At 41.2% G+C, this 72,089-nt stretch overlaps 2 non-coding genes across 2 annotated transcripts; both read right to left on the bottom strand.

Moving 5' to 3' along the window:
* Positions 1–46,351: 46,351 nt before the first annotated feature.
* LOC130039447 (small nucleolar RNA SNORA68) lies at positions 46,352–46,484 on the bottom strand. Its single transcript, XR_008794873.1, has one exon. It is a non-coding gene; the product is annotated as a small nucleolar RNA SNORA68 (small nucleolar RNA).
* A 20,887-nt stretch (positions 46,485–67,371) lies between these two features.
* On the bottom strand, positions 67,372–67,478 carry LOC130039489 (U6 spliceosomal RNA). Its single transcript, XR_008794908.1, has one exon. It is a non-coding gene; the product is annotated as a U6 spliceosomal RNA (small nuclear RNA).
* Positions 67,479–72,089: the final 4,611 nt, after the last annotated feature.

Genomic DNA, 72,089 nt, shown 5'->3' with positions numbered 1-72,089 from the left:
CGAGCTGTGTTTGTAGAGGCTTCTGGTCACCGGGGTTCCATCTGGGGGAGGCGGGATGCGGCACCTACTCCATCTGGAACTTGCCGGTGATCTGGGCTCTTTTTGGAACCTGTTTTTTTTTTCCTCCGGGATCTGTGGTTCCCGCACCCTCCATGTGGTCCTTAGGCTGAACGCTTCAAAGATGGCCGGAGTTGAGTCCTTTCTAAGCTCCTACTGCCCCCTTCATGCCTCTGCTATTTCCCCTTACAGGCTTAGGTATTCTTAGTCCAACTTTCTACTATGGGAGCCCACTTTGAAAGGGTTAGATTAGAATAGAGTTCCAGACAATAGTTGGTAAAATAACAGACTTCGGCCGTTGACTGTAAGTAAAGGTAGTTCTATTTTTGTGGTCGGCACCTCTCTCAGTCTCTGTTTCTTCAACCAAAACATGGTAACTCTTTATTTTTGTTTTTAATTTTAATGTTATTTATTTATTTATTATTGAATCACCATGAGATACAGTTACAAAGCTTTCATGTTTGAGTTTCAGTCATACCTTGATCGAAAACCCATCCCTCCACCAGTGCACATTTCCCACCTCCAATGTCCCTACTATCCCTCCCAGCAATCTTCTCCCTGCCTCTATGGCAGACAATTCCCCCTATACTCTCTCTCTCTCTCCACTTTTGGGCATTATGGTTTGCATTATAGATACTGAGAGGCTATCACGTTTGGTCCTTTATCTATTTTCATCGCACATCTCTCATCCTGAACAATCCCTCCAACTATCACTGACTTAGTGATCCCTTCTCTATCCCAGCTGCCTTCTCCCCCAGCTCATGAGGCAGGCTTCCAACCATGGAGCAATCTCCTGGCCCTTGTCTCTACTCTCTTTGGGTGTTAGTCTCATATTATATTACTTTATATTCTGCAAATGAGTATGGTCATTCTATGTCTGTCCCTCTCTTTCTGACTTATTTCACTTAGCATGATACTCTATATGACCATACACTTATAAGCAAATCTTATGACTTCATCTTTCCTAACATCTGTACAATATTCCATTGTGTAGATCTACCAAAGTTTCTTTAACCAGTCATCTGTTCTCAGGCACTTGGGTTGTTTCCAGATTCTGGCTATTGTGAACAGTGCTTCAGTGAACCTACAGGCACAGATGTCATTTCTACTGTGCTTTTTGCACCCTTGGGATATATTATGGACACACTTAAGACATGACTCACTGAGCCTGCTGAAAAGATGAAGGAAGGTTCTTGATAAGTGTTTATTTTCCTTCTCTCTATTACTTAGGCTTCATTTATATTTTTTAAATTTTATTAGAGAACCGTGATTCACGAAGTTGTTGGTAGTTGAGTTTTAGACAAATAATGTTCTAGCATCAATGTCAACTTCTACCATCAGTGTCAACTTCACTCGATCAGTGTTCCAAAGCCACACTGCCCCTCCCCAATCCCCCCTCTGCAATCCAAGTTGCAGCAAATTGCATGATTTCATCATTTCTTGAAGCTGTATCATCTTAGGGTCTATTTTAATGATGAAAAAATGGAGGCCAAGGAATGTGAAGCTTCTCTTCTAAGGCCACAGACACTTATGTATTTTCCAGTTACTCACTGTCTCCTGTGGGTTATTCAGGTAAGACACCACAATGAAGGTTACTAACACAAATTTTATCTCCTGTTGTTGTGTGCTGCTGAATATTTAACAACTAGCTGGGTGAGAAGAGAAAAGGAAATTATGGAGGAAGGCCTAATTTGAAGGGCTGCTCATTTTTATTTTGAAATAATTGTAGGTTTACATGCAATTGTGTGAAATAATATGAAGATCCACTATACTTTATCTGGCTTAACCCAGTTAGAATGATCTTGCAAAATTGTTCTACTAGGTCTTATCCTGAATATTGAAATTATGTAATCTACCACATTCTCTTTTCCCAGTTTTTTAATCTCTCATTTGAGTGTTCATGTCTTCTTAGTTCTATGGCATTTTATCACATGTTTATTTGTCAACTCAGTCAAGAGTTAGGACAGTTTCATGATAATAAGGATCCATCTGTTACCATCTTCTTCTGCTCCACCTCATCCTCATGTCTATTCATTCACCCATATGACACTGCCTTAAATACTATAACTAAGTCATAATACATAGTATTGGAAAGAATGATTCTTCCCTTTATTCTTTTATCAAGTTTTTTACTATTCTAGAGCAAGAGTCTTTCAACAGAAAATTTAAATTAGATGTCTATGTGTTAAAAAAATACTTTATGGGATTATGATATTTTCTGATCAGTTTATTGGAATATCTCTTCTTTTATTAGGTATTATTTGCTTTATTTTTACAAGCCTTCTGAAATCTTCAGCATAGGATCCTGTGCAGATTTTGTTAAATATTTCACTTTCTTTGGAGTAAGTCATGTTCCATTTTAAATTTTGGTTTCCATGGGCTAATTATTAGTATATAAATGGTTGATTTGTTTTGTTTTGTTTGGGCTGAACCCTGCAGTCCTCAGGGATTTTTTCCTGGCTCTGTACTCAGTAATCATTTCTGGAAGGCTCAGAGGAGCATACAGAATGCTAAGGATCAAACCCGGGTTGACTGTGTGCAAGGCAAATGACCTTTCTGCTGTACCATCACTCTGGCTTCTGAATCATTGATTCCAGTTATTTTAAAAAGTGGATTCTCTGTGACTTTCTACATTGATAAGTTTCATTCAAATGGGGATAGTTTTATTTCTTCTCTTCCGATCCTTATGCCTTTTATTTTGTTTTATTACATATTGCATTGGCTAGAACTTATACTCTGGTGAATATGGGGTGAAAATAAATAGCTTTACTTTGTTCCTAATCTTAAGGGAAAATATAAAATCTTTAGCTCTTAAACATAAAGCTAACTATAGATTACTTTTAAATGCTGTTCATCAGTCTGAAGTAGTTCCCTTTGTTTCCAATTAGCTGAGTTTTATTTCAAATGTTGTTCAATGTACCATCCCCTTTCCTTCCTCTGCCTTTTGTTTTACGTTGCTGCTGCTGTTGATGTTTCTTGTGCACTTGATCACAGGTACACTTGGTATACTACTCACACACTTGATTATGCTAGTCAGGGGTAGGAGGCATCACACATTTAGTTGCTGGCTTGCGTATCCAGTGATGGTGTTTATTGGGGGATGCAAAGTAGTTTCAGTGCTCGCAGCGGTTACTCTCAGTTGTAGTGCTCACACGTTCTGGTAGTGGTGTTTGCTGGGCAGTCACACTTCTGACCATATGCTTGCACATCCTTTGTAGCATGCTTTGCTAACTTTAGAAATACATTTGATTTCATTGTATTTTTGGTTTGGGGGTCAAAACTGGTGGTGTTCAGGGTTTTCTTCTGGCTCTACACTCAGTGATCACTCCTATTGGGACTCAGAGGATCATATGGGTTACCAGGGATCAAATCTGGGTCAAGCATATGCAAGATAAGCACCCTACCCACTGTACTATCATTCCAGCAGGGATTGCTCTCTTTAGTTGCATTACCTTATGCACTTGGCTGTGGGTGGCAGATTGCACATCTGATGCAGTGCCATAGGTCTGAATAGAAGAGTTACTCGGTGTATTGTTGGGGTACCTGGGATCAAATTTGTGGTGTTATGCTTGCAAGGCCAGCATGGTTATCACAAAGTAATTTCCTTGACCCTGGTTCTGGATTTTTAAAGATATTTTCTGTATTTCCATTGATAGTACCATGTGATTTTTCTTTTCAGTTTGTTGATATCATGAACTACACTGGCTAGTTTTTGAATGGTGAATTAGCTTCACATTCTTGGATTAAATTCCAATTAATTATGGTATATAATTACCTATATACATTTGGGGGTTATATTTGAGGATTTTTATATTCATGAGAGACATTTGCCTGTAGGTTTTATCTCTGGGAACTTTTCCTGGATTTTCTATCAATATTATACTGGCCTCATAAGGTGCATTGCAAGTGTTGTCGTCTCTTCGATTTTCTATAAGAGATTTGGTAAAATTCTTCAAAATTCTTCAGTGAATCCACCTCACCATTTAAATCACAAATTAAGTTTCTTTACTATGTATAGAATATTTAGGTTATCTATCTTATCTTGATGCTGTACTATCTCTCCAGGTCTATGGTTCAGTTTTGCTAGAAGTTTATTAATTTTCTTTCAAAGAAAATTTTTTCTATTTCATTGCTATTCCTTTTTAACTTTCATTTATGTATGATCCTTTAAAAATTATAAATCACAATCCTTTTTTAAATTTATTTTTAATGGATCACCATGGGATACAGTTACAGACTTACAAATTTTCATGATTATGTTTCAGTCATACAATGATGGAGTGCCCATCCATCCACCAGTGTCCATTCTCCACCACCAATGTTCCCAGTATCCATATCCATCCCATCCCTCCCCCCATTCTCCCCGCACTGCCTCCCTCTGCCTCTGTGACCAGCACATTCCCTTTCTCTCTCTCTCTCCCTCTCTCTCTCTCCTCTCTCTCTCACTCTCTCTCTCTCTCTCCTTTAGGGTGTTGTGGTTTGCAATGTAAGTATTGAATGGCCATCATGTTCGGACTACAGTCTACTTTTGGCATGCATCTCCCATTCTGAGCGGGCCCTCTAAACACCCTTTACTTGGTGTTTTCTTCTTTATCTGAGCTGTCTTTTTCCCCAGCATGTGAGACCAGCTTCCAGGCTGTGGAGCAAACCTCCTGGTACTTATTTCTACTATCCTTAGGCATTAGTCTCCCATTCTGTTACTTTATATTCCACAAATGAGTGCAATCTTTCTATGTCTGACCCTCTCTCTTTTTCTTTCTTTCGTTTTTTATTATTTATTTTATTAAAAATTTTATTGAATCACCGTGAGTGTCCCTCTCTTTCTGACTCATTTCACTTAACATGAAACTTTCCATGTTGATCCACTTATATGCAAATTTCATGACTTCATCTTTTCTAACAGCTGCATAGTATTCTATTGTGTAGATGTACCAAAGTTTCTTTAACCAGTCATCTGTTCTTGGGTACTCAGTTTTTTCCAAATTCTGGCTATTGTAAACAATAGCAGCAATGAACATACAAGAGAAGTAAATCACAATTCTTTCTTTAAAAATTTTAAAGTATTTTGTTGAATATTCATGAGATAGACCATTACAAAGCTGTTCATGATTATGTTTCAGTCATACAATGATCCAACACCCATCCATCCACCAGTGTGTGTTTCCCACCACCAATGTTTCTAGTTTCCCTCCCACCATCAGCCAACACTGACCACCACCCAGCCTATCTTTTTGGCAGGATATTTTCTTTCTTTTTCCTCTTTCTCTCTCCCTTTTTGTGCATTATGATTTGCAATACAGGTACTAAGAGGTCATCATGTTTGTTCAGGACTTTAGGTATTTTTACCAGGAAGATAGGACTGGAGTAGCCTTTTTAACTGGGTGGCAGCTTTGGGGGTTGGATGTGACTGCTTAGGCTTCCAGAAATACAGTAGGGGTGGAGGTAGCCCATACTGACCTCAAGAAAGTTTGGAGATTTCAGTCACAAACCCTCACACCAGAATTTTCAGCAGATTATGTCTCGATGAGGTCGATGCCAGTGGAGTTTAGCTGGAGGTATGGTGGTGCTTTTGGATTATGGAAGCAAGTGGCTGCTGAGGGCTTTGCTTGGATGGACACCAGACTGACCCATCTCCCCACCCCTCAATTTACCCCAGTTTAGCCTTGCATGGGTCTGAGATTAACTGCAGCTTTTGATCTCTTTTGAAATTTATTTATGGGTCTCTAAAGCAAGGCTGGTAAATGAGCTTGTATAGCTGAGCTTGAGGTATGTGCGGGGGAGTGATTCCCACATACCTAATTTTTGGCAGCTTAATTTCTTGGGAAACTTGATCCTGAGTTGTTGGTACAATGCCAATTTTGGGGTATCAGAAAATCTGAAGGCACTATCAGGCTGCTGATGCACTTGCCCCGTAGGTACAGGTTGACCTGCTGGCATCACACCCTGGTAAATTTTTATTAATTAAATCACTGTGAGAAAAACAGTTACAGGGTTGTCTATGATTGGATTTCAGTCATACAATGTCCCAATACCTGTCCCTTTGCCAGTGTACATTTTCCACCACCAATGATCCCAGTTTCTCCCCTTCCAGCCCACCCCACCCCCACCCCAAGTCTGCCTTTATGGCAGACAGTTTTCTTCTCTTGCTCTCTTTCCTTTTGGTCATTATGGTTTGTGGAATAGGTACTGTAAGGTTATATGTATATCTCTTTACCTACTTTTAGCACCCAATTCTTGTCCAGAGTGATCACTTCCAACTATATGATTCTAGTTTTAATTTCTATTTTACTTTGTGTATTTGTTTTGCCTTATTTTTCTTTTCTTTTTTTAACCTTTTACAGTAGATTGTTGATTAAAAATCTTAAACTATCGATTTAAGTCCTTTCCTATTTTTTAGTTAAGAATTTTAGGGATGGTATGGTGGACTAGAATTATTACTTGGACATTGATGAAAGTTTTTTACTTTGGTGGTGGCAACAAAATCAGCATAATTAATACTATTAATACTATTGAATAATGTACCTAACTTGCAATCATAAAAATTTTAAAGAATTTTTGCTATAAATTCCCCTCTCAGCATCGTTTTTGCTGCATCCTGTGAACTCTGATCAATTTCATTTTCATTTAATTCAATTATTTGTATTTAACTACTTTGAAGATTTCCTCTTGGGCCAATGTATGACTTACCAGTGTGTTATTTCATTTCTAATTGAAGATTTTGTTTTGTCTTTCTGTTATTCTACTTTGATTCTATTATGGCTAGAGACTATATTCTGTATGATTTCAATTATTTGAAATGTGTGGAGGGTTATTTTATTATCCAGGATAAATTCTATGTAAAATAAAACACTGTGAATTCTGCTGATTTGGGGGAAGTGTTCTATAAATTAGATCTTGTTGGTTTCTGGTTCTATTTCGTTCTGTTGCATCTTTGCTACTATTCCCATCAGTTTCTAATCATTATTCTATCAATGACTGTAAATGGAGTATCACAGTTTCCAGCTAACCTGTGGATTTGTCTATTACTCCTTTCAGCTCCATCAGTTTGCTTCATGCATTGTGACAATCTGTTTGGCTCACTAAATATTCTTGGTAGGTGGATCCTTTTATAATTATGAAATCCCCTCTTTGTTTCTACTACTTTGCTTTGAAGTCTGCTTTACACAACATCAATATAGATAGTACGATTTTTAAAATTAATGTTCACATTTCCATTATTTTACTTTCAACATATCTATGTCACTATGTTTGAAGTGAGTTGTGTGTGTGTGTGTGTGTGTGTGTGTTTTAGGTCACACCCAGTGATGCTCAGGGATTACTCCTGGCTCAGCACTCAGGAATTATTACTGGTGGTGGTGCTTGGGGAACCATATGGGATGCCGGGGATTAAACTCGGGTCAGCCGCATGCAAGGTAAACGCCCTACCCACTGTATATTGCTCCAGCCCAAAGTGAGTTTTTAAAAGATAGAATAAAATGTTATCTTTAAAAATGTGTATTTGTTTTGCCTTATTTTTCTCTTCTTTTCCTAACCTTTTACAGTAGATGTTTTATATTCTGACAAATCCGCTTTTTAATTAATGTTCTTATAATGTCACATTTAAATTACTAATTAATCTGTTAGCTTTAAGTCTGCCATTTTATTATTTATTTTCTATTTGCTTCATCTGTTTCCTATTTTTTCCTTGCTCTCCTCTTAGTTACAAGAACATTTCTAATGATTCCATCTTATTCTGTTCTTTTAAAATGTGTATCAGTTTGCATCATTTTCTTGGTGCTTGCTATAGATGTTACAATATAAACATGTAAGTCATTACAACCTATTACCACTTCAAGAATTGAAAAGTAACTCCACCCAAGGTTTTTCCCTTCTCACCTTAAACTCTTGGGACCAAAGAGATAACTCAAAGCATTGGAGTATATGCCCTACATTGCAGGAGACCTGAATTCATCACTAGGAGTTACAATCTAGCGCTGAGTCCCTGAACACTGCTGGATGTGATCTAACTCCTCAAAAAATATATCAGTATCTCAGGTATTTTATTTATTTTTATTAGGCATCAAATTAGATTTTATAATTTTTGATAGCACATTTGCCTTGCACGCGGCAGTCCTGGGACACCCAAGTTCGAATCCTCCACTGCTCTCCGCAAGAAGCTACTGAGAGTATCTCACCCGCATGTCAAAGCCTGGCAAGCTACCCGTGACATATTCGATATGCCAAACACAGTAACAACAAGTCTAACAATGGAGACATTACTGGGCCCACTCGAGCAAATCGATGAACAACAGGAGTACAGTGCTACAGTGCAGTGCTTTAGTCACCTAATCTGATTTAGGAAACATGTGAAGAAAGCACCCCCATATTTGCCTTTATTGTGATCAATTCCATTGTGTTTCTTTAATTTTTCTTTAATTTTAATCTTTTATAATTTCTTTTTATGCAGAGAGCTTCCTTTAATAATTCTGTAAGGTGGGTTTACTAAAAACATATTTTCTTAGTTTTATTTTGTCTAAAAGTCTCTTTATTTCTGAATAATAGTTTTACTAGATATAGAATTTGCAGTTGACATTTGTTTTCTTCCAGACGTTGAAAATAATTGTGCTACTTACTTTTCATTTCCAGAGTTTTATATGAGAAATTTACTGTCATTTGACTTGATTTTCCCTCTAGTTAATGTATCATTTTTCTCTGGTTGGTGTTGGTATTTTTTCATTGTCATTAGTTCACAGTTGTTTCATTATTATTTGTCTTAGCATGACTTTCTTTGGGTTTGCCTACTTGAGATTCATTTATCTTTTCATCCTGTAGATTTAGGTCTTTATTCCACTTGGGGATTTTTCAATCATTATTTCCTCAAACATCTTGTCAGTCACACATTCTTTTCTCCTTCTGAGACTGATAATAATGTTAGATTCCCTATTGTCTCAACTTTCCTTGAAGTCATTCCTCTTTTTAGTTATTCTGTTGGTCAAATTGAATCATTTTATTAATGTCTTATCAAGTTCTCAGATACTACTTTCTATCATCTGTTGTAATATAAACTCATCTAGAAAACTTTAAAATGCTCAGCTTATATTTCTCAGTTCTACAGTTTTCACTTAGTAATTTTTTATAACTTCTAATTCTATGCTATGGTTCTTTATTTTATTTGTTTCAAGAGAATTCATAATTATTTATTGAGGCAATTTTATGGCTGGCTGATTTAAAATTATTGTCAGATATTTCAATCTTTTTATTGGCACCAGATGATTATCTTTCTAATCCAAGTTGTGATTTTCCTGGTTCTTTGGTATGATGAGCAATTTTTATAGTATATTGGACATTTGTCATTTTTTAGGAGATTTTATTTGAATGTTTTATTTTATTTGCAGGCATTTGCCCTGTTTTTTTATTTTCCTTATAGATTCCTTCCTAATTTTGTGGGATGTTGTTCCAGTGTCAATTTAGTCTTCTGAACCCTAACAATAATATTCTGGTATATATCAAACTGCATGAGTTTCTTTTAGATATCCACTGGTACCACTAGTGGGAATAGAAATTTCCCCCATGGGATGACTGTAAGTATCCTTAGGTAGTAGCTAAGGGATGCCAAACCTATGACAAGGAGAACATTTTCCTTGGTATGTTAACTGGTTATGTGGTGCTATTTGCCTTCCCAATCAATTTTCGTGATGCTTCTGGGGGAGTAAAGAAACTACCTAGGCTGTGCTCTGACATTGAATGAAATCAGGACTTCTGGATGGATTCAGAAGTGTTCTCAATTTTCCAATTGTCTCCATTAGTTTGAAGGTTGGGTGGCATTTGGTGATCTTTTCCTACAGAATGAATGACTTAGATTTATGGAAAATGCCAGCCCTACTGATACTTGTATAAATAGCTACCTTTTTCTGCATAATGTAGGGTGTGAGGAGGATCAGTCCACTTGGAATTCATTCTGTCCCTATTGTGAACAAACAGTTCTTATGGCATATGGGGCAGGAGAAACATCATCCTTCTAAACTCTCTAGTATCACTTCTTTAAGTAGATTGACCTGACATGGTCACTGAATATGAATATCCTTCTAAGTACTTGCTGGGATTGCCTTTCCCTTGTACAAAAAATTAAGAAAGTGAGAAATCTGGGTTCTCAGTATTGTCCTTCAGGTCCCTAGTCCCTTGTAAATTCATTTTCTTCTCAAGATTCATAGTCCTTTTATCATTGCTAAATCATTTTCAGGGTATTGAGTTGAAGCTATTATTTAATCAAATTATGGCTAAGGAAAGATCTCTATCCTGGGTGGTGTGAATACAAGTGTTTATTTTATATTATTCTTTATACATTTTTTATTTTGAAATACCAAAGCTAGCTAAATATAAGATGTGTTAAATATAATATGATCCTCCTATTTCCATTACAATGTTTACAAATGCAGTTTAGTCTCCATCTCCAGAATAGTTTTGTTGGGTATTTAAATGAATTTATTTTCTATTATATTTATTTGAGCAACAAGATACTTGTTTGGTCAAGACACCTTGGCTCTAAATAACTTAAATTAGTGCTAATTTTGTATAATCATCTGACAAAACAGATCAGAGTTAAGACAAAAATTAGTGAAAACTTATTTATTATGCATGAGAGCATGGCATCAATTGCAAGAGTCAGATGTTAACATAAGCAAGCCTTCCAAGGACTACTTTAAAAAGCAATACAGCATGTGGTTGCCTTTTGGGATACTAAGTACAAAGCTACAGGATGATTTAAAACAAACTGTCCTTATATGAAGATTTGGCTATAACCAGTGAGATTATTAAATTTAAACTAAAGTGTGCTACGTATCTCAACTTTGAGGGAAATGGAGGTGATGTTATCTGGAGATGGTTTGAACAAACCCTCATGATTACTAAGCAAGTTGCTGATGTCAAAGATGCATAAATTCTTCAATCACAATTGTTTCACAAAGGAAAAGGACAGTGTTTCCAATTAATATTTCATTTTAAAATATGGTTTTAAATATATATAACTGTCCTCCCGTTGTTCATCGATTTGCTCGAGTGGGCCCAGTAACGTCTCCGTTGTGAGACTTCTTGTTACTGTGTTTGGTATATTGAATACTCTCGGTAGCTTGCCAGGCTTTCCTATTAGAAAATTAAATATTGTGAAAGTTTTACTATTTCACCTCTAACCTTGAAACATGGTGTATTTAGGTTTCAAAACATCTTTTTAAAAGTTCTTTCCTTTCAGAAATTTGGCAGTATATAATAAGCTTCTTATATGGAGTCATTTTATCACTTCACTTAATCACTTAACTTTCCGTTAGTCATTGATTTGCTCGAGCGGGCGCCAGTAACGTCTCCATTTGTCCCTGTCGCGTGCTAGTGTAGCCCAATGGCATCTGTTCGCTCCGGGAACATGAAGAGCCTCAAACCGATCATTCATGATCTTGACGAAGAAATCTGACCATCTGGTAGGTGGGCGGCCACGCGGTCTTTTGACATTCCATGGAATCCAGTCAGTAACAGCTCTAGTCCAGCGGTTGTCTTTAAATCTCATTACGTGACCAGCCCATCTGATTTTCGACACCTTGGCAAATGAGACAGTGTCCCTGATTCTTGATCGTCGACGGATGTCAGAACTCCGGATTCTTTCTCTCATTTGAGTGAAACGTGATATTCCAAGCATAGCTCTTTCTATTCTTCTTCGGGAGACCTGAATAGCGTTCTCATCTTGTTTGCGTAGGGCCCAGGTCTCTGAGGCATATGTTAATGCAGGAAGAACAGTGGAATCAAAGAGATGTGCCCGGAGCCGGAGGTTCTTCGTCCTCTTAGCTATTTCTTCGACGTTCTTGAAGGCGTTCCAAGCCACTCTCTTCCTCCTGCACAGCTCAGGTGCCAGGTCATTTGTCATGTTGACTTCTCGACCTAGGTACACATAGCTGTTGCATTCGGAGATGGTCGTTCCGTTGAGAGCGAATGGGGCGTCAGGAACGAGGCTGTTAAAGAAGGAGTCATTTTGATACTTTTAATTAATTAATTTATTTTGAATACCCATCCCTCCACCAGTGACCATTTTCCACCACCACAGATCCCAGGATCCCTTCCACCCCCCCCCCCCACCCCACCCTGTCTCTGTGGCAGGGCATTCCCTTTTGTTCTCTCTCTCCTATTGGGTGTTGTGGTCTGTACAAGAGTTAAGCCTGATTTTCAGGGAGAAACGCTGGATGATTTACTTTCCATTGATCACTTTGTATATAGGGAGGTGTCGCGCAGCCGCGTAAGTGGCCACGCGGTTTGGAGTAAAAGTCCTGGTTCCCGCATACTTGAGCTATGCTTGTAGAGCTCCTGGTCACCAGGGTTCCATCTGGAGGAGGTGGGATGCGGCATCTACCCCATCTGGGACTTCCTGGTGGTCTCGGCTCTTTTTGGGACCTGATGCATTCTCCAGGAGCTGTGGAGCCCCCCCCCCCCCGCTTGCAGCCTTTATTCTCTGCAGCTGTGTGCTGTAAAGATGGCCCATTTTCATACTTTTGATACTTCTTATATGGAGTCATTTTGATACAGGTATCCAGAAAACTTCAGTTTTGATACCACTATCTACATTATTAAATATTAACCTCTTGCCCTACTTATCACATAGATTTTAACAAGTGCAGTGAAAGTTCACTGTGTACTTTATTTCCTCTATTCCCAACATCCTCCCCAAGAAATGACTAGTTCTCATTACCATACATGTCTGATATGAATATTCAGATATGTATCTGAAAACAACACTTGGCATTTTTTTCCATTTCAAACATTATATAAACAACACTGCTCCACATATCATTCTGCATTACTGATTTATTTGATCTTATATTTATCATCTTATTTTGTGTTTTTGCTTACCATACTGTTTTGCTTTTCAACTTTCTAATGGATCAAAAAATAATTAATAACTTTTCTTATTCACTGTTTTGAGAAAGTTTTCTGCTGTATTTTCAAACACAGTTATCCTTATATTTTGAGGTATATATATTTAATTATAAATTTACCCAGGTTGGAGCAATACCACAGTGGGTAGGGCTTTTGCCTTGCACGTGGCCGACCTGGCCGACCCAGGTTCAATTCCTCCACCCCTCTTGGAGAGCTCAGCAAGTTACCAAGAATATCTTGCTCGCACAGCAAAGCCCGGCAGGCTACCCGTGACGTATTTGATATGCCAAACACAAGTCTCACAATGGAGACGTTACCTGGCCCGCTTGAGCAAATTGATGAACAATGGGAGGACAGTAGTCAGTATTCAGTAGTCAATAAATTTTCCCATTTTAACATATATTTAATTTTTCCAAAGTCTAAAGCTATCTCTTCTCATGTAAACCTCTTGTTATACCCAATAGCTTCCCCTATTTTATTTGTTATTTTGCCTGGAATGTTAATCCTGTCCTTTTTCAAACACATAATTTTTTTTTCATTTCCCTTTACCAATACTTATTTTTTACCATGAAGAACCCCAATAAAACCCCACCCCCCACCCCTCCCCGTCCCTGTGAGGCAGATGAATTCTAGTTAACACTCTATCTGCTTTGATTAGATTCATTGTTTCAATAAAAGATTCACCACTATTATTTAGAGTTTATCCCCCCCCCAATTCAGACATGCTGAAAAAGCATTGTGAAGTGATTTGCTTTCTACAGCTGGGTTCAAGAATTAAATGTTGGTTTTGGATTTCTGCTATTTTACCTATTGACCCTGGAAGTATTTCTACTGAAAGTCAGATAGTTAAGAAATTGGTTTCTGTGTTCTGGAGTCGTGGCCGTGCTGGAGAGCCACTCGCGGGGGGCAACTGGTGGCCTCGGTAGGGCGTGAAGGACGGAGCGAAACGCCCCCCTTCCCATGAGGTTTTAGTCGCCCCCACACTCCCGGCTCATACCTGCTGTCCACTAGGCTCCCATGTGGCCGCCATCTTTCTTTCCAGAGGGAGGAGGGCGGAAGGGAGCAACACCCTTTCCCCTCTGGGCAGAAATGATTGCCTGGATTAACGCATAGTCCTTTCACTTTTCTGCTCCAAGCTGCTGGGTTCTGCATTAGGTCCTTGTGCTTCTGGGGCTGTGGCCGTGCTGGAGAGCCGCTCGTGGGGGCAACTGGTGGCCTCGGTAGGGCGTGAAGGGCGGAGCGAAATGCCCCCCTTCCCATGAGGTTTTAGTTGCCCCCACACTCCCGGCTCATACCTGGTGTCCACAAGGCTCCCATGTGGCCGCCATCTTTCTTTCCAGAGAGGAGAGGGCGAATGGGGCAACACCCTTTCCCCTCCGGCAGACTTGATGGCCTGGATCAACGCATAGTCCTTTCACTTTTCTGCTCCAAGCTGCTGGGTTCTGCATTAAGTCCTTGTGCTTCTGGGGCCGTGACTGTGCTGGAGAGCCGCTCGTGGGGGGCGACTGGTGACCTCGGTAGGGCATGAAGGACGGACCGGAACGCCCCCCTTCCCATGAGGTTTTAGTCGCCCCCACTCCCCCGGCTCATACCTGCTGTCCACAAGGCTCCCATGTGGCCGCCATCTTTCTTTCCAGAGGGAGGAGGGCAGAAGGGAGCAACACCCTTTCCCCTCTAGGCAGAAATGATCGCCTGGATTAACGCATAGTCCTTTCACTTTTCTGCTCCAAGCTGCTGGGTCAAACACATAATTTTTGGCTTTTATTTCTTAATGGCTAATTGTTAATTAATTAGATACACCATGTTATATATTATTCATGTGTATTTCTTTGCATATCATTGTTTCAGGTAGCCAGACCCTTTCTCTGTTCACTTTCTTACTTACTAGAGCATAGTCTTTAATTGTTTATTCATTAAATATCTGTGGGTATTTTATATTTTAAATGTCTGAATTTTTCCTCACTTTTAAATATTTTAACTAAAAATGAAGATCTGGATTGAAAATTTCTCTTAGCAGTTTAAAGACCTTATAATTGTTTTGTCAAATTTTTGTAAATAAGAAGTTTGTTATAATTATACTTTTGCTGCTGATAATGTGACTTTATTCTAGTAGTTTTAGAAATTGTTTTTGAGGGGCAGAAATGTAGTCCAGGAGGTAAGTTGATTTCTTTGAATGCTGTCACCATTATCATCATTGTAAATTATGAAATTCACTAATTTTCTCTTTACATATAAACCTAGAACTAACTTCATTTATTAATCTGTTTATTGATTTGTTTTCAAAAACCTATATTTTTTATTTTCTAGTTTTCTAAGTGATTCCTTTCCATATATGGTTTTTTATTTTTCATGTAAGCTACTTTACCTACTTCCATTTTTATCATTTTCCATCCTCTCTCTAATAGTACTCTTTTGTTTATATCTCTGAGAATTCTAGATGTACTGAAATATTAATATTAAGGTTATTATCGCTTCATTACACTAGTTTCATTTTATAAAAAGTTAATTTATGTACTAATTCTTGATTTTTGTTAGCTGTCTTTCCTAATAATATTTTTATTATATTTTTTGAGCTTTCATTTTTAGGCTTATCTTGAATGGAATTTGGTAGTTATATGTTTCTTATTTCTTTATGAAATCACTTATCCCTTACCAGACCTACTGGGTCTCACATTGGTTGTTCAAATATTCTATTTCACAATGATATTAGAATGTCATTATTATAGTCACAATCACAAGTATCTTCAACCAGATCCAAAGAATAAAAAACTCTAATTATTTTTTCCATTGAATCATCGTGAGATACAGTTACAAAGTTGTTCATGATAGTTTCAGTCATAAAATGTTCCAATTGGAGTGGAGCGATAGCATAGCGGGTAGGGCGTTTGCCTTGCACGCAGCCAGCCCGGCCGAGTCGGGTTCGATTCCTCTGCCCTTCTTGGAGAGCCCGACAAGATATCCGGAGTATCTCGCCCACACGGCAAAGCCTGGCAAGCTCGCCGTGACGTATTCGATATGCCAAACACAGTAACAACAAGTCTCACGATGGAGACGTTACTGGGCCCGCTTGAGCAAATCGATGAACAATGGGAGGACCGTGACCCTAATGATCCATTGGAAATGGAATCTTTGTAGGATAACATTGTTTTTTCCTTTCTCCCTTGCCACAGGGAGCTTGGATTTATTGGGTTACACCCATTACAGTGCTCTCGAGGCACCCCCATTCCTCTTTGTTTATCTTTAACCTCTCCTCTATGCTCTGCTTCCCCTGTTTATTACTTATATCCCCAAATCAGCCCCTGTGACTTGAAAGGCCAGATCCTTCTAAGGATTCTGGATTTTGTATTTGTAAGTGAAATATTGCTTTTCTCTTTCCCTTATGTCCTTTTCATAGTTTACTTTTGAGTTATGTCCTTTTTGTGTAGACACAGGAAGATATTTAACGCTATGCTTTTGTAACTTGAGAGTTAATTGACTCCAAATAATATTTACTCCTGGGCATCTGTCATATTTACTCTACTTACGCCTCAGCTGCCCTAAGTTCCTAGTACCCCAAAAGCAGGGTTCAGACGAAGGGACTAAATGGATCCAGGGCAAGCTGTAAGCTACCCAGGCATCAAAACGGGACAGGCTAAGTGCCATAAGCTTATAATAAGTTAAAAGCATTGTCGTGGACAATTTCTGTCATGACCCAGAGAGAAGTGACTCGACGAGGACCCTGCAGGGATTAGGAAGGACTAATCTGGCCTGAGGACTGTAGTCTGGGATCTATAGTGAGATGTCCACAGGAGAGCTACCCTATAAGCTTAATAGATCTCTTACTGTGTCTATACAAAATGACTAAAAAGATTATTAAGAAGTAAATTTAAGGTGGCCGTAAGTGAAATTCTACCCTTGAGTGGATCTCCTAGAAGGAAGAGATCTTTGTCTCAGAAGAGCTTCCCCAGAAGGAAGGTGATTGTGCTATCTCACCTCAGTGTAGTTTGTTACCCTCACTCTTGGAGGTTGCGTTCTTGACAAGACTGTAAGACTGGGCGCAGGGAGACTAGCAGGGGGAATGTAGGGGATGGGAATGAGGGGCAGTGTGAGACTGGAATGGGGCACTCAGTGAGATTGAAATAGGTATATGGGGAGAATGGAAAAATTGGAGGAAAGGAGATTGGAATAAATGGCCACTAATCACCAACAAGCTTGGTGGTCCTGTTCCTTCCTTTATGTGTCTGTTGGTGCCGGCTGCAGGCTGGGGTGGGGAAGTGGCTCATGGCCACCAAACGTACGTGGAGAGAGCACCACTTTTGTTTGTTTTACTTTATTTTTTTAGCTTTTTGGATCACATCCAGCAATGCACAGGGGCTACCCTTGGCTCTGCATTCAGGAATTACTCCTGGCAGAAGCTATATTTCTCATACATATTTGGTCTTCATCCTTAGTTTCTAGCTCACAGCTGCTCTCAGAGCCTTGGAATCTCCTAAATGTTAAGTATGTGAAATATGTCTTTTCCTATGTTAGTAAAGGTAATTTACAAAATACATGAGGATGAGAACAGGTTGCCAGGGAAACCAACTTGAATAGAGGTTAGAATTTACAGTCTCATCTCCATGACCTCCTGGAAGGAGAGAGGGGCTGGAAGCAGAGTCCCATTGTCAATGACCAATGATTTCATCAATTGTGCCAATGTAATGAAGACGCCATAAAAAATTCAAGAGAAGAGGATTTAGAAGGCCTTCAGGTTGGCCCACACAGAGAGATTTGGGGGAAAATGGCACATGTGGAGAAGAGACGGAAACTCCTTGCCTTTGCTTCATACCTTGCCCTAATAATTTTTTTCTTCTGGTTGTTAACGAATGTCCTTTAGTTGTATATTTGTAACAGGTGGCTTATCTAGGAAGTAAAATGGGTTTCCTGAGTTCTATACGCCATTTTATCAAAGTAGTAAAACCTGAGGAGGGTGTCCTTGGGAACCTCCAGTTTATAGCCAGTCAGTCAAAAGAACTATGTAACAATCTGGGCTTGCTATAATGAGCATTTGAAGTCTAAGGAGGAGTTATAAGATACCCTAATCTTAATTAAGATTAACATTTCTTAATCACTCAAGAAATGTTTCTAAGGGCCTATATGTGCCAGACACAATGCCAAATTTTGAATATATAAACCAGCTCTAATAGAGCCGATTTGGGAAAAGAATTTTTAAAAGAGGTTAGGGCTGGAGAGATATTACAGCAGGTAGGGTGTTTGCCTTACATGCAGCTGACCCAGGTTTTCTCCCCAGCAACACACATAGTCCCAAGCCCCACCAAGAGTGGTCCCTGAGTGCAGAGCCAGAAGTAAGCCTTGTGCACAGCTGTCTATGATCCAAATACTTGCTCCTCCCAAAAAAAATCTGATTAAGGGAAGAACAAAAGGAAAAATAGTATGCTAACCAATGGTACTTATTAGTGCACAAAGTGAACTACAATAATGAAATACCTACAATAATGAAATAATGAAGCATTAAGAACAAATATGTTTATTTCTCTTTCACCACTCAGAAGTGACTATTTCAAGACAGTGGGCAGTTCAGTTTCATGAGACTGTACAAGAACCCAGACATAAAGTGGCCTGCTATCTTCAGGGCTTGGATTCCGAAGTCCCTCTCATCTAGTAGAATGCTCTGTTGTGATGGAAATACTTTGTTTTCCAGTATAGTAATCATTGGTTATATGAAGCTGTTGATAACTTGATTTGTGAGTGGTAAAAATCAATAACTGAATTGCAAATTTTAATTATTTGAAACATGGATATAAACATCATCCCTACACATGGATAGTTAGTGGTTACTGTATCAAACAATGTGACATTATCTCCTACTGCCAGTGTGGAGGCAGACACAGTGGAATCTAGGATCTTGGATTTCCTTGGAAAGCCAAAGTTGCACCCATAGCTTATGCTTACATTACGCTGAACCTACTTTATTTACATATTAGTAGACATTAGTTTTAAAATACCATGGAATAAATATTGATTGGTATTTGATCATTGATTTTAAAATAAATATTGATTTTGTAAAAACAAGAAAGAAAGAAAGAAAGAAAGAAAGAAAGAAAGAAAGAAAGAAAGAAAGGAAGGAAGGAAGGAAGAAAGGAAGAAAGGAAGGAAGAAAGGAAGAAAGGAAGGAAGAAGGAAGTGAAGGAAAGAAGAGAGGAAGGAAGGAAGGAAGGAAGGAAGGAAGGAAGGAAGGAAAGAAAGAAGGAAGGAAGGAAAGAAAACAAGAAGGAAGAAAAATCAAGGATGACAAGGGAGGAAGATAAATACTATAAATCAAACTGTTGCAATGGTCTTACAAAACTACATAGACTTTTAATTATATATATTTAATACCCCTTTAGTTGTATACATTCATAAAAAGGAAAACATAAATAGTAATTCCTAAAATTTCCTTGCACTGAAATACTTTTCAGCTCAAAACTTCTAATGTCTCTGGCTTTCCACAAATCAATGGAAATCCCCAATCCCTCAGTGACTCCCTCAAAAATCATCAGTGACATTGCTTTATCATTGTACTTAATGTTTTTTCAAGATACTGAACTGTTGGGCAAGTTTTAACTTGGGTGTATTACCATTTTCTTAAATTAATGGCATTATTTTCCCCTCAATTGAAATAAATGTTGCTAGAAATTTTATAAAAATGGATATTCACTGTCTTAACAAAGGTCTTATTCCACACATGAATCCATCATATCAGACTTTCATATCTTTGAAATTTCTTTTGTCTGCTTTAAAGGATTTGGTAATTTCTCCTGCTCTCAATTGCTTTGCTCAGTATGAAATAAGCATCCTTTTGTTTGTATTTGTGAAGTAAAATGTAACACAGCCTCATTTACTTGTAGATGTCTTCCATTCTTAGGTCTTATAAACACTTGGTTGTTGCTTCACAAGAAAATATGAAATTGCTGCCATTGCTTCAATGATGAATATTTGCTTTGCTAATATCAAGTTTATGCCCCATTGCTCTGTTTACATGCTTTTCTGTGTACATGATACCTTTTCATTTCAGTGCTAAATAATAGTCTAATCTGTCAGAAGACATCTTAAGCAACAATTTAATTTACCATGTGTAGTATCAGCAATGCACAGATCGCAATTGAACTGATGACAATGTGATCACAAATGAGGTGATGGCAATATGAATAGCAATGACAACCATTTTATGATTGCCATTTAGCCTATAGCAATGGCCACAGGCCATTAAAGAGGGGTGGGGCAGGAGTCGACAACATCACAAGCAGAAACCAAAGCCAAGTCAGTTACAGGTAAACTAAGAGGATTCTGAATTGTGAGAAAACAGAAAAAAAACTAGGTACATGCAGAGAGAGGCCAAACAAAAATCCATGACAGGCATCAGAGGGAGAGAGGGGGCAAGAGAAAAAGGGAAGCAGAGTAAACACCTGAGGATTCCTCAGTTTTAGGCCATGACACATCCATAGTTGTGTGTATCTGTAGGTGCAAGAATATAAATATATGTTTGTGTTTTAATCAGTCAGGTGTGGTACTTTGAAGCAGTTCAAGTGGGTTTCTGTACTTTCAAACAAGGACTGGAACACTAGTCTTTTAATGATCTATTTGATCCAAGAGCTGATCTTCAGGAAAAGTTCAAAGAAACTGATCAGACCATGAAGAGAACAGCATTGGATGGGTCAGTTTGAGGCTTTCTGACTAAAGACGAAATGTGAATTTCATGCAGCGTAATACGAACTGACACTCAAGCATATACCCTCTAATGGATTTCACCCATGACTAACAAGACTTTTAATCATGGCAAGAAGACACGGAAATTTCACAAACACACTTTTGCAGTTCCCACATTTAGTGTTCCTGACCCTGTTTTCTTGCCAGATTGTGAGAAGCACCTGCTTCTTTTCAAGTAGTTGTCAGATCAATATTTAATCAATTGCCTTTTGATATTTGGTAGTGCTGAATAAATGGGATGCCAATATTTCTGCTCAGAGCTGTTCCTCCAGTGTGCCGCATTTTGTTTCTGCGAAAGCTTTCTGAAACCTCTGAACATTAAGTGGCATGTCCTCTGAGTTCTGTGACATCGCCCTCTCAGATAGGCTCTGTGGATCTAGTAAGTGCGGGATGCTGGGGTCAGTGTCACTTTTATTAATGTGACGTCCAAACTGAGCCAAGAAATGGGAGAGGAAAGCAGCATGTGGGACACTGGGGGACTTTACCAGGGGAGAGCTATTTAATAGACCAGCCACATTAAAGAAAGGCAATGATGGAGTGAAAGGAGCCCAATGAACAGAAGTGAGGCTACCGTATCTAAAGAGAAAAAATAATGAGCTGCGAAATCTCCCCTAAGGCAAGATTGCCAGTCTTCTGCAAGAAGGTCTCAGCCTATAGGTAAAAAAAAGACTCATGTGGTCCTCTTCTCCTTGCAAGGTAAACATAAGTTCTGTGGTTAATTAGGGCTTGAGCTGAACGTATAATTTGAACACCAAGAATTATAGCTCAGGACCCATTTCTTACAAATTTTTGTGCTTGGGTTTCTGTTATACAATGATCGAGTACCCGTCCCTCCACTAGTGCCCATTCTCCACCACCACTAATCCCAGTATCCCTCCCACCTCCCATCTCCCCATCCCACCCTGCCTCTGTGGCAGGGCACTCCCTTTTGTTCTCTCTCTCCTTTTGGGTGCTGTGGTTTGCAAAAGAGGAATTGAGGGGCAATCATGTTCGGTCTATAGTCTTTTCAGCATGCATCTCCCATTCTGGGCGGATCTTTCCAATACCCTTTATTTGGTGCTCCCTTCTCTATCTGAGCTGACTTTACCCCTAGAGTGTGTAGCTGACCTCCAAGCCATGGAGTAAACTTCCTGGTATTTATCTTGGCTATTCTTGGGTGTTAGTCTCCTATTTTATTACTTTATGTTCCCCAGATGAACGCAATCATGGTGTTTCACTAATAAAATTTAAAAAAGGAAAAAATACATTTTCTAAGGAATAGATAAAAACAACAACAACAACAAAAAAGAATTATGGCTCGGAGTCTTTGGAGATTTCCACACCTAAGACCTCAATTTCAATTCCCAAAGGAAAATTAGAATACAGTCAACCAGTAACTAGAAATGAGGAACATCACGTTATCAAAAACAACTTTTCAGTGTCTGTGGAGCAGGTGGCCATCTGGAGGTCTGCACTAGCATTCTTGGAAACTGGAACTACAGGTTTTTTATGAAGCTGTCTCTTCAGGGTCCATGCTATGGAGTTGCCTTGAGGGCATAGCCACTTTCTGATGAGACCCTCTTGGTCTTTCAGTAACAACCTCTCTAGGATGGGATCCAAGCTGGGCATATCTAGCTCCCTATTTGTTTTGCAGCGTGTGTGTGGTAGGGGGGAAGGAGGGTGTATCAGACCTTATTTAGACAAATGTACGTGGGGGAAAGTGTTAAACATTAAGCGTTCCTCTAGGACTAATGCAAAGGAGGGAAAAGAAGCAGAACATTTGACTTTTACCCATAATACAAACACAATCCGATGCCCCATAAATAGTGGATCATTGTTTGCAGAACAAGTTCACAAGTTCACATAATGGGAAAGAAGAAGGCACGTGTGCTTCCCAGAAGAGGAGGGAGACAGGACAATGAAATATACATAGGAAACTGTAAGCACATTAAGGTCTTAAGAGAATACGTTTATGTTACTTAGAAATTCTTTCCTCAACACTTTCTAAATAGGTGCTAAGAGCAACTTTGTGAGAGAGACAGAATTAGTATCCCCCCAACCCCATTTACCTTGTGGGAAACTAAAGTTCAAGGGATCCAGTTAAAGGTTTTTAATCTTTCAGTCCCCAAGACACAAGGAAGAGAAGGGTAAAAAGCATGATGCCCTCCCGGACTTTTATCATTCTGAAGAAGCCCATGTTCGCTCTCGAAAATATCGGTTTCTTTTCCCTCACTTTTCTCTAAGTAAAATTTCTTTAAGAAATGATTTTACAGGGCTGTAGTGATAGTACAGCGGGTAGGGCATTTGCCTTGCATGCGGCTGACCTGGGTTCAATCCCTGGCATCTCATATGGTCCCCCAAGGACTGCCAGGAGTAAATCCTGAGTACAGAGCCAGGAGTAACCTCTGAGCATTGCTGGCTGTGACCCAAAAAGAAAAAAGAAAGAAAAGAAATTATTTTACTTCACTAAAAAAGCATTAGGCAGCACTCCCACAATCATATCCAATTTTTGAAAAAAAATTACACCTAGGATAAATAAATAGAACAATAAACCTTTTGAAGAATGGGGAGGTGAGGCAGTGATAGTCATGACATTCATAAAATAATTTACTGTGAATAAGGAAATCAGCTATTTAAAGATCTCAAAAATGATTGGAGTAAAAAAATCTAGAAAGATGGTCAAACAGAGCTCATAGGATTACTGTGCTATTTTGAATCAATCAACTAATCCATAGAGCCAAATGTGGGCCAATAATGTGAACGTATTCTTCATTATAATTGTTATTTAACTAATTACCCCCAAACTCAGTAGCCTGATACAACATCAATTACATCTTTTACTGCTTCTGGGAGTGATTTGATTTAGGATCTCCCATACTGTTGTAATCAATTGTGATTATGATACTAGAAGATAACTTGCTCATGAGGTCTCTACCTCATGGGTTAGTTTGGGCTTTCTTATTTTTTTGTTACTTCAGACAACAGCTTTATTGAAGTATAGTTGATGTGTAGTCATTTGCACATATTGAATATGTATAATAATTTTGGAATATTTCTATATCAATAAAACCGTAACAGTAAAGATTCTGAACATGCTTATTACCCCAAAAATTTCTCTGTAGGTTCTTTGTAATTCTCTTAGTTTTTCCAGGTCTGCCACTGCTCCCTGTCCTTAATCAATCATGTTTTCTGCTGCTATAGGTTGCAATTCACATTTTTTTACGTTTCAGTCATACAATGATCGAGTACCTATCCCTCTACCAGTGCCCATTCTCCACCACCAATGTTCCCTCCCCAATCCTTCCCACCCCCCACCCCCCCCCGCCTCCATGGCAGGCGCATTCCCTTTTACTTTCTCTCTCCTTTAGGGTGTTGTGCTCTGCAATGCAGGAGTTAAGTGGCCATCATGTTTGGTCTATAGTTCTACTTTCAGCACACATCTCCCATCCCGAGTGGGTCCTCCAAGCGTCCTTTAGAGGAGAAATTTGGTCTTTCTTAAAACTTGGCAGCTCATTGTTTTTGCTTGAGTGCTAACAGTAAGCAAGGTCGAAATTTTTTGCGTTATCTTTACTGATTTGACCACATTCTATTGAACACCGAAAACCACAGGCCCTATCTATCTAGGTTTTAGGGAAGGGGAAAGAGATCCCAATTCCGGTATGAGAGGTCTGCCAATACATATTATTGATAAGTACATGAGAGAGACATTTTGTTGCAGTTAATAGCACAGTGGTAGGGCTTATGCCTTGCACACAACCAACATGGCTAACCCGAGTTCGATTCCTCCGCCCCTCTTGGAGAGCCCGGCAAGCTACCGAGTGTATTTCGCTCACACGGCAGAGCCTGGCAAACTACCCGTGACGTACTCGATATGCCAAACACGGTAACAACAAGTCTCATGATGGAGATGTTACTGGGCCTGCTCGAGCAAATTGATGAACAACAGGAGGACCGTGACCGTGACCACACCTCTGAAAAAAATAGAATATGCCAGAAAATATCTTGAAATAAATATGGTTTTGAAATTGATTTTCATGATGATGTATCATAGTTTATAATAACAATGATGATGATGTCACTGTTTTATAGTAACAGAACTATTACACCAATCCCTCCTCCAGTGCTTCAAGATCCCTTCACCATAGTCCGACGATTCTTTCCCACTCACACTCTTAGCCTCTACAGTTCTCAGTTCTATTGATCATGTATCAGGGCTTATTTGCTTTGGAGACTTCCTAATTATTTTCTTTGTCTCTTTATACTCCTCATAGGAGTTAGATCATCTGGTACTTCTCTTACTTTCTCACTTCACTTAACATGAAATGCTTTAATTCCATACAAGTTGCATCAAACTGTAAGATTTTATCTTTTCTCATATTGAGTAGCACTCCATTGTGTATATACACCACATTTTCTTTATCTCTCATCTGTATTGCATGGTTTCCAGATCTTGGTTATTGCAAATAGTGCTGCAATGACCATAGGTACTACAATGAATATATCCCTTTGAACCAATGTTTTTGTTTTTGTTTGTTTGTTTGTTTGGGGGCCATGCTCTACGATGCTCAGGGGTAACTACAGACTCTCCACTCAATAATAACTCCTCCCTTGCTTGGGGGACTATAGGAGATGTCAGGGATTGAACCCTGGTCAGCTGTGCACAAGGCAAACACTCTCCCCACTGTACTATTGCTCCAGCTCCTAGGCTAATGTTTTTGTGTTCTTGGGGCATATGCGTAGGAACAGAATTGCTGGTACATATGAGAGCTCTATTTTTATTTTTTGAGAAGTTTCCAAACTATTTTCCAAAAAGGAAACACCATGTAGCAATCCCACCAGCAGTGAATGGGAGTTCCTTTTTTACTGCATCCCCACTAGCATTTGTGGTTTCCAGGTTTTTTTCATATAGTCCATTCTCTTTGGTGTGTGATACTACCTCATTGGTTGGACTTGCTTATCCCTGATATGAAAACTATGATTAAACTAATTTTGTGTCTCTGAGGCCTACAAGAAGAAAAATATGATCAATCAAATTTTTGCTAATGAAACTTATGTTTTTTAAAAAGCCTCAAATATTTCCAGACTTGCATTCCACAGATTTGACAAAGCAGCAAGCATGAAAATTGAAGAAAAATAGAAATAAATATAGCATATATAATTTATTAATATCCCATAAATATGAAAGACCATTTTATACTTTCAATTGCACTATTCTTTGCCTTTTATTTAGAAGTTAGCTGTTGTATCACACACAGTTCTCATGTGTAATATAGAAATCTCTGTGTCACTTTTTCTGTTCTTGTCTTTCCTTGTTTTGTTCAGTTCTTTTTCATACACGTCAGTGCTCAGAGCTTAATCCTATCTTCTTCCTCAGGGATCACTCTTGATGGTACTCAGGGGACCATGTGCAGTGCCAGTGATGGAATCCAAGTCAGTCAAGTGCAAGGCAAGCACCCTATACACTGCACTCTCTCCCTGGCCTCTTTCCTTACATTTTTGCTGTTAAAAATGTATTATTGTAGACCTGTAGGAATAACTCAGAGGATTAGAACTCCAGCATTGCAATCATAGAGCCAAGAGTTCAATTATCCCTTGGTACCATCATGTACAATGCGTATAGTCCTGGCAGCTTGGCTATCTGTGTCTCCCAATATCGCACAAGTGATTTCCAGCCACACTACAGCCAGGTATGTGTGAGAACCACAACTGAAGGGGCATATATTCAGTCATCACCACTGAAGAATAAAAAACAGATGTGTGAGTGCCATGGTCAAGTAGTGTGACCCCTTGTGATCATGTGAATGAGCACCACAGCAACCCTTCATAACTCATTACAGCCAGAATATGTGTAAGAACCACAACTAAATAGTGTAACCTCCAAAACAGCATGTATGAAAGCAATATAAGTTAAAAAAAGTGCAATCCTTAGGAAGCATCAAGGTCAAGTGTGTGAGCATGCACCCTAACATGCATGGCAACTAAGTATGTGAGCACCACATCCAGACATGTGTGTAACTTTGGGTCTTCATAATAACAGAAATGAAAGGAGGGGGAAATAAAAAACAATGAATATCACTGTATGAGATTTAAAGAAAAAGTGGAAGCAATTATAGAATCACAATTCATGGCATTATAAACTCTATAATCATTATAGTCAATAGTTATGGGGCAATATTTGGTTTAGCTGAGGCATTGCTGAGAAGTATCACAAGCTTTTCTATCTTAAAACACTTAACAACCATGGTAAGGAAATATATTTTTTAAAGTATGGGATGATTACCCAAAAACAGTATAAATGAGGGCCAGAAGGACTGGTCCATCGTTGGAAACTTTCCACAAGTGGCAGGGGTGGGGGAATGGGGAGACAGTTAGGACAGACAAGAGCCCATGTAGCAATGATAGTTGGAAATGATGACTCTGGATAAGAACTTGGTGCTGAAAAAGGGTTATATACAATAACCTTTCAATACCTGTATTATAAACCATAAGACAGAGAGAGAGAGAATAAAAGTGTCTGCAATAGAGGCAGGCTGGGGGCTAGGGGGCTGGGAGGAAAACTGGGGACATTGATGATGGGAAATGTATACTGGTTAAGGGATGGGTTTTGGAACATTGTATGACTGAAATGCAATCATGAACAACTTTGTAACTGTATCTCCTGGTGATTTAATAATTTTTTTTCAAAAAGGAGAATATATAACCTTGAGTCCCTGGAGACATAGACGTAAGCATTCCAAAGTCTGTGAGTGATTTTGAAAATTTATGGTTTGCCTTCTCTTCCAGAGGGTAACAGTATTTGTTTTAATATACAAAAAAGGATGTTTTAGATACTATCAGTTAATATTGAATGGCATGTCTGTCACATAGCTTCAAGCTCTTCTGCATGTCCTCTCAAATAAGTCTAAGAGACAATAGATGGGTCAAATTGAGTTCCCGTGGTGTTAACTATAATTTCACTGACATGTTATCTCTTCCTTGGGAAAACACATCAGATAAAATACAATGATGTGATTATTGGCATTGCTGCAAATTAATTCTAATTTATGTATTTTAAAGTGCTTTCAAATGTTCATTAGTACTTAGCGACTACTGTTAACTAATCACTCGAAGCATCCCTCCCAGTGATTATGACACCTTAGAATGTTCTAAGCACCTTTACTAACAATTTCCTAACAATTGCTGGGATTAGTTACTAACCCAAGGTCATGTGGTTAATTAGTAACAGTGCTGGTATTCAGAGCCTATCTTTGGACTCTTTATCTTATTTTTTCTGCTACACATTAGAGTCATAAAGATGACAGAAATTCACATTTTAAAAGAAGGCGGGGACCCAGGGGCTGGCTAAAAATAACATTTTGCAGAGAAACGAAATTTAGCAACTGTACTACTTTATTTACACATTCAATTACTGATTTACTCTTGAGAGGCTTTGAAAAAACATGTGATGATGAAGACTATCTGTTTCTAAACCAACCTAGACTTTGCTTTCTATGCTCCCAATGGTTCTGAAGCAGTGTCTCTCCATGCTGGACCTTGTAGGATAACATTCGTTTGTGCTTTCTCCTCTGCCGCAGGGAGCTTAGGCTTATTGGGTTACACCATTCACAGTGCTCCTGAGGCACTCCCATTCCTCTGTGTTTACCTTTAACTTCTCCTCTGTGCTCTTTTCCCCTATTGGTTAATCACCTTTACACCAAATCAGACACTGTAACTTGTAAGGTCAGATTCTTTTAAGGACTCTGAATTCTGTATTTGTAAGTGAAATATTATTTTTCTCCTTTCCTTATGTTTTTTCCATTGTTCTTCAGAGCAATTTCCTTTTTGTATAGACACAGGACGACAGTTAATGCTATGCTTTTGTTACTTGGAGTTAATTGACCCTGAATAATATTTACTCTTGGGCATCTGTAATATTTACTTGACTTGAGTCTCAATTGCCCTTAGTTCCTAGCACCCAAAAAGCAGGGTCCCAACCAAAGAACTGGATGGACCCAGGGCAAGCTGTGAGCTGCCCTGGCATTGAAGCAGGACAGTCCAAGTGCCATAATACTTAACTATAAGTTAAGAGCACGGTCATAAACAAATTCTGTCATGATACAAAGAGAAACAACTGGACAAGGACCCTTCTAGGGTTAGGAAGGGCTCATCTGGCCTGATCACTGTAGTCTGGGATCTATAGTGAGATGTCCGCAGGAGAGCTGTCCTATAAACTTAATAGATTTCTTACTCTGTCCATACAAAATGACTAGAAAGATTATTAAGAAGTAAGTAAATCTAAGATGATTTTTTATGGACTAAGGAAAGGTGAGGTATCTCCTTAGATGAAATTTCACCCTTGAGCAGATATCCTAGTGGGAGATATTTGTCAATGGGGTCAGAGTCGCATTGCCACTTAGAAGAGCTTCCCTGGAAGGTAGGGCTTTACATATGTTGATTGTGCTATCTGACCTAGGTGTAGTTGCTACCCCCAATGCTTGGAGGTTAGGATCTAGACTAAAACTGTGAGACAAGAGTGGAGAGAATAAGCATGGGGGACAGGAGAAATACGGGAGTGGGTGATACTGGAAGGAGGTAGAGGGAGACAAGATTGGAATAAACTACAACTGATCACCAACCAGCCTGGTGGCCCTGTCCTCTCCTTCATGTGTCTGTTAGCGGCAGCTGCATGCCAGGGTGGGGAAGTGGTTTATGGCCACCAAACTCACGTGGCTGGAGAGAACCCAGGCCACTCATTCATATTTTGAACACACATACCTCATATGTTATACCCAATGGTTCAATCAGGTGCTGATGATGTTGAAACTCCAGGTGAGCCATAATACAAAGAAGCAGAAATGCCATGTTATAGATCTTGTAAAGTGAGGAATGTTATAATCACTTGGGATAGGGATCTTACAGCAAGACTGCCTGAGCCATAGAGTTCATGTTATAGTTGCTTCAATGCTCCCTGACAATGGTGAGGGGCAAAACTAACAACTGCAGGGTGGCAGGATCCTACTACTGTTTGCCACCATGTTGTGCCCAGAAACCACTATTTGCCTTATCATCTTTGATTCTATTGGACTCTTCTTTACTTGTAAGGAATTCCTTCTTATGTTCTATTGGCCTCCATGAAATGTTTCTGCTAGAAACCTTCTGGATAAATATCATATACAACCACGTGCCTTAACCTCAGAGTACTTCTTAGTTCCTATCAAAAAAGTAGTGGCAGAGAGGGAGAAGATGACATGACTTCACTCACAAATAAGTATCTAATATCCTAGTTCCAGTTTTATATCCTCCAATATAGCTTGTCCTGCTGGTAAATCTAAAGCTTTAAGAAGACCCTTGAAATAGGGAAACAAAGGGAGAGGGATAAAAAAAGGAGGAGGGACAAGAAGATGGAGAGGGAGAAAGAAAGGTATAATAAATGGTGTTAGGACAGAATTGCTGAAGTAGTTCATTGCATACACTTGATTCTGCAAAAACATATTTCATTAGAAAACACACAATACAAAATGCATGCTGTCTGAGTGTCATTGCCATCACTGTTTCCTTCATTTCTTTCCTTCCTTCCTCATTTCTCTTTCCTTCCTTCCTTTCTTCTTTTCTTTCCTTCCTTCCTCTTCTTCTTGTTCTTTTCATTCATTTTCTTTACCTTCCTTCCTCCCTCCCTCCCTCCCTCCCTCCCTCCTTCCTTTCTTTCTTTCTTTCTTTCTTTCTTTCTTTCTTTCTTTCTTTCTTTTTTTTTCTTTCTTTCTCATTTATGTCAGCAGGGTCTTGAGATATTTGGGAAATCCTGAAGCCAGCAGGACTGGATTTTTATCTTTGTTGTCCTTACTGATCTTTCTAGTCCTTCCCTATTCCTAAGCCTGGACCCTCATATTTTCTGAAGGTTTACACTAGAGAGACTTTCAAAGCTTTTCTAGCATGAATGTGCTGGGCTTCTATAAACTTGTGAATTCTGCAAAGTGATCAGAGTTGTGATGTTCCAACACAATTCTCTCCACCCAAGTCTCCTGTGAATACCAGGGGAATGGAGTTGGCAAATTGTCAAACTGACTTATGTGGTAAGTGCACTGAGTACCAAGTCTAATTGATGGAATGTCTGAAGAATCCCCAGACTTGAACCCACTGGTTTTGTGCCCCTTGGTAATTCTTAATAGATAGAAACACACACACACCCTAACACACACACACCCTAACACACAAGGAAATATTTGAAGTTTTGCTATCTTTAAAGAAGTTTGAAGCAAAGAGAATGTAGGCAATAAAAATGAGGTAAGAGTTTATATTACAGAAACAAAAGTACCTGAAAGTGTGAGTGAAATAACAGTTGTTTTGAACCTTCTGCAGAGTTAATCAGTTGACTCAAGAGCCTTTGTGACACAGGTTTTATTGAACCTGTCAACAAGCCAACAGAGTAATGTAGTGAGTTGCCAAGAGGAACATTTGGTTGAAGCAAGTGGTCACTCACCCTTCACCTGTATCCCAATTCTCCAGAGGCTCCCAGACCAGGTAAGTGTTAGCAGGAGGAGAAGAGTTAATGGATCATTATAATATTGTTATTCAATTCTAGTTTTGGAGGACTTTAGGAATATTCTCTACTGACAATCAAGGAATCAACTTTCCTCACAAAGCCTTTGTCAGGAAAAGATGACAATTTTCTAACACTTTCCAGAGGATAAACATCATCTACATCCAAAATACCTGGGTGTCTAAGTACTACATAAAAATCATACTTAAAACCCATTTATTCTTATACCTCTCATCTATCTATCAATTCCCAGCTCAATGCCATACCCCCAGTGAAACTACCCAGATCCTCACAAGGAAAGAGAAATTCCAAGAGAGTTTTGTCTCTCTCTGACAGAACTGACATCTTACAGTAATGCTCCCTGCGTTGTAGGATATATCTTTTTATTCTGTAATCATTATTTCTCACTTTTGTATAAGTTAGAATTTTTTGATTGCAGGGACCCCAAAGAAGGCCAAAAGCTTGTTTAAACAGAAATGAGAATAATTGGTTTGCATCACTGAAACATCCACCATCAGTTGCTATTTAGTTCATCTGCTGACAATATCTCCAAGATATATCTTGGTCCATTCCATCTCAGGTTTCATGGGTTTCTTGGTTTAATATGCTGTACCTTGGGAGATTCAAGCTTTACTAATCTCAGAGCTCCTACCAAAAGAGAAAGAACTACTTTTCCCTTAACTTAAGGTAAAAACTTAAAACACAATTCTTCTTGATTCAGATTCGCCTGGCTAGAATGTACTTATCTCTCACCAAATACAAAGGTATGTGAGGAAGGAAGTTTTGGTTTTAAACATTTTTGTTTCCATATTGCAATTCTCAGGGTTTATTTCTGCTCTACATTTAGGAATTACTCCTTGGGGTTCTCAGGGAACCATATAGAGTGCCAGGGATCAAACCAGTTTTGGGCACATGCAAGGTAAGGACCTTTCCCACTTTATTATCTTTCCAGCACTAGAAGTTTTGATTTTATGACATCAGGCATCCCACTCAGAATCCATAAGTGAAGAAAAATTTCTTGAGTCTGGGGTCCAAGAGCTAGCATAAGGGTTAAGGTGTCTGCCTTACATATGGACAACCCTGGTTTGATTCCCTGAGAAGAGAGTCAAGAGTAGGCCCAGAATATCACAAGACATAGCCCAAGTCCTTCCTCCCAAATTTTTCTTGAGTCTTGAAAGCTGAGAGCAGTAAATAGAGAGTTTTTTACTACCAACAAAAATTTCCATCAAAGCCAAATCTCAAAAGTGGCCATACTTATACTGTGAATTCCTTAGGGATAGGACTGTGTCTGGCATACAGTAGACTTTTAGTAAATGTTGATGGATTCATAAATGAGAAAGAGAATGAATATGCCTGAACCTAATTACTTCCCTCTTCTTCACTCTTTTCAATTCTCCCCACAACCACCACCACTGGAAGTCATTAAATAGTTAACACTTTTCTATACCTCTATAACTCTAACCAATATAACTTTGATGGGTCATGCTTTTGTTCAGAAGGCACAGGAAGAAATAATTTCTTGCTAAAATTCTTAAAGGATTTTCCACAACATGGTTAGACAGCGGTAGGGCATTCGCCTTACAAGCGGTCAACATGGTCGACCCGAGTTCGATTCCTCCGCCCCTCTCGGAGAGCCCGGCAAGCTACCGAGAGTATTCGATATGCCAGACACAGTAACAATAAAGTCTCCAATGGAGACGTTACTGGGCCCGCTCGAGCAAATCGACGATCAACGGGAGGGCCTTTACCTTTACCTTTACCTTAATAATATACATAATAATGGTGATATTAATAATATTTTGTGAATTTCTCAACAATCACATTGCTCAATGAATGAAAAATCTTGAAAATTTTATTTCTGAAGCCTCAGGTTACCAAGAAGTAGATACAGTTAGCTTTGTTGCTTTGTGGTCATCATACACTATACTCATAAAACATGTAAATGAATAAATTTAAACTTTATATTACTATTGGTGTAGTGAAATTATTCCTTCTTGTGCTCAGCTATATTTTAACATCCTTTTGGGGGGTTATTTTGTTTTGGGCCACTTCAGTGGTGCTCAGGGATTACTCCTGACTCTGTGATCAAGGATTACTCCTGGCAGTAGCCAGGATTCCATATGGAATGCTGGGGGATCAAATCAAGGTCAGCTGTGTGCAAGAAAAACATGATACTGTACTATAACTCCAGCCCCTACTTTAACAGTCTTTACAGTGAACGTTCATCAATTCATTCTTTGTAGGAGATGCCATTTGCCATTTACTTATCATTTGCCATTACTTATCTTTGCAGGTAGATTCCACCACACTAAGGTGGATTCGGACACAGGTCTCTTCCCAGACCTGGATCTATTGCTAACATCTGCAAATATAGAAAAGCTGAATACCATATGTCTAATTATTCACAAGATATAGTTAACTTACAAGTTGCTAAGTAAAATATGTCCATCGTCCTACCTTGACAGATATAACACTGTCCCCCTGTTGTTCATTGATTTGCTCGAGTGGGCCTAGTAAAGTCTCCATTGTGATACTTGTTGTTACTATGTTTGGCATATCAAATACGTCACAGGTAGCTTGCCAGGCTTTGCTGTGCGGGATAAATACTCTAGGTCTTGCTGGGCTCTCTGAGAGGGGTGGAGGAATCGAACCCGGCTCGGCCGGGCAGGCGGCTTGTAAGGAAAACACCCTACCGCTGTATAATGTTATAATAATCTATAAATTCAGCTTGGTTTTAGAATACTTGAACTGTTCAGAGTTGTTCCTGAGAATCTTGTGGCATGGAAGAGAGGACCCCTGGCCCTTGACTCACTGTCCTTTTCTTTCCATCCATATCTCCATCTAACATCACGAGAGACCTTACGTGTATCCATGAGAGCATGTGCTTCCATGTCCAAACCCACTTCAAAATTAGCTACTCCATGACTTCTTAGAATTACAATATATGTATTAACTCTGTGATCTATGTTCAGAGAGGAGTCACTGGGTAAGAGCTGTACCACTGACCGCATAAGAAGGTGAGACCAGAGGAATGCCAGAGAGGGATCCTTTCAAGCTTAGGGCTTTTCTTGTCTAGAATCTTGAGCACACTGCTTTTGACTGAGGGTGCTGAGTCACAAGAAAGATAAGGTAACCCCTATCATTATCACTGCTGCTCTAGGGACCCATTCATTTACTACACACACACACTTAAACCTTATGTGATCTGGGTTTGAGAAATGACTTCTAAAATATAAAGAAAACTATCCTCAAAAGACACCATAGTAGAATCTAGAAACTTCATATCTGGAAGTCACATGAATGTGGGTGCTCTCTCTTTGTGGGTCCTAGTCATTAAGGGCCTTGCTAAGGACCAGTCTACAGTGTTCAAGACAAGCACTGAATGAAACCATAACAGATGTTATGGCTGCTCTGCCTATAATTCTCTATCACTCATCTTTGGAGTTCTTACAAGAGTATTATTTTCGAGCACCCAAATTTCTCAACCTGGTGGAATCTCTCTAGAAGAGCATGAACTAGATGAAGGGCCAGGGGCTTGGTTCCTTCAGGATCCATATTAAGCCAATGGTTGTGGAATTGGAGAGTAAATGATTCTGCTTCCTCATCCTTCACTTGGGGTCATTCCTAACATAAGCTTCACACCTGCTCCCAACAGCAGTGGGTTCTCATTTGCCCAATGCCCCCCTTTCAGTTTCCTTTCCTGCCATACTTCTCCAGTTCTCTAACAGAATTTTTTGGGACACTTTCCTTGCATAGCATCCTAATTAATGCCTTACATTTAAGTCTTTGTCTTGGAGTTTACTTCTATTGGCATACTAATGAACCTTTAACAGTTCTCTGTTCCTGTTGCCATTGATTATGATTACTTATGGCATATCAGACACTGTTTTTTGCATTTTACTATAGTTAAAATTACCATCTAAATTTTATAGATGAGGACACGCAAGATAAACAAAATCAACTAATCACCCTGAGGCTCTCTAGAATGCAACAGAGACCAAATTTGTACTAAGTGGTAAGGTTGTAGAACCCAGACAACTCATGATCAAGCTCTAGGTTTATGATATGTGGTCCGAAGGTCCAGACTTACTTTCAACACATATTCAAACAGAATCACAGCACAGGATATGGAGAATCAGGCTTGAAATCCCAGTCTACCATTTTCTAGATTTCCCGACCCTCTTTGCTCTTTCTTCCACATTGAGAATGAAAATAGCAGTTACCTTCCATAGTTGTAGGGGAAATTGAATGTCATGCTACAGTCACACTGTTTTACATCCTGCTAAGTACATGGACATGCCCTGCACAGAAGCTAGTTATCATCCCTGCTTACTCTTCCTCTTTGTCAGGCTGTTTCCCTGGGCTGACAGGAGGATGGGTAATGGCGGAGGAGAATGCAGCCGCAGAAGCCTGTTGTTTCCTGCAAGTGTCTGGCTAATTTATTTCAAAAGGTTTTGCTTCTATGAAGTTTAATAGAGTTGATGAGTATTAAAGGAATCATTTAATCTTCATTTGAATGTGAGCAGTAAATGTGTTTTGGAGATTATATTCATTCCCCAGTGACTCCAAGTACTTTCCTATTCCAAAGCTGATTTTCATCCACCAGAGGAAAGGGTTTTTATCATGGTGGAGTTGTCTGAATGAAAATAAGTTCCAAACAGAAGGTGCTACTTTCATCTTGTCTCAAGCAAAGAGGCAGAGCTTCCTTTTGGACAGAGGGACATACCTGTGGGTGTGCAGACATGTGGCCCATTCTGCACTCACCTATTGTTGTCCTAACCTGTTCCCAAAAGCAAAGTTCAGAAACACAGAAATGACACACAGGGCTCCTCCCCTTTGTAGCCTGCTGGTTCTTCCACTTTAATGCACCCAATGGAAGGTCAACCACATCTGCTAAAGGGGGAGCTACTAAGATTTGTCTGGGGAGGCATTTCACCAAATGAATATTAATATTTTGAATCAGGTGAAAAAGGAAGGCGAAGAAGCCTCACTTGGTATCAAATGTGCTAGATTATCCAATGTGCTAGACTACATTTTTACATCCTGTACACCCCTGTGATGTGCATGGGGCTTCATGGGTAGGAGGAACTTATACTTGCTTGGCAGGAACAAATGGCCCTTGGATAGGCATAGCAGCATCTGAAAAAACCTTAGCTTTTAGAATTTTCAATAGCTTTTGAAATATTCCCAAATCAAGGAAGAGCACAGAATAAGTAATGAATCCCATAGTAGCATGTGAAGGGCAGTTAATTGAGAAAGAAGGTGACCCGTGTTCTCAGGGGTATTTGGTGCTTGCCATGCTTTCCTTCACCCTCTGTCACTTCTCACAGACACTCTGAAGTATGACTCCAGACAAATAAGGAAGTTTGTGTTATTGTTTTAAAAGAAGCAGTTAGTATGAAAGGCTCAAAAGAAACTGGCTAAATCTTGGACCAGGGATGTAGCCTGTTGGTAAAACAGTGGTAGTGTTTGCTTTTCATGTATGATGTCTTGAGTCTAATCCCTGCTCCCCAAAAATACAAAACAAATGAACATCTAACCCCCATTTGGTATGGGAACCCAAATATTTCTGTGACCAAATGTTTCCCCTGTCTCAGTCCTTGTGTCACCTGTTGTTCAGGAGTGAGAAGAAGTGAAGTCAAAGTTACCTCCAGCTATTAGTTGGTTTTGATCAAGCCACCTACTTTGTTGGAACCCAGTTCCATCTGTCAGCTGTAACTAAGACTGCTGATTCACAAAACTAAAAGAAGGTCATGCAGAGCAAATACATAGGAACCTACCTAAAATGCTATTGAGTGCTTTTCAAATACAGTCCTTTACTAGTGATGGTGATAGTGAGAACAACAATGACAATAATTACCACATCTCCAGAGACACCCAAATGGAGAACACCCCAAGCTGCAACATAGCTCAAGGAGCATGAAGTTCATTGTAGAGAAAGCCATGGAAGGTGGTACCTAGGAGTCTGTCACAAATCAAATGAAAGTTGAAGTTGGAATTCAGGAAGGAACCAAGGACTCTGTAGGGTGGGATGAGGTGCCGTATGGTCAAGTATTTTGGTGGGGGAACTCAGACCAGGAAGCAAGAAAGTGGGCATGAGATGAGGGGTCAACTGGGTCAGAGGTCAGCAAGGCACCAATGGATGGGGGTAGGGAAGAGGCCAGCCAGGACATGGGCGCTGAGCAGCTGGGAGATCTAAGCATCTTTGTTTTCTGTCTGTTTCAGGTCATATTTCTGAACAGCAAGTGAGCAGCTTTATGCCAAAACCATCTGGGCCTGCTCTGGGACGAGCCCCCAGCTGCAGGAGTACACAGAGTTGCAGTCTTACAATATTTATGGACTTCAGATGCATGCCCTCTGGAGCTCCAGGAGGTGAGAGCACATTCCAGATGCTTAAAGGCTGAGTCTATGTGTGAAACACTAGGGAATGCTCCTTACAGGGAGGTCCCAGCTGAGGCAGAGGCCATGTGCCTACAGAGAGAGATGGGGGGTCTTCAAGACCAGGCCCAGCAGGCAGTAAGGCAGGCCAGCTCAAGACTCCTCTTTTGGCTTTTGTCAGAATTATCAAGAGATTCGTACTCTAGGGGCTTCTTCAAAGTGGCCACTTTCACATTCTCCTGTGGGAGTATAAGCATAGCTGTCTCTTACCTCTTTTTACCCTGTTAAAATGTGAACTCTGGTCCAGAGAGATAGTACAGAGGGCAAGGTGCTTGCCTTGCATGCAAACAACTCAGGTTGGATCTCTGGTACCCATATAGCTCCACCAGGAATGACCCCTGAGCACAGAATCAGGAGTAAGTCTTGAGCACCAAAAGGTGTGGTCCATAATCCCAGAGCCCCCTACTGCCCAAAAGGTGAACTCTTGGATAGATACATAGAAAAGCAGGTTAAGCACTTGTCTTACACACAGAACACCAGAGTTCCATCTCTGGCACCTCATATGGTCCCCTGAACATCATCAGGAGTGATCCCTGAGCAAAGACAGGAGTCAGCCCTGAGCACCACACTCACCCCTAAAAAGAAGGGGTGAGTGCTACCACCACCACCCACCCCTAAAAAGAAGGAAAAAGTTGAACTCTCGGGGTGACAGAAATAGGTTACCCTTGTTTCCAAAGGTGTTGGCACAAAATCTAGCATTTCTTCAGGGTTTGTTATAGACAAAGGACACCTTGTTCTCTGAGGCTGTGGTGGCTGCAGTGTCTTTGGCTCAAGATCCTGGTTGAGAACATTTTGACAAAGAGAGTTTACAAAGGAGGGATTGTAATAAAGGATAAAAAGCCACAGTCTCTGGAGATGGGGGGTGAAGAATAGGAAATTTTTTCTTTAGGGGAGGGGAGAAGGAGTCACCAGGGACTTCTCAGGTGTGGGTTGAATTTGCCCTGGCTCTGATAAGGTGTCCAGCTTGCAGATACACTATCACTTTTCCCTCAAACCCTTCACCAGATCAGTGAAGAGGAGCAGGGGCCCTGCAAGGATTTCAAGAGCAGGAAGCAGGCTTTTTGTGATGGAAGACACCTTGAATTTGGGTTGGTAAAATGGAGATGATTGTGAGACCTGGAAGTGATCCATTCATCACAAGGTTGGTCCTCTCTCAACTCAGAAAAGGAGGAAATTTCTCATACATGGCTTCTCTGGGAAGAGAGAGGCATGGGGCAGTGAAAGTGTGAGAGCATTTTTTTTCTCCATAAACTCTTGATAGTAGGTCCCTATTATAAAGGAAAGCAGAAAATGCAAAAAATATTTTCCTGCAACCACAATCCTGAACAGAGGTCATCTCAGCATCTTTAAGAGTCACTGAGTGAAGTGTGTGACAATAACCAACTGGCAGAGCAGAGATTAGAGATCTCAAATGTAGCACTGTATCAATGTCCGCCCGTTGTGCATCAATTTGCTCAAGTGGGTGCCAGTAATGTCTCCATTGTGAGACTTGTTGTTACTGTTTTGGGCATATCGAATATGCCACGGGGAGTTGTCAGGCTATGCCATGTGGGTGGGATACTCTCGGTAGCTTGCCGGCCTCTCCAAGAGGGACAAAGGAATCAAACCCGTGTCAGCCGCATGCAAGGCAAGCATCCTACCTACTGTGCTGTCGCTCCAGCCCATCTGAAATGTAAAATTGGGGAATTTGACCCATGTTTCCATTCCTTCCTTGTGTCTACTTTACTGCATGATATGTTTTTGAGGATGCAGATGGAAAACTAAACAGTGTCCATGATTTCAGTGTAAAATAACCATTGTTTGTCGAATGTTTCAAGTGACGGTGACTTTGAGAAACTCCATAGACAATGTTCTGTTGCTCAAGTGTCCAAGTCTGGGCACATTTCTCCCTCCCAGGGTTTTGTTACTCAGCTCCTGTGTATGTAATATGGAGCATCTGTCTAGTGAATTCTTCTGTCTGCCAGAGTTTATTTATTTCTGTTGCTTCTAATTGAAGAACCCTAACTGATATTCCCATTCATGTGACATTTATTCATTTATTTACTCAATAAGAATTTATTTAGCACCACCATCTGCCAGGCACAGATAAAGCATGGCCCCTGCCTTCAAGAACTTGAGTATCTAATGGAGAAGAGATACAAGAAGAAAGACCATGGTGGAGTCATTAAGTGGGTGCCAAGGAAACATGAAGGTGCAAGCAGCTGAGACTCAGCAGAGTTAGGGAAGGCATCCAGAGAAGAAGCAGCATGAGTTCAATTCTGATGTGAGGGTGGAGGCAGCCAAAGTAAGGAAGATGCATTCATTTCCTTTAGACAGGAAAGCATTGTGTAAAGACTGAAGATATGCAGAAGTTGGGCACATCTAAGACATTGCCCAACAGGTGAACCGGGACAAAGGACAGGCATGGGATCTCAGCAGGGGGGACAGCTAAAGTGGTTGACAAGGAGATATCAGACAAGCCTATGTATTGATTATTAGCCCAAAATGCTGAACATTTCTCCAGAGACGTCATCTAAAATTTTTAAATAGGGCCTGGGGAGATAGTACACTGGGTAGAGTGCTTGCCTTGCATTTGGCTGATCCAGGTTTGATCTCCAGAATTCTATGTGGTGCCCTGAGCACCAACAGGAGTAATTCCTGAATGTAGACCCAGGAGTAAACCCTGAGCATCACCGCATGTGTCCCCCACCAAATTTAAATAAGGACAGATGAAATAGTACGGGCAGTAGGGCACTTGCTTTGCATGCAGCTGACCTGAGTTTGATCCCCAGAACCCGTTATGTTCCCCCAAGTCCACCCAGAGTGATCCCTGAGCTCAGGGCCCAACACCAAAATTGAAATAAAGCAAAAAATTTAAATAGGGGGCCAAAGCAGTAGTTACAGCAAATAGGGTACCCTGTACTTGGCAGACCAGGTTCCATCCCTGGCATCCCATATGGTCCCTGAGCAAAGCCAGAAGAAAGCACTGAGAAACATGGGGTGTGACCCCAGAAGAAAAATAAATTTAAATAAGAGAATGCTTTGGTCATGCTTGTATGCTAGAAAGGTCACACCAGCCTCCAATATAGGCTGCTTTGGAGAGAACTTGGCAGAAAAGGGGAGACACTGGTCATTCAGTGAACAAGAAGGGAAGTCTGAAACAAGTTGTTTGTCATGGACTTGAAATTCTAAGTTTCAGGCCAAGGAGAAAAATATTTTAAAAGTAGACTATTTAGAATACGTTCATCTAGATCAGTAGAGGATTACAAAGAAAAATTCAGGAGATAGAGTCTTCCTGCACTCTTTCTTCTTTCTCATCACCGACTTCTAATCTGATCATGTTGCTTTGCTGCTTAAATTCTTTCCATAATTTCCTCAGATTTCAGGTAAAAGTTTGAACACTTAGGTTAACCAAATAAAACCTCTTTTAATCTGGCGCACAATAAGCATTGTTTTAGCAGGAGCAAAGGAAAAGTTTGTTGCCTGCTTGTTTGCCTTTATTGTATTTTGAAAAATTTTAACCTGAAAAAACACCTAAAGCATAGTATGTGAATAACTCCAATGCACCAATTAAAATTTAAATACTTTACTCTGTCTGTAGTCTCTCTCTCTCTCTCTCTTTCTCTCTCTCTCTCTCCACATTCTACACAGAAATAATTTTTTCTTTTGTTCTTGGGGTGGGGGATGCACCACAACTGTCATGCTCAGGGCTTATTCCTAACCTGACTTAATGCTCAGTGCTCACACCTGGAAGTGTTCTGAGAATCATATGTAGAGTCCAGGGAACAATAGGTGATACTGGGGATTAAACCAGAGTCAGCTGAATGTAAGGAAAGCACCTTAACTCCCTAACTACATCTCCAGTCCCCCAAATAACTTTTTACTGGGCCATTTGTAAGTTACAGAATTATGTTACCTCACATCTAGATATCAATGTATATCTCCTAAGAGCAGGACACTCTTTTTGGTTTGTTGTTGTTGCTGTTGTTGTTTGGTGGGGGCATGTTGGGCCACACAAGGCAATAATTAGAGGGTATTCCTGATTCTGAGCTCAGAAGTGGCCCATGGTGGTGCTCAGGGGTTCATATGCAGTGCCAGGGATTGAATCAGGGTCAGCAACATGTAAGACAAATCCTCGTATTATATATTATACCTCTGGCCGGTAAGAGCAAGGATATGCTACAAAACTGCACCTCTCGAGGCATTTAACATCAGGGCCAGAGTGATAATACAGCGGGTAGAGCATTTGCCTTGCACACAGCTGACCCAGGTTTGATCTCTGGCACTCCATATGGTCCCCAAAGTCTGCAAAGAGTGATCCTGAGCACAGAGCCAGGAGTAATCCCTCAGCACAACCAGGCATGGCGCCAAAAACAAAACAGAAATTTAACATCAATACAATATTATCTTATGTATAAATATGTATAGTTCCTATTTAAATTCCCCCAGATGACCCTAAATAGGTGCTTACTACTTTGAAAAATTCTAAAACTCTAGAATCATGAATTGCATTGGCAGTCAAGTCTTCTTTAGTCTGCTGTAATTTACAACAGCTCTCCGTGCCAATTTTTTCTTTCATGACATAACCTTTTCTTAACATCCAGGCCAGTTGTCTTGTAGAATAAACCACAGACTGAATAAGGTTGGTTGTTTTCTCATGATCAAACACAGGTTGCATGTTTGAGGCAAGAATTCGACGTCAGTGATGTTTCAGCTTTCCTGCAATGTCAGATCAGGAGGTGCATAGTAGCTGCTTCCCCATAATTAATGATGCTAAGTTTTAGCTCTCCACAATAAAGACACCCTTTCCCCTCTAATTAACTAGTAATGGGTTTTTTGGGGGTGGGGCGGCTGATACTATGTAAGTGTATTTCATAATAAATTTCAAAAAAATTTCAAAATATCATATGTATGAACAGATACTACACTCGATCTTAGCCAAAAGGCCGAACTGGAGCAATAGCACAGCGGGTAGGGCTTTTGCCTTGCAAGAAATCAACATGGCCGACCCAAGTTCAATTCCTCCACCCCTTTCGGAAAGCCCAGAAGCTACTGAGAGTATCTCGCCCGCACGGCAAAGCCTGGCAAGCTCCCTGGCAAGTTCCCTGTGACGTATTCGATACGCCAAACACAGTAACAATTGTCACAATGGAGACATTACTGGGCCCGCTCAAGCCAATCGATGAATAACAGGAGGACAATGACAGTGACAGTGATCATATGTATATGCACATGTATACATTACTGTTGCCATTTTTTGTGATGTTCCAGTTTTTTAAAAATTTGGCCAGTGACAATCCTTTAAAGCTAATTGTTTTGTTTTTTTTGTTTGGGGGCCATACCTGGTAGTACTTGGGTCTTACTACTGACTATGCACTTATAAATCATCATGGCAGGGCTCAGGGTACTAAATGGGGTGCCCAGGTTGGTTGCATGTAATGCAACAACTATACTATTTTTCCAGCCTTAAATAGCTTATACTAAACAACGTTTTACCTGCTATCATTCATTAATGATTTTTGCTTGAATCAATTGCTTCATTATTTCTTACAAAATATTGATTTCCTAAATCTATTAATCCTTATTTGTTTATTAACTGGCATTTGTCTATAAAAAGAGCTTTTCCTCTCTAATGACCCATCCCATTGTCATTCTTTAAAATATTATTTTGAACAATTAGAAGCCTTTAAAAATCATATGTAAAAAATTTCAAAATATCATATGTATACAAACATGTATACATTACTGTTGCCATTCTTTGTGATGTTACAGTTTTTTTTAAATCTGGCTAGTGACAACCCTTTAAAGCTAATTGTTTATTACTTCTAGAATATTCCCAGCAGCCTTTAAGAAATTTTCTCTCTGATATACTTTTCATCATTACTTTCTTGAAAGGCAGAGTTTGGGGGAAAGATTATAAATTTTGTTTTGTCTGTGAAGCATTTGAATTTGGTGTGCCTCTCTATATAACATCTTGTAGGCAGTTGTGCACACATGTATCTATATCTAATCTATATCTATACCAATATCTATACCCATCTCTCTTGCCACTTCTATAATTATCCTATGCCTTTACTATTTCTACTTCAGTTTTGTATTCAATGTATTGGAATGGTGTCTTTTTTCTTAACAGGTTAGATAGCCCCTCCCAGCTATGCTGAAACTATGGACAGGGAAACATAAGTTGTTGGAAGGTTTCTATCTTTGCCATCGGCTAAATTGTTTGCCATTCAGTAATATATGCTAATGATGTGAGAAAAATAGTCCATGGGGAGGGAGAAGAAATGATTAGAGCATCTCTATTGAGATTCTTTCTAATGTTCACATTTTTTATTACATAGACATTTTATATACAAAGTAAATAGTTATGCATGCATGGCATATGTAAGTAAATAATTACATAAAGAGGGGTCTTTGTTCAACTTATAGTACCATATAGCATAAAATATTTTATGGCATAACTAGAAATGCGGAGAACTTGTTATAGTTATAGTGGAAGCTATAGGTTGAAAGAAGTCATCTGGGAGGTGTTTATAGAATTTGAACAGTAAAGATCTAGAATGGAAGCACAAGGAAGCCTCATCCTTCAGAGACATGATAAAGTGACTAGAGTCGTCATCTCAACTGAGAAAATCATACAAGCATGAAAATTCTGGGAGACTGTCACCCAAACACACAAGATGGTAGATAAAGCAAGAGACTCAAATACTGACAAGAAGTTAATAAAGAGAAGACAAAAATGTGTCCACTTGATTTGGCACTATGGAGGCCATCAAATTGCTGATTCATTGCAGTGTAGAGAGTGAGAATAACACAAAAATTGTGTATATAATGGAATGGCAAATGATCAGAGAGATCCTGGAGGATCATGGTTAAGCAACTAACACAATAGTCGCTTTATCTGATGTCACAAAGAGTCCCAGTTTCTGAAATGGGGATGATTATAAAAATTATGTAGAATTTTGAGAGACCTGTGACATACTCTAAAGGATTTAAGAGTAAGGGGCTGCAGAATCCAGGTTGACGTGGCTAACAGAAGAAAACAGCACAAATACACTTTTGGGCATGTCTACTGACAGCACAGCCCCACACACCCAGTATGTGGTCAATCATATGACTAGCAATGACTTTTATCTCTCCTTCTAACCAAAGAGGTATTTCAATGTTACCCCTGGCTGACTTGGAACAAAACCTGGGGCAGACTCTTCTGCTTTTAACACAGCCTAGCTTCCATTTGGGTCCTCTTTTGTCTTATTGATAGGCTACCCCTATTCCATGACACAGTCCCTTTCTATCTTTTTTTCCGAGACAAGGACTCCTTATATGAGTAGAACCTTTCATTCTGAAACATCCTTAAACATTTCCTCTATCGGCTTTGGCTGCTTTTAGGAGCCTCATTCTCTGCCAGGGGATAATAGGAAAATAATCTGTGCTAAATGTGGGTTTGCTAAAGTCCTTTCTGGTGGTAAATGATCTTCGGCCCTGCTTCTGGAGGGGAGTCAGGGAAAGGGCCCAGGATATCAGGTCAAAGAGGCTTTGGTGCTCTAAGCAGTTGCTGTGTTAGGCCTGGGATAGGTATATAAATCTACCAGGTTGTTTTCTCACAGTTGATGACAATAATACCTAGCCTGCAGATCATTCTGAGAATAAAATGAAGGAAGTCTCCAAAAGTTCTTAGCATCTGGCAGCAAACACCCTCACAAATTCATTCATTACAAAATATTGAATTGATCAGGTATGTTGAATCAAACTGTTCCAAGCATAGGGATTATGACCATCCTTGCTCATAAAAGGAAATTTTAAGAACAAAATCCTTGCCTCATGGTGTTTGCATTCCAGGAAGAGTCAAAAGAAAGTTTTAAAATAATTGTGTGATATTTCTGATAACAATATTTCTGAACGAAAACAAATGAGAGTGGGGCCTAGGAATGAATGGGAGCATGACTTGAGATAGATGCATGGAAAGAACACACCAAGAGGGTGACTATGGTTAGAAATGTAAATAAAGTGAGGTTGTGAACATGATAACAAGGAGGAAAACCTGCTAGGGAACGGTAAGTGTGAGGGCCCTCAGGCAGAAGTACACTATGAAAGCATTTTGAGTGGGGGTGGTTGGACAAACTAGGATGAGATCAGAGGGATAAGTAGCAGAGGGCAAATTGGTAGTTTGGGGCACGTGTATTGACAGCATAGCACCACACACAGAGTATGTGGTCAATCATATGACTAGCAATAACTTTTATCTCTCCTTCTAAGCAAAGTCTGAGGCCAATCTAGGAACTTTTTTTGGGAAGATATTTATTATTATTATTATTATTATTATTATTATTATTATTATTGAATCACCGTGAGGTACACTTACAAATCTTTCATGATTGAATTTTGGTCATACAGTGATCTAACACCAATCCCTTCACCGGTGTACATTTGGAAGAGATTTTAAGTTGTTCCTGCCCTCCCTTATTTTTTTCTCTAGGTATTGAGAACCAGTTTGGATAATCCATAAGAGGGATAATGTTTCTTTTCTTCTTTATTTTGCCACACCTAACAGTGTTCTGTGCTTACGCCTGTCTCTGCACAAAGGGATTACTCCTAGTGGGATACAATATAGAGTGCTGAGGATTGAACCTTGGTCGGCCATGTGCAAGGCAAGTGCCTTACCACTCTATTATTTCTCCGACCACCCCCATTTTTTATGCAAGTCTGAACCAGGAGTGATGACTCCCAACTCACCCACAGAGCTACTCCGCCCCCCCCCAACACCAGGGTTGTATAACCTCTAAATTCACTTTGAGGGCCACAGGTAAGCTTCCCCAAAGGTGAGGAGATGTCTTTTCTGTCAGTACCTCTATTTAAACTGCTACTATAAGAAGTAACAGCTCTTGGGTTTAGATGCTTGGATGATGATTTTCTTTAATTTTTGTACTTTAGATTATTCATTATGACTACACATTTTATAGTTTTGATGTACAAAGTTTACTGTACCTTCCCTATGGAAGTGTGATTTTTAAAATTTTTATTAGTGAGGCATCATAAAGTACAGTTGCAGACTTACAAATTTTTGTGCTTGGGTTTCAATTATACAATGATCAAATACCCATCCCTCCACCAGTGCCCATTTCCCACCACCATGGATCCCAGTATTCCTCCCACTCCCCATCCCCCCTATCCCACCCTGCCTCTGTGGCAGGGCATTCCCTTTTGTTCTCACTCTCTTATTGTGTGTTGTGGTTTGCAAAAGAGGCAATGGATGACAATCATGTTTGGTCTATAGTCTACTTTCAGCATGCTTCACCCATCCTTGGAGGATCCTCCCAATGCCTTCATTTGGTGTTCCCTTCTCTATCTGAGCTCCCTTTTCCCCTTGCATGTGTGGTTGGCCTCCAAGCCATGGAGCAAGATTTCTGGTACTAATCTCGGCCATTCTTGGGTGTTAGTCTTCTATTTTGTTACTTTATGTTCCCCAGATGAATGCAACCTTTTTATGTCTATCCCTTTATTTCTGAGTCATTTCGCTTAACATGATACTTTCCATGTAGTACCACTTTTATGTAAATTTCATGACTTCGTCTTTTCTAACAGCTACTGTTCTCGGGCACTCAGGTTTTTTCCAGATTCTGGCAATTGTAAAGAGTGCTGCAATGAACAAACAATTGCAGATGTCACTTCGACTATACTTTTTTGCCTCTCTGGGATATATTCCCAGGAGTGGTATTGCTGGATCAAATGGGAGCTCAATTTCTAATTAATCTAATTAATCTGAGTTTATTTTAACCCAAAGTTCATGAGAACCACTGGAAGTGAGAAGAAGCGTGGGTGGGGGTGTTGCTTATTGTTTAAGATAGCCTTCTATTTGCTGGTTGGAGAGTGGATTTTAGGATGGGCAAGAATAAAGCAAGACCTATTAGGAAACTTTCCAGGGATGTAGGCATGGACCAAAATAAGAAGTATATGTATGAGGCTAGGCATGAACCAAAATAAGAAGTGTATGTATGAGGCCAGAGAGATCATATAGGAAGTAAGGTTGTAAGACTTTTATCCTTGTAAGAAGTCAATCTCAGTTTGATTTCTGGCACCATATAGGATCCATTGAGCATCACTAGGAGTGATCCCTGAGCACAGTCAAGAGTAATCATTGAGCACTACCGCATCTGTTGATACTCCAGGGAAAACAGACAGTTCCTGTAATTAAATCTCAGTCACCTGTGTACAAGGCAAACATCTTTCTACTGTGCTAACACTCTGGCTCTGGAAGATGAAATTTAAGGTAAGGGAAATGTCCCATCCACTGCAATCTAATCTAGATGTTTCTTCACCATTGATTTACTTGAAACCTTCTGTGGGGGAGTGAGGTATTATTTATATAAATAAAGAAGGGCTATTCTAAAACAAAACCCCTGCCCCCAAGAAACCTGCCAGACAGTGATTCTGGGGCAACATGTATGCTTCCATTCATTCCAACTGGCAGTTTCTGAAGCAGTCTGATTGCCTGAGGGTGCAGCAGAACCACTGTTCCATTAGCTTCCCTCAACAGCTGCAGGAGTTCTGACTGGCGGAGCCATTAGTTCCAATTCCTTGGAGTAATCCCAGGATGCTTGCATATACATGGGTCCCTCAGTGCCAAGAACACTTGGGGAAACTTGAGGTCTGTGCTGTCATGTGAACCTGAGTTAAATTCAGAATGAACGAAAACTTGCTCCCAATCTAGAGCTTCCAATGTGGATTGCTTTGGACTGCGTTGTCTGGGATGCTATGGTCGGGGTCTCTGTGAATAATCTGGTGGCATTAAAAGTCCTCCATTTCTCCTTAAAACTTTCATCCTCCATCATCTTTGACATAAGGCACATGTCATTGACAGTGCTCATGTCATGGTGGTTTTCCATTTCTCAGCTATTTGACTTCTCAGCAGCATTTGGTACTTGTGATCCCCATTCACTTTGAAAATGATGCTCCCCTTGGCATCTTTGAGCTCCACCCTCCTTATAACCTCACTGGATGATAGCAGGCTCATCTCCTCTGACCCTTTCTTAAAGGTGAAAATTCAGGAATTGTGCCCTTGCCCTTCTCTCCTTGTCTTGGTGGGGCATCTCCCTCATTCCTAGGATTGCCACTACTACCCAGCTACACAGTCATGTTCCAGTCTCCACTTCTAGACTAGGCCATTCTCTGAAGTGTCCAACCCAATGGCCAGTCGGAATTCTTTTGATCTCTCTATTGTAGCACGTTGAATTAGGACTCAGCCTGGCCCCAGAGTCCTGCTCCAGACTTTTGTCCCAGTCACCAGTGAATTGCTATTCCCTCCAGTCAGATACCTGCTCACATTCCTCCTGTCTTTTCCTTTTCGTGCCCTATATCCAATCACTGGCCAAGTGTATCAAGTTGGCCCTTTAAACATCTCCCCATCAATGATGTTATGCCTTTCCTCTTCTCACTCTCTTAGCATAGACCCTGCGGAGAACTTTATTTGCCTCCATGTCTGAACTCTCTCAGGAACATTTCACTTATCTCTACCTCACTATCAGTCCCCTTTGCTGGTGGACTCCTCACCCTGCAAACATTCACTTACATGGCATCTCCCCTGGGCAGCCTTCCCAGACTAAGACTAGAGTCCGTGTCCCATATCTTCCCATGTATTTTCCTGTCAACTCCATGTGTTGGGTCTATCCTATTCACCACAACGTCAACGTCAACTCCATGTGTTGGGTCTATCCTATTCACCACAATATTCCCTGTACTTGGCAGGTCTGGCTATATGGGTAACAGTGAATAAACAGGTCACAGAAGATATTTCTTAGCAGTTCTTTAAACCAAGAGGTTTAAAGGCTTACAAGGACATCCTGTAGAAAAGTGCCTGCCATAGAGGTAAGCTGGGGTGAGAAGGGCGGGAGGGAAACTGGGGATGTTGGTGGTGGCAAATGTACAATATTGAAGAGTTGAGTGATGGAACATTTTATTACTGAAACCCAATCATGAACAACTTTGCAACTGTGTATCTCACAGTGATTCAATTAAATACATATATATTTAATATATATGTATATATATATATTAAATACATACATATATATATGGCTCACACAGACACTCTGAGTGTGGGCCTGAATACCACTATTTTTATTGGTGGAATTTCTTTCCATGCTTATCTGGAATCACTAAAAAGAGTGCCAAAGAGCTAGCAAGAGCTATAGGCTCACTCCTATACTCCTTCATCTGGGTAAATGGACCTTTGCAGGCCGGTGGAGCATGTATCAAGCCCTATCACCAAGCATATTGTAAATGGTCATACATTGATGAGAAATGGTGCTATTTGGCTCTGGAACTTTCAGTTCATGAGCCAGGGGGAAAATGGCATTTCCACGTCCTGGACTATAGTGCCTTGAAACCCTCCTTTCTCTTGAGTCCCTTAGCTGGCAGGTCGCATGACCCAATATGGCATTTGACACAGTGGGTTGTAATTATTTCTTTACATGTGTGATTTTGGCAGCTCTTCAAGGGCAGGGAGCAGATTTTACTCGCCACTCGGGTCTCAGCTGGTGGCACAGAGGCTGGCACAGACGTTAGGCCCACAGGAGTGTGAGGCGGGGATATCCCAGGTGTATATCATTTTGCTTTTGGATAGAGGCCAGGAGTGGGGATGATGAATTACTGCTGGAGTCTAATTCTGATTCCAGGAGGCTTACCCTGTATTCTCTCAGCCTTATTCATCAGAGAGATTCCCCAAGCTTCTTTTGGAGGATGCTGGCGCCATGAGTTAGGTAACAGGGGTCGTGATGCGATGTTACTGGGTCAAAGTGTGATGCAAGTGCCCCTGTGAAACAGTGGGGAGGAGGAAGCGAAGGATGTACACAGGGAAGCTGCCCTGGCCCCAAGCCAGAGCTTTAAGAACTTGCACTTCAGGGAGTCCAGCTGGGTGTTGGCACTTGTGTGAGTTTCATAAACCTGCATGTCCTGTCGGGAAAGGAACTCAGTGCCAGGATTTCAAGCACTCTCTGCATAGGATTAGGGCAGACGTGAAACTGACCCCAACGGATGCCCTTTTGCCTTGCCAGTAGGGAACTGGCAACCTGATGAGAATTCAGAAAAGCGGGCCAAATCTAAGCCCCTTCCACTCAAGCCAACCTCCGTTTACTGAGGGCGGCAGCCATTCTTGCCCCCCCCCCCAATAAACAACGAAACAATAGGGTGCCTTAGGCTGGATTTCTTGGGAAAGACCTCCTGAATCAGAGCATTTTATTCAGGAAGGGGAAGAGGAGGGTCTCTGGAACATCTATTAGGGAAGCTTTGAAGCAGGAGAAGATGCGGAAAGAAGCTCTTGCCTTGTGTGCCACACAGTTGCAACAATTCCCCACTGTCAATCCATCAGGATCTCAGCAGCTGGGTTGGTCCAGCAGAATTGTTCCAAACGGAAGCCAAAGGTCTGGGATTTGGTGCTGCTTACAACCTGTAGTGTCTCCATTTATGGGGTGTGACCCTGGGAAGAGAGGTTTCTATCTGCTGAGGGTGTCCTTGAGGGAAACCCATAGCTGACAGTCCCCCCTCAGCTGGGGGAAAAGGGGGATCACCTCATAACTGTCCCCTACTGCTCAAAGTTGAATATAGCTGAGGAAAATCATTTATTTCATGGGCTACCAAGAAGCCAATGATAGCAAAGCTTTTTATTTATTGAATCACAGTTAATTACAGTTACAAAACTTTTATGTTTGAGTTTCAGTCAGACAATGATCGAACACCCATCCCTCCACCAGTGTATATTTTCCACTACCAATGTCCGCAGTATCTCCCCCATCTCATCCCTCTCCTGCCTCTATGGCAGACAATTACCCTCTTACTCTCTACTTTTGGGCATTATGGTTTAGCAATGCATTTTAGGGGGAAGGTCTGGATAAGGGTGATAGAAGTAGATTTGAGGTTGAAGTGAGTAGGAGTAAACCAAGGAAGAATGCATCCTTCACATTTGGAAGGCTTAGGGTTCAATTCCCAGAACCCTCACCCCCCCCAAAAAAAAGATGGAGAAAGAGTAAGTGAATGGGGCACAGAATGGGGCTCTGGATTCCTGGGATTGTCCTGTAGGAAAGTTTTGCTAGCAGAACCTCAAGAAGTGCTCAGGTCCCAAGACTACACCCTCAAGGAGACCCTGAATAGGCAAGCACCTCTGTGAAACTCTCCCAGATGGCAAACAGGAGCTGGTGTTGGCCTTCTAATGTGGGCGTTTCTATCCTTCGGGAGCCATAGGGCAAAAAATGCCCACTTTTCTGCAAGAGACAGGTCAAAATGAGGTCTTTCTGTGTTGGATTTCCAGGGACTCAGCTCTACTCAGGGGAAACACTAGCCACTCAAGAGGTGAAGGAACAAGGTCAGGGGGAGAGGAGGCCTGAGGTCACGCAGCTGGTGAGTGTCAACATCAAAAGTCAGCCCGACTCACAGTTCAGTGCTCAGTCCTAACACCTGGCCTTTCCGTCTTTATTTAGGCTGCCTGGTTTCCTCATAGCAACCACACACTCGGCCTGATACGGGCGCTTCTAAGTCCAGTTTTACCATGGCAGCCCTCTCCTGGCAGCGCCTATTCTCTGCCGAGGTCTGAGGCTGCCCATGCCAGCGGGTGGAAGGCCCCGTCAGCCAGAAAGGCCTTGGAGACATTTGCATTTGGGTGAAAGAGGCTGATGGTCTTGGACTCACAGCTGAAGGTTTTCTGGGGTGGAAATTAAAGTGGCAGCAGGAAGCAGAATGCGACCTAATTAGCAGTTTGGTCTCCAACACTGACCTCCTTTCGGGAAAGCTGGCAGTTGCAGAGCGTAAAGCAGCTGTCGCCTCTTCCCTGCCTGGCCAGGTGGGCTCCGAGCAATGCCAGCCCAGCCTTCACCCCACACCAGATGCCCCCCTGCTGGAAAGAAGTCTCACTTCGCCCCCTGCTCCCCATCCCCAGAGCTCTCTGACCAGGGATCCAAGCAGTTGTGAAAACAAGCTGTACTCCCAGCTAGAACTCCTTGAAAAAGGAGGGAAGGAAGAGAGAAAACAAAGCCTTTCATGTATGTCAGAGAGTGTCAGGGGGGCTGGAGAACTTGAATGGAGATGAGGAGGCAGAGCAGGAGTGGGGAGGGGGAACGGGGGCAGAGAGCCACGTGGGGGCAGTGGATGCATTTACCAGCGCCTTGCACCTGTTGTTGTCTGCTGTGACCACACGTGCAGGCGACCCCAGGAGCTCCAGCTAAACAGGCGAGGAGTGTAATTAATCCATTGTTTAGCATTATTGGAGCTCACTGCTGCGCGGATTCTTCCTGGCAGCGCTCCCAGCCCAACATGGGAGGTGCGTCAGCCTGATGGTGGCGGTGGAGGCAGCCGCTCAGCCGGCCAGGAGGGGGCTGGAAGGATTGAGACATCAGGCCCATGAAGGACGCTACTGCCTGAGGGGGATGAGGGGAGGACAATGCCCAACTCTGCTCACTGCCAGGGGGTCGGGGAGGCAATGCTTCCCACTGCTAGCCAATCAGGTCTAGCTGCTGAGCTCCTACTGAGAGCACACATGGGCCTCCCTGGTCCTTGGGTTGGCTGAGCTGTGGACAGTGTGGCCAGGGTTTGCCCACAGGGGCAGGCTTTTCATCTGGTGTGTGGCGGCTTTCCTCTGGCATACAGGCTCCAGGATCCGCCATGGCAGAAATGTAGCAACCTTCCTGGAAATGAGCGCCAACATTTGGACAGTATTTACTCCATGTGAGTCCTATTTGAAAAACTGGCTTGGTATGATCTCACTTGATATAAACCAACTCATCGAGATAGATGCTCTCATCATGCCCCAGTTTGTAGGCAGCAGGAGAGAGGCTCAGAGAGGTCAAGTAACTTACCTGAAGTAGCACAGCCAATAAGACATAGAGGTGAGGTTCAAATAGAGTCTGGATCCTGCGTCTGCACACATGACATGTGCTCAGACAGCCAATCCTCATCAGTGCTCACACACCTGGCAACAATGAGGCATGAAGAATTTCTCTTGATGTTCCCATCCGCAACTGCCGGGACACATTTCCATTTCTGGGCTCTGGGTTTTGATTATCCAGTGGAGGGGGCCAGAGGTCTGAACAGTCATCAAATATTCAACATACCTTTCCCGTGGGATGTGCCAGGGGAGACCTTGGAGCTATCAGGCAACATCAGTTCAGGGCTTCTCAACCTTAGGTATGAAGAGCAAAGGCAAATGGAGCTTGTTAGCAGCACCAATTCCTGGATCCACAAAGCCCCCAGATTTGTGGTTGTCTACCAATCGGTTGCACTTCACCAGGCCCTTGCTTTAATGCAGTTTCCCAAAGTGAGCAAGACTGTCTTCACGGGGGACGCTAGAACTGTCCAGTCCAGTAGCATTGTAGTAAGCCTTGGGTATAACTGTGGAGAGCTGGGGTGGGCAGTGGGTGTTTCCCCTTTGTTAGGTTAAAGAGTGGGGAGTGGGGTCATTGGTGGAAGGAAGTGGACACTGGTGAAGGGGTCTTATTGAAACAACGTATGTCTGGAACCCAATCATGAATAACTTTGTAATTTCATGGTGACTAAATAAAAGATAAATAAATTTAAAAAATTTTTTATAAAATAATGTGGATTTCCAGGGGTAGGTGGTGAGTGGGGACTCCACGCCAGGCTGTTTTCACTTGAAGCGCCCCAGAGTGGGGCGAGTGAGAGTCCGCCCTACCCCAAGACACCCAGCCCTGGTAGCTGACCCCCATTACCCAATTGCTGCTATGCTCCAGGCCACTTTCTAGACGTTAGGGCCGAGCCTCACGCATGAGTGAAGTCCCACAGAACCCAGGTAATGCTGAAGTTTGTGACCTTGGACTCTGGACTCAACAGATGGGGCAGAGATCCTCTGCCTGCTTCCCCAGTCTCAGGTGACCCAGGGGTCACACCCAAAGCCACACCCTGCCAACACCAGATAATCTCCTCATCTACCACCCTCCAGAACTCATGGCCGCTCCTCCCAGACGGGAGTATAAAATGAGGCCCCATAATTATGCCACCAGACTCCGCGTCAGGCTGTTTTCACTAGGGGTGCCCCAGAGAGGGGTTGGCCAGAGTCCTCCCCACCCCAAGAGACCCAGCCCTGGCAGCCAACCTCCACTACCCAACTGCTGCCATGCTCCAGGCCACTTTCCGGCCACATCATAAGACATTTCCTACCCATTTTCCATAATTACCACATTAATGTTTGATGGAGTTCAGACAGTAGACAACAGAATATATATATATATATATATATATATATATATATATATATATATGCCACACTCCAGGATGCTTTCCAGACCCGCGTGGCTGCTCTGGCCGAGACTCACACAGGACTGAAGCCCCACAGAACAAGATAAGCGGAACTCTGAGACTTTGGACTCCAGGCTCAAGGGAGCCAGGGACAGAGATTCTCTGCTTGCTCCCACCAACCACAGGTGAGGAAGGGATTAAAATCAGGAGCCCCACCCTACCCTGCCCTGTCTGCTTCCACCAACCACCAGAGCCCCAGGGATTGGATTGTGCACAGAAGACCCACCCTACCCCTACTGGTACCAGATAAATACCTCACTGGCAGACCTCCACTACCTCCACTATCTCCACTACCCAGCCGCCGCCACACTCCAGGATGCTTTCCGGACCCGTGCGGCTGCTTTGCAGCTGCGCAACACATTATAAGACACTAAATACACATCTTCCAGAATTGCCCTATCATATTTGATAGGGTTCAAATATGGTAACACCTACAAGGGCGATTAGAGGTCGCCCCAAAAGCCTCTATCCCTCTCAGAAAGCCTGGCAAGCTACCGAGAGTATTCCGCCCACACGGCAGAGCCTCACAAGCTATCTGTTGTGTATTCAATATGCCAAAACCAATAATGACAATGGGTCTCATTTCCATGACCCTGAAGGCGTCACCAATATGGCAGCATTGAGAAGGATGAGAAAGGAGGGGCCGATAAAATCTCAAGGCTGAACTAGGCTGCCACAATGAAGGAAGACAAAAATGATCCTCTGTACTTTCAATGCACATACGCTAGCATCAGATGCATCCATCGAGGACCTGATGGTACAAGCGCAAAAGATCAAGTATGACATCATTGGTCTGACCGATACAAGAAGGCACCAATCTCATCACGCCATTTTCGACACTGGAGAACAATTGTTCCTCGGAACATGCGATAAGTGAGGTGTCGGAGGCGTCGGTGTCTTCTCAACGCAAACTTGGCCATGAGCATTGATTCATTCGGATGCCTAACAACCCGAATTGGACGTTTACATTTGAATAGATGTGGCTCACTGCCGGGAGTTTCTATCTTCGTTGTCTATGCATCAACATCCAATTATGATGAAGGAGAAATTGAGAAGTTCTACATGGAGCTGGAGAAGTTCTATAAAGAAGACCACACCTTCTACAAGATCATTGTGGGTGATTTTAATGCCAAAATAGGACTAAGAAGATCAGCCGAAGAACTTCACATCAGGACCCATGGCCTAGAATGGAACGAACAGGGTGAGAGACTGTCTGAGTTCATCATGTCGACCAAGACCATCCATGGTAACTCAAGATTCCAGAAGGCCGAATCTAAACGTTGGACATGGGAGTCTCCCAGTGGACAATTCCACAACAAAATAGACCACATCATATTCAATCGATGGTTTTGCCTGACCGATGTGACTGTTGTCCCAAAATTCCAAACGGGATTGGACCACCATCTCCTTCATGCAAAATTCTACTTCACCGAATGGGGAGAAAGGGCTGCAAAGTTTAAAAAGAGAATTGCCAGAATGACCACCAACTGGGAGCTCTTTGGCACTATTGCAGCAACATGGGAAGATACCATTGTTGACAACATTGACGAGGAATACGATCGACTGGTTCAGCACCTCCATGATTGTGCAAGGAACACCAAGAAAGAGATAGCCACAAAAAACGCCTGTCTTCGAAAACTCCTGAGCTTATTCACCAACGTGGTTTGGCACATACCTCAGGCAACCGCAAGCGAACATCCAAGCTCAAGCTCGCAAAGCAGTGCAGAGATGCAATCAAGGAAGACCTCAAAGAGAGAAGAGCAGAAGTGCTGGTAGATGCGGAGGAAGCCGGGAAAAGTATTCGTAACGCCCGCCTGTCCTTTGCCAACTACAAGACCAAGATGACTGCCCTCCGACATCCTGATGGATCTATCACATCTTCCAGAATGGCAATGGAGAAGATTATCCAGGACTTCTACTCAAATCTCTTCTATAGCCATGTCCAACTGCCGACATACCAAATTTCACAGGATGGATATGTCGTTCCCAATGTTCTCCCTTCCGAAATTCGACATGCCATTTCGTCAGTAAAGGAACAAATAGCACCCGGCCCAGACAAGGTCAGACCTGAACACCTGAAGAACCTACTGTCAGTACTCATCAATACGCTGGCTCAGCTCTTCACACACTACCTGTCTGAATGCAAGGTTCTGTCCCAATGGAAAACCAGCAGGACTGTACTACTGCACAAGAAGGGAGACATCCATGACATTGGCAACTATTGCCCGATCTGCCTATTGTCTGTCATCTACAAGCTGTTCACTTGTGTCATCCTGAATAGGATTGGAAGAACACTAGATGAAGGACAAGCATGTGAGCAAGCCGGGAGCCACAAAGGATTCAGCACCATTGACCATATCCACACGATAACCAAGCTCATTGAGGTTTCTCGGGAGTTCAAGATGCCGCTCTGCCTAACGTTCATTGATTTAAGGAAGGCCTTTGATTCTGTTGAGACAGAAGCGGTCATTGAAGTCCTAGACAATCAGGGCATTCAAACTCAATACATCAAGATCCTCCATGAGCTGTATTATAGATTAACTACCAGGATCTCACCATTCTACAAAGAAGTAATCATTGATGTCAAGAGAGGGGTTCAACAAGGTGATACCATTTCACCGAAACTCTTCAGTGCCACCCTGGAGAACATCATGCGACAACTGGAATGGGAAGGAATGGGAGTGAAGATAGATGGTTGGCAACTATACCACCTCCGCTATGCTGATGACATTGTTTTAATAACACCAAACATCAGCCAAGCGGCACAAATGCTGGCCGACTTCGACCGTGAGTGTGGAACGGTCAGACTTCAGCTGAATCTTACGAAGGCAATGTTTATGAGAAACAGCCTCGTTCCTGACGCCCCATTCACTCTCAATGGAACGACCATCTCCAAATGCAACAGCTATGTGTACCTAGGTCGAGAAGTCAACATGACAAATGACCTGGCACTCGAGCTGCGCAGGGGGAAGAGAGCAGCTTGGAACACCTTCATGAGCGTCAAATAAATAGCTAAGAGGACAAAGAACCTCCAGTTCTGGGCACATCTCTTTGATTCCACTGTTCTTCCTGCATTAACATATGTTTCAGAGACCTGGGCCCTACGCAAACAGGATGAGAATGCTATTCGGGTCTCCCAAAGAGGAATTGAAAGAGCTATGCTTGGAATATCACGTTTCTCTCAAATGAGAGAAAGAATCCGTAGTTCCGACCTCCATTGACGATCAAGAATCAGGGACGCTGTCTCATTTGCCAAGGTGTCAAAAATCAGATGGACTGGTCACATAATGAGATTTAGAGATGACCACTGGACTAGAGCTGTTACCGACTGGATTCCGCGGGATGTCAAAAGACCACGTGGGCACCCACCTACCAGATGGTCAGACTTCATCAAGATCATGAACGATCGGTTTGAGGCTCTTTGTGTTCCTAGAGCGAACAGATGCTATTGGGCTACACTAGCACGCGACAGGGACAAATGGAGACGTCACTGGTGCCCACTCGAGCAAATTGACGATTAACAGGAAGTGAAGTGATCAAGTGATATGCCTCTCCAAGAGTCCGGCAAGCTACCAACAGTATCCCACCCACACAGGCAGAGCCTGGCAAGTTTCCCGTGGTATATTCGATATGCCAAAAAACAGTAACTATAACAGGTCTCATTCCCCTGACCCTGAAAGAACCTCCAATTGTTGGGAAAGATGAGTAAGGAGAGGTTGCTAAAATCTCAGGACTGGGACGAATAGAGACGTTACTGGCGCCCACTCAAGTAAATCGATAAACAATTGTATGACAGTGACAGTGAGAGCTGCTGAGTGATTCTTTTCCCCCAATACAGGCAGAGGAGACCACATAATTCTGGGAACCTCTGTTTTGGAGACTGAAACAGGATTAAGTGTGAGTGTCTCTGTGCTCCCCACCTGAGCATTTAGCCAGGCAGCCCGAAGCATCCTTGTCCATCTTCATCACTCAGCACTGGCTAAGGCAGCTCTTTAGGGCTCAGCGACTCTCAGAGACATGTTGAAGACTTGGCTGAGGGAGCAGAGAAGCAGCTCCAGAGACTGCAGTGACTGAGTTGGATGGTTATTGTATTACCAGGTTGGACTTTGCTGGCTCCTTACTTAAGAGCAGGCAGCTGCCTCTCATGGCTGAGAGGACAGTGTTTTGCTTTGCTGATTCCACATGGGCAGTGGAAAGAACTGTCCTCTATTCCAATTCCAATGCCATGGAGGAGAAAGCACTTTCCTGGAACCTGACATTGTTCACATATGAGACAAATACCACCCAAACTTAAGATGTGTATGCTTGTCCTGCTGAGTCTATTAGCTTGCCAGGAAAGGTGCATGGACCAATGATGGTTCTATGAGGGGGAAAGGCTAGAAGGTTGAAGGGCTAGGAGAGAAAGTCCATAGTGGTGATGTTCATTAATTAATTATCTTAAACTCAGGAATGAGAGAGATTGTATAGTAGGTGAAGTGCTTGCCTTGCATGGTGGTCAACCCCAGTTTGATCCCTGGTACTGCATATGGTCTCCCAATCACTTCCAGGAGAGATCCTTGGCACAGAGCAAGGAATAGTCTGTGAGTAAGACCAGATGTGGCACCAAAATGTATGAAAAAAAATCATAAATTCACCTCTGGGGACGGCTGTGGATGTCCAGAGTTCTGTACACAGTTGGGCAGAAATTTCACTATTCAGGCGGTAGAACCATAGCTTCAGTTAGATCTATCCTGCTGTGATTTCTTGGGTTCCTGAGTCACACAGCATTCAGTTTAGATACCTCCCAGGCAGGTGTGAATATTGATGAAAACTTGTCCTTGTACACCTTGTTGAGATTGTGACTGCAACAGGCCTGGCAAGGGACTCACATCTGTGAACAGAGATTCCCTTTGGGTTCCATTAAGGCTGGGCCAGCCATTAGCACCCCTTTGGTAGAAAAGGTTCCCCTGACTCCAAGACCCAGGTTAATGGCACTTCCCTAAATAGGCCAAGCAAAACACCCAAGGGCTCCTGGGACATGAACAAAGGAGGTGAACATTCTCAGGAGTCCTGCAAGCACATTCCACTTTTGAGAGCCAGGGCCTCCTAACTCTGCAACGGCCTCCACTAAGGCCTACTCTCATCTGCAGTAAGAAAGGCAGCTTTTGCACCACAGATTGTTCTCACTGGTAGACAGAGATTTTATTCTCTCCCCATCTGAGCTATTTCCAGTTGCTATTATTTCTCTGGCGAAAGAAATGGACAGGGCATGTTGCCTGGGACCTAGAAGATGAGGGAGGAGGGACATATCGAAGATTTGTCAAATTTTGATCATACTCTACCTGTTTTTCCTGAATTTCCTCATAGGAGCAGACCCTGAGGTCTCAGGCTGTATTACTCTTTCCTCGGGTCAGAGATGTTTCCTTTCAGGTTACATAGAGATTATTTATACCAGATCTTATCCAGTGGATTGTCTCTGACCATTCATAAAAAAGCAACAGCTGAGCAAGTGCAGAAAAATAGTATTCCAGTTCCAGGGTCCCTCAGGGTGGCTGTTTCATTAGTTCCTAGAAGAGTCTCGAGCCCGATCTTCTGTACACACTGCTTCTCAAAAATATCGGAGGCTTCCACATTCCACTGCATCACAACTATGGTTTTCTTCTTGTTGTGTTCCTTCTAAGACTCAGGAAGGAGCCAGCCACCAAGTGCTCAGTGCTAATCCTTCACGTGAGGTCTGTGGAAGACATATAGAAAAGGGCAGACATAATGCCTGCCCTGCATTCCCATCCAGCTGATAAGAGACCTCGGAAAGTTATGTGGCAGGATATTTTGGTTTTGGTTTTTAGGACCACACTTGGCTGTGCTCAGGGATTACTCCCGGCTCTGTGCTCAAAGATTACTCCTGGCCAGGCTCAGGAGACCATATGAGGTGCCTGGGATCAAACCTGGGACAACACCATGTAAGGCAAGTGCTCTACTCACTGTATTGTCTCTCCAGCCCTGCTGGATTTTCTTGCCTGACCAATAAGTGTGCATAATGAAGCCAGTTCAGGATGGCTTAAAGCCCAAATTCACTTGCTTTGGGACTCTTCACTCCAGCTCCTATATTAAATTCACCTTCGGGTCTATGGTAAATTTTATGAAATGTTACTTTCCTCTTTACGGCGAACATAAACATTTATTATACATCCTGTGATATATGTTTCCAGGAAGTAAGGGAATGCTGTTGTGGAAAGATATGATTCCCAACTGATTTGAAATATAGACGAGTAGCATGTTTTAGAAAGGGGCCAGGACTTTAATGGAAAAAAAGTAGTTATCAATTTTTTTCCTTGTCTTTCCCTGCCTTCTCTTCTGGCACCAGTTATAGGAACATTTCTCGGCTCTTCTCCCCATGCACACAAAAGACGATACCTGATATGAAATGCTGTCAAATCCTGCTTCATTAAAGCCCACAAAAGCTAATGCACAGCTCCCCTAACACTGCCCTAAAATGGGAACAAAGAGGCAGAATAATGTCAAAATAGAGCACAAAGGAGAAGAGTTTGTCCTCCAGGCCTGAGAGATGAAAGCTATTAGGAATCATCTGTGAATGTTGGGCTGGGCGAGTGTTTCTCCATTTCTTTTCATAGATGATGGGGGACTGTCAGAGTGGATGCCCTGTGTCAGCTCCTCAAGTGCAGGGGAAGCCCTGCTACAAGTCCTGGTCATGCTACCATTACCCATTCAGTATCTGGACAGGAAGCATGACCCATCAGAGGCAGGAGCAAGTCCACAAGGAGGGAACAAGTACTTGCACTGGTTTCTGGTGCAGAGCACCTCACAAACACTAAAGAGGGTTGGATTCGTTTGGTGAAGAGCAGGGAGGATCTATGGACCCAGGAAATATATCATTGTGAAGGATGTCCTGGAGTTTTAGAGGATATGGAGCTAAGAACCAAAAGCAAGTTATACTTTTAATCTCAACTGCTAACTAGTACCATAAACAACCAAAAAGAGCAAGCCAGTTGGCTTTGTGGTTCATTGACAGTGTTTGGTTTTAAATGACAGAAGGATCACATGTATTCCACCAGTTTAGATTAGGATCCTGGAAAGGTGAAAGAGCAAATAGGAGGATCTAGGTGACAATAGATAGCGAGGATTTCCCACTTGGCCCTGTGGCATGTCAGCCATCAGAGGAGTGAGAGGAGAACCTTTCCCCTAGCCCACACTTTCCTTTCACATTGATTCCTGTCCCTCCTTTTACACTCCTTCTGCCTCACTATTCTGCCATCCATGATTATATAGGGTGCCTAGGCCAGGTGAGGATAGAAACAGTGAGCACTGGGGAGTCATTTAGATCATGCCTTTTTTGGCTGGCAGCCATTGAGATAAACTTAAATGAGCTACCCAAAGAAAAGCCTCAAATAAGTTTTGAGAATGGGCAAGTTTGTTTGGGTAGTGCTTCCAAAGAATAGAAGTGAGGGAATGGTGAATGTGAGACTAGAATGAAGAGAGAGCCAATGCAAGGGTTTATTATTAGGGCCCAATTTGACTGGGACCTCCTACGAAGCAAACAGAAAACCTGCCCCCCCCAAATATCAATTTTATACATGGGAGGTAGAAATGTAATTGTAGCTCTGGAAAGAAAGATGGCGGCCGCACGGGAGCCTTGTGGACAGCAGGTTTGAGCCGCGGCTGGGGGCGGCAGGGACCTCATGGGAAGGGGGGCGTAATGGGCCGTCCTTCACGCCCGACCGAGGTCGCCAGCTGCTCCCCACGAGCGGCTCTCCGGCACGGCCATGACTCCAGAGCACAGAAACCAATCTCTTAACTATCTAACTTTTAATAGAAATTCTTCCAGGGTTAATAAGTAAAATAGCAGAAATCCAAAACCGCGGCCGCTATTGCGGCCGCGCGACATCATTTTATTCTTAAACCAAGTTGTAAAAAGCAAATCATTTCACAACGCTGTTTCAGCATGTCTGATTGGGGGGGGGGGAGGGTCGTAAACTCTAAACAATAATTGTGCATCTTCTATCGAAACAATGTATCTAGTCAAAGTAGATGGAGTATTAACTAGAACTCATCTGCCTCACAGGAATTGGGAGGGGTGGGAGGTGGGGTTCTATTGGGGTTCGTGGTTAAAAATAAGTATTGGTAAAGGGAAATGTGTTTGATATTTACATGACTGAGACCTAAACCCGAAAGCTCTGTAACTTTTCCCACAGCGATTCAATAAAGAAATAAATTTAAAAAAATAAATAAATAAAAATAAAATAAATAAAATAAAAAGAAATGTAATTGTACTGGTTAACCCACTCAATCCCTTACCAACTGGTTAAGGGTTATCCCCACGGATGGTAATGTTACTAAATTACTGAGCTATGTCCACAAAATCCTGGGCCTCATAAGTATAGAGAGCAAAGACATGGTACTCATTCTTTTTTTTAATTTTTGCTTTTTGGGTCACACCCAGCAATGCTCAGGGGTTAATCCTGGCTTTTCACTCAGGAATTACTCCTGGCAGTTCTTGGGGGACCAAATGGGATGCTGGGAATTGAACCTGGGTTGGCCACATGCAAGGCAAAAGGCCTACCCGCTGTACTATCATTCCGGCCCATGGTGCTCATTCTTGATGAAATGCGTGGACCTAAGTTCCCACGGAACTGTGGAATCCACACCCTTGGGATCAGAAATAGGTTGCTAAAAATGGGGCACAGTACCAGATACACCTACTACAAGATAAAAGTCTGACAAAGGGTAAGAGAACAAGGAGATAATGTATGAACACAAGGGAGTCCAAAACATAAGGGAAACTTGGGTAAAGTTTTTCTCAGAATATCAACTGCTCTCGAATTATTCAAACTGACATTAAGGGAAGGCTGAATACAAGAGCTGGGGAGGGTTACTGAGAGTTGCATAGGGCATACTGCCAGACAATAGTACAGAAATCCTCCTGGATCTCCAGCATCTTGTGCATTAGAATGCACTTGAGCCCTGCCCCCGCAGAATCCTCAACATGGGGTCATAAATGAGGTGAAACCATACTATAATGAGATTTTTCTGGTTCCAACCTTAATAAACCTCTGTGGGTAGGGACCAGGTTTTTCTGTGTAGTATTGATTCTATGGGCTACAGCAGGGTCGTGCCTTTGTGAGGGTATTTAGAAAACTTGGAGGGCAAGAGATTGGGGTTTGGGGAGACAGAGAAGGCTTAGCTGAAATCTTGATTAGACTTTTGGAGCTGCTTGCTCTACAAAGCGGCCTGCAGTAGAACACCTGGGGAACACCCTTGGGACTTGGAGGCATTGCAAATCCAAACCTGTATAAAAGAATTTAATCTCCTCCTGTGCATCTATATTGTAAATACTTCCAGAGCCATAGTAATAAATAGGAGAGAGTATGTTAGGTTGTATTAATTAAGCATATGAAAGGATTGTAGAGGATATATATTGAAAAGACCTATTATGTCATCTATAGCACCAGTACCTTAAGATAACTTAGACGTTAAGGCAGACATATGTTAACAGTCTTTTCAGTGTTCCCTCCTCCAAAGAAGTGACTCACATCCACTGTATATGGCTTTGGAAGGATGTTAATCATGACACCTCACTCATTGCCCTCCTTTACCACTGCCAACACATACTCCAGCCATAGAAATGGTCATAGGAGGGATTCGCCAGATCCCTCTGTTCCTCTGGTCTAGTAAAACATTCAAAAATGGGAGTGTGACAGCAGAAATGCTATCTGAACTTCTATGTTCATTACACCACTATTCACAATAGCCAGAATCTGGAGACAACTTGAAGGCCCAAGAACAGACGATTGGTTAAAGAAACTATGGTAAATCTACACAATGGAATATTACGCAGTTATCAGGAAAAATGAAATCATGAATTTCACTTCTAAATGGATGGAATGGAGAGTATGATGCTGAGTGAAATGAGTCACAAAGAGAGGGACAGATTGATTGCACTCATTTGTATGATATAAAACACATATTATCATAATTTGAGACTAATACTCAAAAATAGTAAAAATAAGAGCTGTGAGGATAGGTCCACAGTTGGAAACCTGCTTCAAGTATTGGGTGAGAATCAGTTGGGATAGAGAAAGGATCACTATGACAAAGACATTGGGAAATGATCACTCTGGATAAAAACTACATGCTGAAATTAGGTAAAGGAACAAACATAATAAATTATCAATATGTGTATTGTAAACCATAAGGCACAAAAGGAGAGAGAAAGTGAGAAGAAAAGTGCCTTCCATAGAGGCAGGCTGGAGTGGGGGTAAGTGGTGGGAGAGAATCTGGGGACATTGGTGATGTGAATTATATACTGGAGGAGGGATGGATGTTGGAACATTGTATGGCTGAAACTCAACCATGTACAGCTTTGTAACTGTGTATCTCATGGTGATTCAATAAAACATAAAATTTCTTTAGCCAGTCATCTGTTCTTGGGCATTCAGGTTTTTTCCAGATACTGGTTATGGTAAACAGTGCTGCAATGAACATATGAGTGGAGATGTCATTTCTACTATACTTGTTTTGATCTCTGAGGTATATTCCCGGAAGTGGTATTGCTGGGTCAAATGGGAGCTCAATTTCTAATTTTATGAGAAACATTCATACTGTTTTCCAAAAGGGCTGAACCAGTAGGCATTCCCACCAGCAGTGAAGGAGGGTCCCTTTCTCGCCACATCCACACCAACACTGGTTGCTTTTGTTCTTTTGTATGTGGGCCAGTCTCTGTGATATGAAATGATATCTCATTGTTGTTTTGATCTGCATCTCCCTGATGATTAGTGATGTAGAGCATTTTCTCATGTGTCTTTTAACCATTTGAATTTCTTCTTTGAGAAAGTTTCTGTTCATTTCGACACCCTATTTTCTTATGGAGTCAGATGTTTTCTTCTTGTGAAGTTCAACCAGTGCTTTGTATATCCTTGATGTCAATCCTTTATTCGATGGGTATTGGGTGAATATCCTTTTCCATTCTTTAGATTCTTTGGTATATCTACACAATGGAATACTATGCAGCTGTTAGAAAAGATGAAGTGATGAAATTTGCATATAAGTGGACTAACACAGAGAGTATCATGCTCAGTGAAATGAGTCAGAAAGAGAGGGACAGACATAGAAAAATTGCACTCGTTTGTGGAATATAAAGTAACAGTATGGGAGATTTACTCCCAAGAATAGTAGAGATGAGTACCAGGAGGATTAGTTCACAGCCAGGAAACCGGCCTCACATGCTGAGAGAAAAGGCAGTACAAATAGAAAAGGGACAACCAAGTAAAGGATGCTTGGAGGACCCACTCGGGATGGGAGATTTGTACTGAGAGTAGAGTATAGACCGAACATGATCACCACCTGCATTGCAGACCACAACACCCTAAAGGAGAGAGTGAGTAAAAAGGGAATCCGTCTGCCACAGAGGTGGAGGGGGGCAGGGGGGAGGGGGATGGGGGAGGGACACTGCGAACACTGGTGGTGGAGAATGGGCACTGGTGGAGGGATGGGTACTTGATCATTGTATGACTGAAACGTTAACACTGAAGTTTGTAAGTCGATAACTGTATCTCACAGTGATTCATTAAAAAATAAAAATTGATGGGGTTGTTTGTTTTCTTCTTGTAGAGTTCAACCAGTACCTTGTACATCCTTGATATCAACCCCTTGTTGGTTGTGTATTTGGCGAATAGCCTTTCCCATTCTGTAGACTGTCTTTGTATTTTGGTCACTGTTTCTTTTGAGGTGCAGAAGCTCCTTAGTTTAAGATAGTCCCAAAGAAGAAATACGAATGGCTAAAAGGCACATGAGAAAATGCTCTACATCACTAATCATCAGAGAGATGCAGATCAAAACAACAATGAGATATCATTTCACACCACAGAGACTGGCCCACATACAAAAGAACAAAAGCAACCAGTGTTGGTGTGGATGTGGCGAGAAAGGGACCCTCCTTCACTGCTGGTGGGAATGCCGACTGGTTCAGCCCTTTTGGAAAACAGTATGGACGATTCTCAAAAATTTAGAAATTGAGCTCCCCAGGATGGGAGAAGCATGCTGAAAATAGACTATAGACCAAACATGATTGCCACTCAATGCCTCTTTTGCAAACCACAACACCCAAAAGGATAGAGAGGACAAAAGGAAATGCCCTGCCACAGAGGCAGGGTGGGATGGGATGGGGGGTATGGGGGGTGGGAGGGATACTGGGACCCATGGTGGTGGAAAATGGGCACTGGTGGAGGGAAGGGTATTTGATCATTGTATAATTGAAATCCAAGCACAAAAATTTGTAAGTCTACAACTGTACTTCATGGTGTTTCACTAATAAAAATTTAAAAAAATAAAAAAGTAAATTAAAAATTAAAAAAATCATATTACTAGAAAAATTGAAAAAAACATAAAATAAAATAAACAAATATGGGAGTGCGACTTAAATAAGAATAAAGTCTTCACTGAGATTTGATTGTTAGGTTCTGGTAGAGTAAGAGACCCATTTTATTTATTTATTTATTTAAAATATGGAACACTTCACGAATTTGTGTGTCATCCTTGTGCAGGGGCCATGCTAATCTTCTTTGTATCATTCCAATTTTAGTATATCTGCTGTTGAAGTGAGCACAAGAGACCCATTTTTAGTAAAATTTCTTGAAAATAAAACATCGCTCAGAAGGAAGAAAAGTTGAATGATGAAGAGACATAAAAATACTGGTAATTCCCCTGGATTTACCTATGTCTGATATCAGAATACCCTATGACATGCTAATTGTGAGAATAAATAAATTTCATCTCTGCTTAAACTAGTATGCATTGAATTCATATCATTTGCTTTAGAGAAAATGTCTGACTAAGAGAATATTTACTGAGCACATAATTTTGTCTGTACTAAGTATAGTGGGTGGAATCCTGGCTCCTTTCCAGAATATGGCCCTCTTCCAGAACCTGTAAATATGAATTATTTTGAAAAGGGATCCTTTCAGAGGTAACTGTATTAAGAATCTCAGTATGAGATTGTCTGGATTCTTGGGATCCAGTGATGAATATGAAAAATATAGAGACATAAGGGAAGACTTAAACATACAGAAGAAAATGCCACGTGAATATGGAAGCAAGAAATTAGAGTGATACAGTCACAAAGAGTGCTGACAGACACCAGACACTAAACGACGCAAGGAAGGATTCTCCCCTAGGTCTTCCAAAGTAAGTACAGACCTGCTGACATCTTGATTTCAGACTTCTGGTGTCCAGAACTATAAAATAATACATTCCTACTATTATAAACTACCATGTTTATTATAATTTGTTATGGCAGCCCTAGGAAACTAACACATGTGGTACTTGCCAATATTCAAATTTGAGAAGAGAACACCTTGCTATAAAAATAGTGGCCTGAAATGATTACTTCTAATTTACTTTAAATAATTCTCTAGAAAAAGAATTAATTTAATGTGAATGTGTATAAAATGGGTGGGAATAAAAGAGAATGGCTCATACAATGGGTTCACATTATAGGTATAGAAACATATAATAGTTAAGAATCCAAAAGATACTTAAGTATCTTGGCCCTCTACTTATTCCACTCTATATAAAACTGAATATTCAGGTAAGTTGCTTTCCTTGGCCTCAATTTCCAAATTTTAAAATGGGAATGAACATAATAGTAATACCTTAATAAAATTGTTTTGTGTATTAACTGAAATATATGTGAGTTAAATGAAATAATATAAAATGTTTGGAATAGAGTCTAGCATATGCTAGGTACTCAATAAATGTTATTCTGGGAAATTGTCCTATAATGAAGTATCTTACATCAGAGCTTGCCAACTAGTGTGCTTCATCTGGACTATTATAAGTATGGCTAGATAATCAAAAAAGGAGTTTGGGGTAGATGAAAAAAACTGATTCTGATAGCAGAACTTTATTTATTATGCAAGGTGATGTGGATAGAAAGAGTCCTATGGATAATGATGAAAGAATACTGGCATTTTTGTGATGGACATAGTATGGTAACATTGAACCCTTCAAACACAAACATTTATACTTGTAAACCAATATTGCCTCAATTTAAAAAAAACTGATATTACAGAAAAAGAGGCACTTGTGAAAGTGGAAGAGGGCTCATTAAGCAGTTTATGAATTAATAGAAAATATGGAAAAATAAATAAGAACTAGTAAGGAGATTTAATCAGTAACCAAAAACTTCCCAACTAAGAAAAGCCTAGGACTAAATGACTTCACTAATAAGTTTTACCACTATAGAAGAATTAGCACCAAAGTTTCTCAAATAATTGAAAAGGAATGAACATTTCCAAGTTTATTTTATGATTCCAACTTATGATACTACTAAGATCAGGCAAGTATACCACAAGGGAAGAATATTTTAGGACTATGTCTCTGATAAGCATAAATATACAAATCAATAAAATATTGCAAACTGACTCTAACAGTAACTGAAATTATCATAAAATGATCAAGAGGGACTTATTCCTGAATATAAGAATATTTCTGCATAAATTAATGAATAAACAATATACACCAAAATAAAGAATAATAAAAGTAATCGATCTTATTAACAGACAGAAAAAGAATTGCCAAAGCATTGACAGAATTAATCTTCCTTTATTTATAAGAACTCTCAAAAATGGGAATAGAAGGAATGTTTTAATTATATATATAATATTACATTGTATAGCATAATAGAGCCACATATAATAATCCTGGGACTGACGTTATTTATGAAAAGTTAAAAATAGTTGGAATCATGGTTTACAAATTGCTTTGCATCACACCAACATTGGTATGAATCCCTGCCAGGAATAGTCCCTGAACACTACTGGATGTAGCCCATAACCTTATCCCACAGAGAAAGAATAAAAAAAAGAACAACAGGTGTAGACATCACTGTTCCTGATTCCAACATATATTTCAAAGATACATCATTCAAACAGCATGGCATTGACTTAGAAACAATTGCATAAATTAATGGAATATAATAGTGACCCAGAGATAAACACAGGCATATATAAGATTAACTTACAACACCGATAAAAATAATATACACTGGGAAAAGGCAGTCTCTTTGATACATGGTGTTGGGCAACCTAGATAACTATAAAGAAATAAAGATGGATTAGAAACTTGACCATAAGACTTGGAACCACAAAAATCCTTAGAGAAAGCAGGGAATAGCTCCATACTATTGGCTTTGGAAATGTTTCATTTATTTATACCCAAAAAAGGGAAAATAATGATTAGTAAATATATCAAACTAAAAATTTTCACACATCAAAGGAAACCACCAACAGAATGAAAAGACAGTTTACAGAATGAGAGAAAACTTTTGTAAACTGGATAGTCAATTAGGGGATGATATCCAAAAAAGGCAAGGAGAATGGAAATTAAAGCATTTAAAAATGGTTACAAGAAAGATCAGAGTAGACATGTACCCAAAAAACATGTACACATGGCCACTAGGTACCTAAGAAAGTGCTCAACGTAACTAGTCATGAGAGAAATTAAAAAAAAAATCACAAGGGCATATCACTGCACACCTGTTACAATGATATTTTAAATAGACAAAAGGTAAAGGTAAAGGTAAAGGCCCTCCCGTTGATCGTCGATTTGCTCGAGCGGGCCCAGTAACGTCCCCATTGGAGACTTTGTTGTTACTGTGTCTGGCATATCGAATACTCTCGGTAGCTTGCCGGGCTCTCCGAGAGGGGCGGAGGAATCGAACTCGGGTCGGCAATGTTGGCCGCATGTAAGGCGAACGCCCTAACCGCTGTGCTAAATAGACAAACGATAACAAATGCTTAGGACATTTGTAGCAAATGGAACACTTGTGTGTTATCGATAAGAATGCAAATGTGTACAGCTACTACAGAAGAGAGTTTTACATTTTCTTGAAAATTAAAAATACTAGTCTATGATCTAGCACTCCTACTTTGGGTATATATTTAAAGGGGGAAAATCACTATATTCAAGGAATGGAGCTGGAGCAATAGCACAGCGGGTAGGGCGTTCGCCTTACAAGCGGCCAACATGGCCGGCCCGAGTTCGATTCCTCCGCCCCTCTCGGAGAGCCCGGCAAGCTACCGAGAGTATTCGATATGCCAGACACAGTAACAACAAAGTCTCCAATGGAGACGTTACTGGGCCCGCTCGAGCAAATCGACGATCAACGGGAGGGCCTTTACCTTACCTTTACCAAGGAATGGAAACAACATGTCTGTCCATGGACGGATAAATGGATGTGAGATATGGGCCAGAGAGATAGCACAGGTAAGGTGTTTGCTTTACATGCAGCCAAACCAGGGCCCGTCCCTGGCACTACATATGGTTCCTTGATACCATCAGAGATCATTCCTAAGCACAGAGGTAAGGTGTTTGCTTTACATGCAGCCAAAACAGGGCTCGTCCCTGGCACCACATATGGTTCCGTGGTACCATCAGGGGTCATTCCTAAGCACAGAGTTAGGACTATCCCCTCAGCACCACTGAATGTGGCTCAACTCCCCTCATAAAGAATATATGAGATATATATAGATGTATATGTTATGCCCATTGTACTATTATCTATTTAATAAAAAGAACATTATGCTATGTGTGACAATGTGGATAAACCTGAAGGGCATGTGTTGTACTGTGAGAAATATGCCAGACAAAGAAAGAATAATAGAACCATAGTGCCATTTAATGTGAAATACTAAAAAATAAAAATTCAAATGTATAAAAGCAGGGAGTACAATAGTGGCATGCTTAAGTTGACAGGTGAGGAAAATAGCAGGACGGCAATGGAAAGGTACAGCTTTTAAGTTATAAGATGAATAAGTTCAAGGATCTAATATATAATGTGATGATTACAGTTAATAATGATATATTGTATAATTTAAGTTTGATAAGAGGGTATAACTAAGTGACTAAGTGTACTCACCAAAAATAAGTTAATAAAAGAAAGATAGAGATATAAAGTGATGAGTATGTTCATTATTTCCATGGATGGAATCCTTTCATAATGCATATGAACATCAAATTATCACATTGTACACTTTAGTTTTTGTTTTGGACCCACATCCAACAGTCCTCAGGGTTTACTCCTGGCTCTTACACATTCCTGGCGGACCTCAGGGACCGATATGGAGTGTCAAGGATTGAACCCAGGTTGGTCACATACAAGACAAGCTCCCTACCTGCTTAACTGTCTCTGGCCCCACACTGTACACTTTAAATTGTC

The sequence above is a fragment of the Sorex fumeus genome, unplaced genomic scaffold (genome assembly GCF_029834395.1).
Source record: "Sorex fumeus unplaced genomic scaffold, SorFum_2.1 ptg000086l, whole genome shotgun sequence".
In the NCBI taxonomy this organism is placed as follows: Eukaryota; Metazoa; Chordata; class Mammalia; order Eulipotyphla; family Soricidae; genus Sorex; species Sorex fumeus.
This window is presented reverse-complemented; position numbering and strand designations above follow the sequence as displayed.